Source organism: Natator depressus, chromosome 4, assembly GCF_965152275.1.
Source record: "Natator depressus isolate rNatDep1 chromosome 4, rNatDep2.hap1, whole genome shotgun sequence".
Taxonomy (NCBI): Eukaryota; Metazoa; Chordata; order Testudines; family Cheloniidae; genus Natator; species Natator depressus.
This window is the reverse complement of record NC_134237.1, coordinates 98,551,554-98,623,642: the sequence shown is the minus strand read 5'-3', so window position 1 is coordinate 98,623,642 and position 72,089 is coordinate 98,551,554. Positions and strand designations below refer to the sequence as shown.

At 42.4% G+C, this 72,089-nt stretch overlaps 1 long non-coding RNA gene across 1 annotated transcript; it reads left to right on the top strand.

Annotated features, from left to right (window-relative positions):
* Positions 1–38,385: 38,385 nt before the first annotated feature.
* On the top strand, positions 38,386–67,196 carry LOC141985943 (uncharacterized). Its single transcript, XR_012639070.1, has 3 exons — positions 38,386–38,414; positions 59,645–59,800; positions 65,885–67,196. It is a non-coding gene; the product is annotated as an uncharacterized LOC141985943 (long non-coding RNA).
* The last annotated feature ends 4,893 nt before the right edge of the window (positions 67,197–72,089 follow it).

Below are 72,089 nucleotides of genomic sequence, written 5' to 3'. Positions count from 1 at the left end.
CTGTGCTCCTGCACACCTGCCAGCTTTCCCACAGCCCTTAGTTTAAAAATTCCTCTATGACCTTTTTAATTTTAAAAGCCAGCAGTATGGTTCCATTCTGGTTTAGGTGGAGTCCATCCTTCTTGTACTTCCTCCTTTCCCAAAAGGTTCCCCAACTCCTAATAAAGCTAAATCCTCTGCTGAAGACCCTCATCTTATCTATGCATTGAGACCCTGCAGTTCTGCCTAACTGTCCCTGTTTGTGTAACTGGAAACATTTCAGAGAACGCTACCATGGAGGTCCTGGTAATCTCTTACCTGGCAGCCTAAATTTGGCTTCTGGGACCTCTCTCCTACCTTTCCCTATGTCACTGATACTTATATGTACCCCTCTTCTCCCTGAATTAGCCCTACCTTCTTATTAAGGGATCCTAAATGGATTAGGGATGAAAGAATGGCAGGGTAGAGCTTTGTTAGGAAGCTCTCAGTCTTGCCTAGTAGGTCACTATGCTCAGTGCACAGCCCCCTGAAACAGCCCACACTATAAACTTAAGTTAAGCATGTATATGGCAAGCAAGCAAACAGGCAATAAATTGACCCCAAGGGTCATGTATTTGTTCCTCCTTCACATGGAGAACTCCCTCATGATCTGCTCCTGTTCACTAGCTGGCATCTCTGCTCAGCACAGCAGAGTGGAAGTGCAGGGGTGGGTGGGCTATTTGGGAGCTGATTATGGCTCTTGGATTCTGTGGGCTGGTGTGAATTAGAGCTGCCTAAAAGCTGCTCTAGTTTATACCTTAGATGAGCATCTGTAGAGGAGTGAATCTCCACCCATCCCCATCTCTGAAGGAAAGATGAGAGTGTCACTCTTCCTATGACAAGGCGCTGGAACCAGTAGATGCAGAGCTGACTTTTCACCAGCTGAATACTCCCTCATATTTAGGAAGGGGCATAATTTCCCAATCTATGCAGGCATGCAGAAAACTCATTATTGTGCACCAGACATTTGGTATCTATCATATATGCAAGACTAGAATAGCTGTTACCTCTAATACATAGCACACGCTTTTCTTTAGCTAGGAAAACAGGTATTACATTGAAAAAGCGAGCCACCTTTGAGGTGAGGGCAGGAAAACATTTAAGTTACAGGAAAGAAGTTTCCTTGTCATTCAACATTTCGGCAAACACCCAAAAGTAAGATGGGTTTCACAAGCTTCACCCATCTCTAGTTTGTAACTGGACTATTCCAAATGACAACTTAACAGCCAAAGGACTGATTGCTCTCTGCCGGATGAAAAAAAATATGGATTTGAACTGGCTTCATCCAGACATTCAAAGTTGATTAATACAAAAACTGAAGAAAAATGCCAGAAGGATCCTGCTCTTACTATCTCTGTGCTGGTAAATATTGTCTGTCTGAAGCTGAAAAATACTATAGGGCCAAAAGAACCAAAGACATTGATATTTAGTGCCAGGACTGCAGGCCTGCTATCCACCCTCAGCAGCCACAAGGTTGACCTTAACACACCAAGCAGGAGCAACAGAGGGGCTATTGAAGGCAGTAAGGAGGGTCTCCTGTGGGGAATGTTGTGGAAGAGGATTAAACTGAGTGGATTTGGAAGGCCACAAGGAATGAAGGGGCCACCAGAGTTTGGAGATATATATTTCAATTAGTATTTATTGTTTAACAGTGTGATTAAAACTGCAATTAATTTTTTTAAAATCATGATTAATTTTGAGTTAATCATGTGAGTTAACTGATTGACAGCCTTAGTCTATAGCATTACTTGGCTGAGCTGTCACGCCATTCCTAGGAATGGCTAGTTATTTCTTGTTTGTTCCCCCGTTCTCCCCCCCACACACACACACATACAGACTCCCATATCAGTCAACAAGACTTCCTCACGTGGAAACAGCTACAGAATTGAACCCATAGTGGGTGCCTTTGGACACTTTACCACATCTTGGTGCGTCAGTTTCCAGATTGTATAATCCCCATTTAGCCCTATTTACATACCCAGGGGACTAGTTACCTAGTGTTTGTACAAGATTTTGAAGGCATATGGCCAGATTTTTCAAAAGAGCTCAATGCATGACAGTTTCCATTTAAGCACCTAAGTGGCCAAATTTTGGCCTGAGATTGGGTGCTGAACACTTCTGAAAATCTGGCCCTTAAAGTGCTATAGGCTTTTAATTTTAGTAATTGTATTTTTTAAAAAAATCATTTGAAATACTACAGTGTAAGTCTTTCCTGTACCCACAGTGTTTTATTTTCCAAAAATCTTTTTAGTGTTCATAGTTTGAATCTTCATTAGATAATTGTACAACAGTCTGTAACAGCTCCAGCAGGGCAATTATGATCTTGCAGCTGAATAATAATTTTTTTCTGAAGCAGTTGCAAAAATCCTCCCTAATTCTGTATTTACCTAAGAAGTTAGACCATCTGAAAGAAGCAGTTCTAATCTCTTGGGTAAATTAGAAAGCCTTGCTTTTCTGACTATTGCCTAGTTACCCAAGTGACCAGAATGGCATTTTATAGCATTGTACAAAGGTTTAGGTTATTTTTAAACATGACAAAAACAAAGAAAATTCCATTTAAATTATGTGGGATTTTCATTTCTATCTATATACTTTGGCTCGTCAGCTTGTGTCACTTTCAAGCTGGAAGAAAAACAAGGTTATTCATCCTGGGAGATTTATACTTGTTACTTTCCAAACACCCAGGCATTAGGGTGAAATTCTAGCCTATGTGTCTGCACCTGCTTAGCCAAGGTCTCCAAAGTGCTGCTGCAAGACAATGCTAATACTACCCTATCAATGGGGTGAGGGAAATAGTGTAATAGTCTTTGGGTAGTATGTTCACCTCACTTTTACCTTAAATATCCTGGCTGTTCATCCTAACCAACTGATTTTCATCCAGATGTTTTTGCACTGATTTTGTTGCATTTATGTATTTATTTGAAATGTATTTCAGGGAAGCAGGAGACCAGACGGCTCAGATGACTGATAACGGGATACAGAACGTTTCATATCCAGGTGATTTGTTCACAGGTTTGAATTCAGCACTAGTCAAGAGTAACTGAAAAAAAGTTTGTTTGTTTTTTTTTGTTTGTTTTTTTAAGTAAAACGAAAAGGAGTACTTGTGGCACCTAGTCTCTGAGGTGCCACAAGTACTCTTTTTGCGAATACAGACTAACACGGCTGCTACTCTGAAACCTGTCGTCATTTTTTTAAGTGTGCATCACAGAAACCACCACCTTAAATTTATGCTAACTGACAGTATGAGCAGAGAGCTGTGGATCTAGTGGGCCATGGAGATTTAATTGTCCTCTTGCCAGGCAATCACTGGCAGGGCAGCCTTGGGAAGCCTCAGCAGTGCTGCCACCTGTGCTGTTCTGGTTATGTATGTGTAAATTGTGATTTGCCAAGGTTGTCAATCTGGTATGTGTCATGGCAGCAGCACAGGGTAGCAGTGGAAAGTGTCATGTGTTTACAGATGTTTAAGCTTCAAATGCCATCAATCTATTGCAGAGGCAGCAAATATTAATTTACTTGTTACCTGTCACGAGCACTGACTTCACACAAGTTGTGTTGCCAGATTCAATGTACAAAATGATGAGCACCTTGGTTTTAGCAAACCATATTTAATTATCTAAGAATGTGGGAATGAGGGGAATTATGTACTGTGTATTGTGGACTCTGCATAGGATAGCTGGAAAGAGAAATTAAATAAGCAAGAGAATGCCACCACCACTAGTTTCTCATAGCCTAACATTGGACAGCATCTGGAGAAAGAGCTTTTGTCCAATGTTCATCTGCTTGAACTTTTATAATAAGAAAACAGAAGTTTCTACAGAAGTTACACAAGGCAAAACTTCATTTATAGCAACATCTCTATCACAGACCACAGCTCCCCCATGGGCCAAGTTATGCTAATTGCTTGGAAGCTGAAATCAAAGCTGTGGAATATCAATTTAGAGTGCTTAATAGCAAAAAGTGCTTTTGCTAAATTTCAATTTTGTCTTTTTCACAAAACTGGTGTAAATCCAAATTTACTGGTTCTGCTTATGTGAAATTCTCTGCACAGCTCCAGGACAGGAAAAGTCTGATACAGCTGAACTATCATTTTGTTAACCACAGCACTACACCTCAAAAAAAGCCAATGTGACAAAGGTACCTTCTGACGGTCAAGAGCAGCTATTACTGCCTAGAAGAGTAGACATTACAGTCCAAATTGTGATCTCAGTTACACAAATGGAGAGCCAGAGTAATACCAAGTAGGTCAGTGGATTTACTCCGGATTTACACTGTTGTAATGACAGGTTTCAGAGTAGCAGCTGTGTTAGTCTGTATTCGCAAAAAAAAAAAAAAAAAAAAAAAGGAGTACTTGTGGCACCTTAGAGACTAACCAATTTATTTGAGCATAAGCTTTCGTGAGCTACAGCTCACTTCATCGATGCATAAAGTGGAAAGTACAGTGAGGAGATTTTATCTACACACAGACCATGAAAAAATATACATTGTAAGGAGGAGAGTGATCACTTGAGATGAGCTATTACCAGCAGGAGAGTGGGGTGGGGGGAGAGAACCTTTTGAAGTGATAATCAAGGTGGGCCATTTCCAGCACATTGTGGCTGAGGCCCTGCTCTATTGTCATTACAGTACATCTGTCATAACAGACAGCAATCACCACTTCAAATAAACCACATTCCAGTGATGAAACCCAGTGCCCCTTTGGTCACTGGCATTAGGATTTCACTCCAGGAGCTGACCAAAAATAAAGAAGAAGAAGAAGAAGAAACTGATGGAGGTTTGAGCTGGTTTGTAAAAAAAACAAAAAAACCCCACACAAAACAGTGTTTGAGTGACCACATAAGTCTAGAAGACACTGGGACTTTCAGCATCACAGGTAGTGGAAGAGGGATCCACTGTGAATTGTCTCCTTTATGAAGGATCATCCCTATTATTTTAGGACAACTGTTAACATTCTGGGTGGAAAAATGATAAGTTCAATTATTAGTGAAGTATTCCTGTTACTAGCTTTCAGGGCTTCTCTATTCAGCAAACACTGATCAGGATAGTTGGTACACTTTAGAATATATTTTCTTCTTTGATAACATGGCAAATTTTGTTATAATATAAACTTAACTTTAGGTAGTGCAATATTAAGGTTGAAAAGAAAATCTGAACAGCAACATAAGGAAATGAACACTAGAATATTAAACTACCTAGATGAAGGGTCTAGAAAATGTCATGCAAGTGACAGAGACCATAGGGACAGGCATTGCCTGTTTCACATATAGTATGGATTCGCAGATAGGGTGACCAGACAGCAAATGTGAAAAATCAGGACAGGAGGTAGGGGATAATAGGTCCCTATAGAAGAAAATGCCTCAAAGATCGGGCCTGTCCCTATGGTCACCCTATTCTCAGACAGGGCATCTTATAGTGGATACAATTAAATAGATATTTATTACCTGGAGTTGTTAAATTTACAGCTTTAGTTGCACTATTTCCTATTCTAAGGAAACGGAAATACTGTGGGAAAGTTAAATACCATGCTACAATAGGGGTTGTGGATATTTTCTAATGGTGCCTAATGCACTTTTTTTCCATGTGAAGTAATCCATAGACATAAGGGAGATTTCAGTATGAAATACCTGGTATGTCTTCATATAAAAGACACAAAATCCAAGATGTGGTATTCTAAAATTCATAATAAAGTGGTCTGATAGACCTTTAAAACTTAATATATATGAAACTGACAACCAAGCTACCCAACCTAGCAGGTACACATGTATTTCGAGGCATCATCCAGATCAGTGTATTCCATCTACAGCTGAGGTGACACTCTGAAAGAGTATCTAGTGAATTGGAGATTTTCTATTAAGTGTATTATATTTGTTTTAATTATTAACTGAATCCTGCAATAAACTGTAGAAGACAGAAAGCAACACTGACAAAATTTCCTGCCAGCCTTTAAAACTGATGTAATCTACTGCCAAGGAATTACAGGTTCTTATTTCTTGTAAGAGTAAAGAGGTTAAGATTTTGCACTTTTTAGGTGTATCCATAGATAGGATATTTGACAGGAGAGGACTAGAAGAAATAACCGAAGTATAAAGAAACCACTGTATGATTCCATTCCCTCTGCTGGATTACAACCTGGAACTGTAAATAAGGGCCTTGCCCTAGAACACAATGAAAATTCAGAGAAATGCTGGAGGTGATTCAAACTGATGGGCTAGAGCCTCAGCTGTATAAACAAGCATAATTCCATTGAAGTCAATGGAGCTATACCAGTTTTCAGTAGTTGAGAATATGGCTGAAGCATTCATCTTAAGAAATGGTACTTTTATCACAGATGCTGAAATTTGGCACACCGGCTTACATCTGTATGAATACCTCATAATGGACAGACCAGATTCGCAACTAGTGCAAATCAGCATAGCTCCTCAAGCCTCAATGGAGATATAAGTTAACACCAGCTGATCATGTGGCCTTGAGGCTTTTGCTCCTTCCATTAATAAAGTCAGCAAAATTCCAAGCCCACATATAAATAAATATAAATTGCATTCAAATTAACATTTGCACTTCTTTTCATCCAGTTCAGTTTACAATTATCACAAGGTCTTTCCTTCTTGCAGGTCACTATGTAGCAGTATTCAGAGTAGCAGCCGTGTTAGTCTGCATCTACAAAAAGAACAGGAGTACTCGTGGCACCTTAGAGAGTAACAAATTTATTTGAGCATAAGCTTCCGTGAGCTACAGCTTACTTCATCCGATAAATTTGTTAGTCTCTAAGGTGCCACAAGTCCTCCTTTTCTTTATGTAGCAGTAGCATCAGTGCCCATCGGATGTCTCCAGCAGGGTCTCATACTAACTGCTTTCCAGTGACTGACATATCAGCTCATTGGATTTATAGATGCATAATTACTGTCTTTCCAAGGGTGGCACTACTACAAATTTGGATTCTTTTTATGTAAACTATGTGCTTGGATTTTCTTTCAGGACCCTCATGACCCAACTTATTAGCTTTCTCATCTTTTGAAAGCAAAGGAGGGCTTCCCCCACCTGATATTGGCAACCTCTAAATTGGGGAAATACTTTGGCCCTGCAAGTCCTTTTGCAGCACAGCTACTGCATTGCAGCACAGCTATGAATACAAGCAACCCATAGGCACAAATAAGGTTAAGTACACCTCTACCCCAATATATAGTGACTCAATATAACACGAATTCAGATATAACGTGGTAAAGCAGTGCTCTGGGGAGCGGGGCTGTGTGCTCCAGCGGATCAGTGTCAGGCTCAGACACGCTGCTCTGAGCGGCGTGTTAAGGGTGCCGGGTCGGAGCCGAGGGGTTGAATAAGGGGCAGAGGGTCTCAGGGGGCGGTCAGGGGACAGGGAGGGTTGGATGGTTCTGGGGGAGGGGCAGTAGGGGCATTGGATAGGGTGTGGGAGTCCCGGGGGGCCTGTCAGGGGGCAGGGGTGTGGATAGGGGTCAGGGAGGTTGGGTAGGGGGTGGGGTCCTGGGGTGATTAAGAACGGGGGGTCCTCTGGAGGGGGTGGTTAGGGGTGGGGGGTGTCTCCGGAGGGGGTAGTTGGGGACAAGGCGTGGGGGGGGTTGGAAAGTGACTATTAAGAAACGGAAATGCTCGAGGCCAAAGCAAGTTCCATATAATGCGGTTTCACCTATAAGGCGGTAAGATTTTTTTGGCTTCCGCAGACCGCGTTATATCGGGATAGAGGTGTATAGCACATAAACTTACATTTTGCTTGTTATGGAGGACTAAGATCTTTTGCTCTACAGTGCAGAGTGAAAAAGGAGCAGGATGCATGTCTGAGGTGACACATACGTAAGGATGATCATTGGCCTGCAAATGAGGAATTTCGTTACTTGCTTCCCTCTTAGGCCTCAGTCTAAACTTTACCCAGAGCAAACTACTAGCCATGTAGCAGCAGTAATTAATTGCAGTTCAGATGTCTGAGCCTCATCTATTGCTTACAAGCAGAAGCTTCTACACCTGAGCTATGCAGGATCACGCCTTATAAAGAACAAAAATGAAATATGCAGTACTATGACAGATGGGCAAATTATGGCCCACGGGACCATCCTGCCCCTGAGCTCCTGGCCCAGGAGACTAGCCCCCGGTCCCTCCCCCGCAGCCTCAGCTCACTGTGCCCCAGAGTAATGCTCTGGGTGGCGGGGCTGTGAGCTCCTGGGGTAACGCACCTGCGGAGCCCGGCCTAAGCCAGTGCTCTGTGCTGCACAGCCGCCTGTCCTGGTGCAGCCATGTGGCCAGCTACCAGTGCTCCAGGCAGGGTGGTAAGGGGGCAGGGTTGGATAGAGGGCTTGGGAGTGGTCAGGGGCCGGGGCGATCAGAGGGCGGGGAACAAGGGGATTGAATGGGGGCATGGGTCCTGGGGGCGGGAGGGGCAGTCAGGGGTTGGGGTCCAGAGCAGGGGGGTGGATGGGGCCAGGCCATGCCTGGCTGTTTGGGGAGGCACAGCCTCCCCTAACCAGCTCTCCATATAATTTCAGAAACCTAATGCGGCTCTCAGGCCAAAACAAGTTTGCTCACACCGAACTATGATAATAAAGGGGTTTATCACCTAGTCCTATCTATCCTGTAGTACCAAGGTATTGCTGTCACATCCAGTTTAAAAATTCTCTGAGAACAGATCTCAGACCTCCTCTGTCCCCTTTTGTAATAAAGTGAACAGTACGTTATTACAGCATGGGGAATGTACAACTGCCTCCCCCTTCCCTGGGCCAAGTTTTATGGGCAAGCAGCATATGTAACTACATGAAACACCAACAGTTTGGAGAGCACCATTGCAAAGAATATTGTCTTTTTCCCAGTCTGCAAAGCAGAAGACAGTTAATATATGTTAACAGCAAATAAAACAAGGCTAATAACCTATTGGATAATGTATCTCACTATTATTGTACTCAAAAGTGACACTAGACCCTGCTAGAACAGATGCAAAACCTGCAGACATATCTCCAGTAATCAACATCCCCCAACAACACACCTTTCAAGATCCATAGATCCTACACAGGCCTATCACAACATGTAGTGTACCTCATCCAGTGCACTAAACTCCCCAACAACAACAACAACGTGGGTGAAACCAGGCAATCACTACACTCTCAAATGAACTCACAGGAAAATGATAAAATACAAAAACTATTACCTGTGGGTGAACACATTTCACCAAACGATTACTCTATATCTTGACCTGTCAGTCCTCATCCTCAAAGAAGACACTGAACAACACTAATTGGGTCAGCACCCCACCTCTCATGAGTGCCCCCTTTCTCTCACCAATATGCCTGCAATCACAGTCTTGGGGCAGCCCCCTTTGGTTGGTTGGTTGTGAACATGTTTTTGGTTTTAGTTCTTATCTAGGGGTGGCACCCACCTCTTGCAAGTGCCCCCCAGTTGATGGTTCTTTCAGCAGGTCTCCAGCAACTCAGCCCTCCAGCCAAGCCACATACGCTGTCCCCCCCTCCTTCCAGGGTATACAGTCCCAAGTTCTTATCCCAGCCCTAGTATGGGGCCATAGTTCTTAGGCTTCTTCAGTCACCAAGCTGGGGCCTATCTTGGTACCCTCAGCTAGTATCCTTTTCAGCAGCCCTCCCCATGGGCTCAGTCTACCACCAGACCAGCAAGGCCCATCTCAGTACCCTTGCCTAGTCTGGCCAGGTTCTGATCTCACTCCCACAGGCAGCCTGCCTCCACTAACCTTTTCATGGTCCTGCTGCTATTCTATCCAGCCTTCCCTATGCTCAGTTCTGTCTGGTGAGCTCTCTGCAGTAAGCTGTCCACAGCCCCGCGGCTCATCTAGCCAGCCAGGCATCCAATCCTCTCTTGCCAAGCTCCATACAGCAACTGAAGGTTCTACTCTGCTGTTTGCCTTTTATCTAGCCCTTTTGGCCCCTTATTGGTCACTCCCACAGACCCTCTAATTGGCTGCTCCTCTACAGCCACTCTAGGCTGCCTGGTGGACTTCTCCCTGCTCTATTCTGGGGCAGGGTGATGCAGGGCCACGAGGCCTCCAGCAGGGACCCTCTGGACCTAATCCACCCTGACACAAAACACTTTCAAAAGATAAATCTGGGTGCTCAGATTGCTAACTTTGCTAGACACTAAAAATCATGGTCTTAATAAAAACCCTGGGTTTATGGCTTATTACAACAACCTGTAACCCACCAACTCCCCTTTTTGTCCTATGACTACAGGGGCGTTAACAGGCCACTCACCTTGAATGGCCCCTTAGAATATGTGCTAACTACATATGCTAAACTATCTGTTTGATCTTGTATTTAGAGGTGACACTCTGAGGACATGTGTACTCAGGACTCTGGGTAGCTCAAAAGCTTTTCTCTCTCGCCAAAAGAAGTTGGTCCAATAACAGATATTACCTCACCCAGCTTGTCTCTCTAATATATCTCACTGGCATTTCACAGCCCAACATGGAAATCGTTGCTATCTTCAGAAACTAAAAGTACAGAAAATGGTATCTGTGTAAAACAGGTGTGAAGTAAAAGTAAAAGTACCAAGAAACATGAACATTCAGTAGCTGTTTGCATCTGAAACATTTTAACAAATTAGCTTATTTTGATCACAATATAATAAACTTCAGGAGCTCAACTCCATATATTTCATATTGGTCACCTCAGAAAATAAAACCGGTTCTACTCCCTCTCTCTGCTTTGTCCCATTTTCAGTCTTCACAGAAATGCACATTGTACGATTATGAAATGTGAATACTGGCTGTTCAATTTACAAATGGTCACTGATTTTAAAGCCATTGCAGCTTCCTAGTGGCCAGCATTTTTTACTACTCAGTGGTGCTGGAACTAGGGGTACTGGGGGTGCAGCAGCATCCCCTGGCTTGAAGTGTTTCCATCATATACAGGGTTTACACTTTTGTTCAATGGCTTTCAGCACCCCCACCATAAAAACTTTTCCAACACCACTGTTGCTGCTTATCATCTTTTGAGTGGCCTTTCTGAGACAGTGATCTCACTCGAGTTCCATGCTGACAGGTATCCACATCACAGGCACCTCCATCACAAATGCCAGTAGTAGAACCCTCTTGTTGAGAGTCTCAATAGAGAAGCCAAAGACGGCATTACTTCCTCGCCTATCTTTTCAGACTGTGGTGGGTGCATATTAGGAGGCTACACTGGAGACGTTTGCACTGCTGCTGCCCATGTTACACCCTGTTTTACAAAAGAATACAAGACTTCAGGCGCAGAGTCATCATAGCAGCAATGCAGAGATTGAAGAAGTCAGGGCCACAGGGGCTGGTTTGGCCATGGCTCAACCTAAAGCAGAAAGAAAAGGAGTACTTGTGGCACCTTAGAGACTAACCAATTTATTTGAGCATAAGCTTTCGTGAGCTACAGCTCACTTCATCGGATGCATACTGTGGAAAGTGTAGAAGATCTTTTTATACACACATGCTAAAAAGATCTTCTACACTTTCCACAGTATGCATCCGATGAAGTGAGCTGTAGCTCACGAAAGCTTATGCTCAAATAAATTGGTTAGTCTCTAAGGTGCCACAAGTACTCCTTTTCTTTTTGCGAATACAGACTACCACAGCTGTTACTCTGAAACCTAAAGCAGAGGGGTTCAAACTGTGGGGCATGTACCCCTAGAGGGGTACGGAGGAATGTTCAGGGGATTGCGGCTAGGGCCTGGGCCAGCCCCCACGGGAGGCAGGGAGCTCCACTCCTGGCCCCAGCCCCAGCTACTGGCCCAGCTTTTGGTGCTACACTGGCCCCACACCTGGGGTCCCAGCCCCATGCCCAGGGCCCCGACTCCAGGCCCCGCACCCAGCTGTGGCCCCAGCCTCAGCCCCCTTACCCCTGTCTGCGTCCCCCTCCTGGAGTCGCAACCCCACTCCCTGCCCCAGCTTTGGGGGGGCGGGGGCATGAATAGGGGTAAGGGGGCCACAAGATAAAAAGTTTGAGGACCATTAACCTAAAGCATCTCTATCAGCCTTTAGAGCAGCAGACAATTAGCAATGTGCAGGTCCACCCAGCCATTCCTCCTCCTGCCCGTGACAAGCCCGCTCTGCCCACAGCCTGACCGAGAATACCTCTGTCCCCTGGTCTTTTGCACTGGGAGTGCGGGAATGTGAGAGCCATCTCCTACTGTGCAAGAGTATATTCTGTGCCATGGTGAATTCCCTCCACACTCAGTTTCCAGGGTTGTCAATCTGCACATTTTCAGAAGCTCTACATTCATGTTTTTAAAAACTGAGCCCAAAAAATATATGTATGAAATATTCTTAATAAAAGTTAATGGTTTCCTACCATTGTCTTTATTTTTAAATGTTTCCTAAATAGAATATCAAAGAGTATAATCTTGTAACATAGCGCTCAAAGGCTTACTAAAAGCTTTGGTTATGTGATTGTTGTGTGTCCCACAAGAGAAAGATAAATGCGTTTTCCAAGTTCATTTGACTGGCTCCATTCCCTTTCCAATTAGGCCATCTTTAAATTTGCATGAGGTTTATTTTTGTTGAGAACCAGATAAACATACAGCTGTTCACACTGAAATTAAATCCCAGGAATGCTTCCCTTATAAACAGCCCACTGTTTGAACTGTTTCCTTGGTAGTGAAAAGAAAAAGAAAAAAAGAGGATCTGAATTGTAAAATATGAATAATTAGCCTATTGTTAACAAAGGCAACAACAACAAAGAACTTGTGGTGTCTGCATTAATTACAGTATGTTCAGAGTCTCCCACCCCCAACTACAGCATGTATTCTTTCTTCAGGGAAAACTTTCACTTCTGATATTATTGCAGCTAGAACATCTGTCCAAGTCAGATTCAGAGCTGCCTCAGGCAGCTACCACACAACCACATATCATAAAGGGCTTTGTGTTTAACTGTCTCTCTTGACATATGCACTACATAGAGTTCTAGGATGTACTGGGAGCAGGTTGAAATTTGCTATCCAGAGGCCAGATCTTCTGCCCAGTATTACCCATTCAGTGGGAACCCTCTGAATGGACTTTCTCCCTTCATAGGCAGAGGGGAGTAATATCTTTTATTGGACCAACTTCTGTTGGTGAGAGAGACAAATTTTCAAGCCACACAATATTCCTCAAAAGCTTGTCTCTCTCACCAACAGAAGTTGATCCAATAAGAGATATTACCTCACCACCTGGTCTCGCTAATTCCGAGGACAAACACGGCTACAACTACACTGCATAAAGATAAGGGATCATTCTGGTACATCTAGGAGTGTAAGGAAACACACTGAATCCTTCACCTAGGAGGCAAACTAACAGTGTGGCTGTCTCATGAAAAGAGGGTCACAGCCAAACCTGGCTGGAAAGAGCTTCAAGGATTTTGGGTGAGCAATATTTGGTTAAACAAGAGAGCATTTTGTTAATTAACTCTTGACTCTAAAACGTGAGTTATGATTTTATTTTATATGTAACCATTTGTTTCCAATACTTCTACTTGGTACTATTTGAATCTCTATTTTTTGATAAACTCATACTTGATTTCAGTATAAACCTATGCAGTGTGTTAAGTGGAACAGTGCTCTGAGGTGAAACAGGTAGAGCTGCGGTGTACTGTTTCTTCAGGTGTAGCAAATCTGTGAAGACTGAGAGTGTCCAATGAACTCGGGGCTGGACACTTCAGGAAGATGCTCAGAGGGCTCAAAGGCTGGGGTGTGCCAGTAGCCAACCTGTAAAGTAAGTGGGGCCTGCAAGGCCTGTGGGGATGACTTGTGATGTCCATGGTCGGAGGAGTTGAGGAGCTGACCCATGGCAGGCACAGACAAGGCTTCCTCCGCAGAGGACAGGTGGTAGCAAGGTGCCTGACAACCCTGAGTATTCCTGGATGCATCACACCCTCACAGCACAGTTCCAATGGAGCTGTGCTGTCAGGGTGTAAGAGCTGAGGCCAGGGCCCCTGTGCAGAGCATATGAGGGAAAACCCTCCGGATAGAAACAGCCTAGGAAAACCCTGCAGAATTTTCTGCCCCAAGGTTCACTCCTGCAGTGATCTGGGCTCTGAATTTTTCAGCTTTGGGAGTGTTTGAAGTCCCCACGGGTTTCATGGTATGAAAGTGTGCACCTTACGGGTCTTCTTTATCATAGGAACATAGCTGGGAATGACTGAAATTAAACTGTGTACCAAGAAGGATACATGCCACTAACTGTCATGGCATAACATATAAAACTATGACATATCTAGCACAAGAGAGCCCAGACACAAGGGATTTGAGATACCATACAATCTAACCATTCTCTTCCTATTACATCTTAAAGCACATCTAATACAATGCATTTCAGTGCTTCAAGCAGCATGCTACTTTTCTGTAGATTAGATTGATTCATATCACTCGGCTAGAGTGACTAAGTTGACCTAACTCACCCCAGAATTTTGTGTCCTTAGAGGAAAATGTTTTTGTTTGTGATCCTCTCCTTTAACAATAACGTGGAAGGATTAAGAGCCAGACAATATATTTTCAATAGACACATTCTCAGTACAGCAACTGTACTCAGAGAGTGGAATCTCAGTCTTCGAGATCTAGTAAAACATAGACATTTCTTCTCACACATTATTTTTGGCATTTGACTCCATTCTTGAATGCAGGTGCTGCACTGATAATGCAACACCCACTGATAATGTAACTTGGGTGAACATAATCCAAAAGATGTGCATTCAGTGGGATGGTAAATTCTGGGAAGAGGTAATATGAGGTGAAACAAACCAAGAATTGATGCTAGACAGAAAGTGAGACCTGAGTGGTATGGCAGAAAAAACGCTAGCACAATTTGGGGATGTATACACTCACGAAGCAGTGTAGTAATGATGTCTTAGATGTCTTTTTAAAAATATTAATGAAAGACACCAGAAAAAGGGCAGAACTGAGGGTGTTGGAGGTCAGGGTGACCTGAAGAGAATTATTAAAGAGGTGATGCAGGTCAGAAATGCTGGTGGGTACTGAAAAACCCACTCACACAGTTTCAGCTATTACTTCTATGCTGAGCACGCACAGATCAACCTCTCCTATTCTCCTTACTTGGTGTTTTCCCCTGCACACATCTCCCTAGGTTTGGAATGCCCTCTGGACTAGTTGAACTAGTCACCTCCTCTTCCCATCCTGCCTTTCCTGTATGCATCCTTTAGCATGTAAGCTTTCCAGGTATGGGGCCATCTTCATTTTGTGACTTGCAAAGCACTGAACATGTTGTGAGCAGATAAATTATTAATGACCAATAATAATCCAATATGTCAGGCTCTCTCCAACATATTGTCTTGAATGGATGACTGCCAGCCCAAATTCAACATGGCCATAACAGAGTTTTTTATTTTCCCTTCCACGTCTTCTCCACTTCTGTCAGTGTCCATTGCTGCTTACAACTGTTCCTTAGCCCTGCAGCCTGAGAATCAGCTTTGACTTCTCCCCATTAATCTAAATGGTTAACAAGATATTAAAAATCTGATCCTTACTTTTGTCCAATAGCTCATAAAACTCAACAGCACCATAGTCAACTCTTGCCAGACTTCCTCCTTTTTGGCATCCCTGAAATCCACATTGCTTCCCGCCAGTCTCTTCAAGATGTAAGTGTTAAAATAATCTGTTGCCATTTTGATCAGACTACATCAATCCCTTCTTCAAATCCCTCCACTGGCTTCTTCTGAAATATTTGTCAGGCTTAACTTCTTGTCTTAAAGGCTCTTCACCTCAAACTATACCTTGGACCATGCTTCTTATCATATCTACCCTCAAGCCCTTCTTAGCCAATGATGCCACTCTAAATGCCTATTCGTTTGCTTCCCTCACTACTTTCTTCAGTCCTTTCTCCATCCAGCCCACTTTGCATGGAAAAAACCTTCTTATTTCAGGCATCAGCCCCCCACTCTCTCCTCATGCAAATTCTTCCTGAGACCTACTTTTTGGTGGTTCCAAATATGATAGACTCCTTTTTCTACCCCAATATTTAAGATGAGAGGGTCAAGGAAAAAGAGACATAACTCTGCCCCTTTCTAGTTTTCCTTCTGTGTCAGCTACACATTGTCCCCCATCCCCTCCATTCTGCCAAAGTTCCTTTTCATATCTGACTGTTTTTCAGCTTCTCATAAAAATCACTTCTGTACCTTCTTGCCTTCCGTGCACAGTATGACGTTCCTTAGCTCATCTGAAAAGTCAATACCCCATCAACATGTAAGTCCCTCTTACAGAGCTTCTTCTGCCATGCTGCTTATGCTGATTCAAGTTAACTGTGTCTCCCCAGATACATATTTAAGTATTTTGCCGACTTTGGCTCAAGAGTGCTCCAATAGGATTCAGAAGAGCAGATATACTTTGTCTACAAAAACAGGTGGAGAGACCTTGTGGCACCTTAGAGACTAACAAATTTATTTGGGCATAAGCTTTCGTGGGTTAGAACCCACTTGATCAGATGCATGGAGTGAAACTACAGGAGCAGGTATAAATACATGAAAGGATGGGGGTTGCTTTACCAAGTGTGCGGTCAGTCTAACGAGATAAATCAAGATGATCGTGGAAACTGACCAGCTAGTTAAACTTCAGTAGGGCACCAAGTAAAAAGTTACAACAAATGATGGGATGGTCTGTAATAACTATCAGAAGATAGACTATTAGATCACAACAGTTAGGGAATGACTATTAGACCATGCAGTCTTTCATTCTTCCCATGTGAGAACCATACCTATCGGTGTCAAGTATCAGGGCGTAGCCGTGTCAGTCTGTATCCACAAAAACAACAAGGAGTCTGGTGGCACCTTAAAGACTAACAGATTTATTTGGGCATAAGCTTTCATGGGCCATGCATCTGAAGAAGTGGTGTTTTACCCACAAAATCTTATGCCCAAATAAATCTATACCTATCGGTGGATATCACTCCATACAAACTTATATCTTTGCTACTTGTTTGACTTGTAAATGCACAGCCCACTTCCACAGCCAATGCTGGAGCAAGCCTGATATCTGCAATTCTGAACACATTCCTTTGCTGCAGTGAACTGAGAGTTTGTTGGCATTGCACCATTTAAGAGAAGCAAATCTAATTTGCTACTGAACTGACAGTTTCTGACCCCTCTTAAAATAAGGAGTGCTATTTTATTTCATAGCTACTGGACTTCAATTTTAATAATACAATACAATCTTTCCTGGCAGACTTCATTGTCCGCCCTCTGAGAATTTCATAATTAATACTAATTAGAAATTTCTATCCCAGCCAGAATAATTACAGTGTCAATTAACTCTGTCCTCCTACTGGCTTCCTGGAACCATATACAAGTGACTGCCCCATGAGCACACTTGTACTCTTCCTTGGATAGACTGCACATTATGAAGTCTAGTCCAGCAAGTGTGTTCAAAGGAAAGGTTTTTATGAAATTTTTTTTATCATAGGCTGACTTCAGAAGATTTGCTTTGGCTAAATTTTTAGTTTAATCCTGACTGAATGTAAATGCTAATAGCTCAGCACCTCTAGCTTTTAGTACAAACTAGCAGCTGAGACCCATTTAATGTCTCAGCAGGAGATGTTCTCATGCATCACATAAAACTTTAGGGCTAAAAGAAAGAGTAATAAAACTGGACTGCAATTCAATAGCACTACATATCACCTTTCCTCACAGAAATAGCTTCTGGATGTTTTAAAATCAGGGGAAACAGTCATTTGAACAGTGTGTCAGAATAAATACAAACAAGTTTTCCATCAGAAATCAGTATCATGTAGTAGATACTAATTTGGTATTATCTATATGCATGGGAGATTTTAGATGTGAAGAAGTGCACTTCTGTTTCTTAGCCAATGATGCCACTCTAAATGCCTATTTGACACAACAAAAACACTAACCCAGGAACCTATCCTTGCAACAAAGCCCGATGCCAACTCTGTCCACATATCTATTCAGGGGACACCATCATAGGACCTAATCACATTAGCCACACCATCAGGGGCTTGTTCATCTGCACATCTACCAATGTGATATATGCCATCATGTGCCAGCAATGCCCCTCTGCCATGTACATTGGCCAAACCGGACCGACTCTATGCAAAAGAATAAATGGACACAAATCTGACATCAGGAATCATAACATTCAAAAACCGGTAGGAGAACACTTCAGCCTCTCTGGCCACTCAATAAAAAGTTTAAGGGTGGCAATTTTGCAACAGAAAAGCTTCAAAAACAGACTCTAGTGAGAAACTGCTGAGCTTGAATTAATGTGCAAACTAGATACCATTAACTTGGGTTTGAATAGAGACGGAGAGTGACAGGTCATTACACATATTGAATCTATTTCCTTAAGTTAAGTATCCTCACACCTTCTTGTCAACTGTCTAAATGGGCCATCTTGATTATCACTACAAAAGTTTTTCTCCTCCAGCTGATAAAAGCTCATTTTAACTAATTAGCCTCTCACAGTTTGTATGGCAACTTCCACCTTCTCTATATATGTGTGTGTGTGTGTGTGTGTGTGTGTGTGTGTGTGTGTGTGTGTGTGTATATATTCTTACTATATGTTCAATTCTATGCATCCGATGAAGTGGGCTGTAGCCCACGAAAGCTTATGCTCTAATAAATTTGTTAGTCTCTAAGGTGCCACAAGTACTCCTGTTCTTTTTGCGGATACAGACTAACACAGCGGCTACTCTGAAACCTGTCTTTATGAGAAGCTGTTTCTTTTGGGCCATTTTAAAATTATTTTACATTATTTGGGGGGGGGTGGCAATTATGGATTAAATCTGATCAATGTGATCTAATTTTCAGTGGTATAACTCAGAAATGACTCCACTTAAATCAACTGAGTTACACCTGTGTAAAGTTGATACAAGATCAGAATCAGGCTTTGTTTTCCATTCACATTCAGGTGCAGTATATTTAATTCTTTTTCATCTACTGTCCAGATACTGATTAGTCTCTTTGCATTACTGTCAGTATAGTGTTTGGGATGGAGGTGAGCTGATGGGCCCTTCAGAGAAAGAAAGAAAGAAAAAACTGGGATTTTCAAAGAAGCCAATGAGAGAGAAATGCTGAGATCCCATTGTACAATGAGGTCTCAAAGCTACAGGGGTCTCTAGGTTCTACTGTAATACAAACAATAATTTTAAAGAATTCCAACGACTTTCATTAGGTTGTAAAGATAAACACTGATCACATGTCATCATTTAAGGATGATGAGTGTTGACAGGTGTTATCAGGCCACTTCATCATGCATGGTCCCTTAAAACATGCTAACCACTTATGCTAAACTATCTGTTCCATCCTGTATTTAGCCATGACACTCTGAGTACCTTTCCCAGACTTGCAGAGGAGCTCTGCGTAGCTTGATAGCTGCTCTCTCTCATCAACAGAAGTTGGTCCAATAAGAGATATTTCCATTCCCACTTTATCTCTCATCATTTAAAGAATCAGTCAATTACCGACATCTGTAAGATAGTATGAATTTATTCAGCTTGTAAAGAGCTTTGACTAAGGGGTCCACCTTTGCTATTTTTGAGCAGAACTAATTAAAAAAAAACTTTAAATATTTAGTCAGAATTTTCAAAGAAGTCTAAAGAAGTTAGCCGTCAAAACTTGCAGGAGGAAAAAATTGTTATCAAGTCTACTGTTACCAGAGACTTGAAAGTTTGCACTAAATAAATATTTCAGCAGCCTGTTGTACTGTGAAAACAGTGTTCAAATATTAGCTTATTAACAAATATTAATCAATTCCATTTTGGATGTGGTTTTGCAGTACATCACGTGTACAACAACATGGTTTACATAATTATCAGTGTCTTATGGTTTTTCTCTGAGTGCCTGGAGCAGAATTGAAGGTGTGGTCAAAGTTCTTAAAAATACTTCCTACTGAACAAAACCACCATGTGGTCTAAAAAAAGACTTGAGTTACATGCAGAACCAATTAGATGAATTTTCTGCAATTTGTCTATGGTTATGTTGACGTATTCCATTCCTCCGTTGTCTGATAGGATCTCAGTGATTTGGCTCTGACAATGCCCAGAAGCCACTGCTCATCAGGATTTTGCATGCATGCTCTCTTTCCTTCATATAGAGTCAGGTTTTTGTGTTCTTGCTGTAATATTTGAACCAGCAAACTTGTTCTTCAATTTTTGCATGCCTGTCAGGCCTAAAGAGCAAATCTCTGTCCCTGCACTCGCATGTGTTCCAATGGATGGTCTTTTCTGATCTCAAGCATTGTGGAATCACAGTTCTTTTACCTTCATAAATCAGATCACCCATAACTTATTAGCTCCTTATTAAACATCCAGTCCTATGTGACTTGTGGTAGATACTGTTTTCTTTATACAGCCAACAATGATTGTTTCCAGCAATGTGGATAACTGAGGACCTTACTAAATTGCGATTCTTATTTCTGTCGGTATTTTGTTTGATGAAGTAAATTGGGCATAACTAAATGAACTTGTTCTTCAAATGACACCTGCATATTGTTGTTCCCTGCTGAAAATGACCTACATAAGGTACTTTTTTCTAATACGTGCTTAGCCACAATGTTATGTGCTTACATTATTATTATTATTATTACAGTAGCACCGAGAGGCACCAATCAAGAGTGGTGTCCATTGTGCTAGGTGCTGTACAAACACATACTAAGAGATAAAGATAGCTTTTTGGGCATTACAATCACAATAGACAACTGAGGTAGTATTTCCATTTTACAGATTGGGAACTGAGGTTGTGTCTACCTCACACTGAGGTAGACTGAGGTTGTGTCTACACTAGCACTTTGGGCAGCAAAACTTTTGTCACTCACGGGTGTGAAAAAAAAAACCACACCTCTGACCAACATTAGTTTCACCAACAAAAATGCCGGCATGGACAGCATTGTGTTGTTTAATTATGGACAGCATATAGTTGTTTAATTATGCCAGCCGGAGAGCTCTCTCCCGCTGGCACAGAGCGACTACACAGGAGACCTTACAGGGGAGCAACTGCAGTGGTAGAGCTGTGTCACTCTAAGGTCCGTAGTGTAGACATAGCCGGAGGCACCGAAACATTAAAGACCTTGGCCAAAAATCACACAGGCAATCTGTAACAGCACTCACAAATAAACTCAGATTTCCTGAATCCTAGTTCATTGTCTTGACTGCAACCTTCTTTGTCACTTTGCTGTCCTGCCACAAAGACTGTGATTGCAAAGCCATCATCGCCTTCAAAAGCTGTGGTGATTGACCAGCTTAACTTTTCCTCCTATACACATGTTGAAGGGAGAACTCACAGCCAAAGTGTTGCAAACATCTCTTGGTCAATCTGTGCATAGTTTATTTCTGTGAGTTTCAGAAATTTAAATAACTTGGATATATTCCCCTCTGGAAGTAACACAGCCCCACATTGACCTGAATTGCCACCTCTGTATTTATATCATATTATGCCAATGTGCCTCCAATGGCAATTAGTTGCTTCTTCTAGTGAGGGCAGAATCATGCTGGAAATCCCACTAAAAGAGTCTTTTTTCTGGAGATCTCTTCAGTGCCAACACTACTTTGAGGTGTCATACATTTAGGAGGGTGAATCATTGCCCCGATATCCTCTCTGGCTCAGCACATTGCTCTGCTAACCTCATCTCTGTGCAACTTTTTGCAAAGTTGACTTTGTATATGAAAACTTTACTTTCTTTTTAGTTGAACTTTGGCTGCAAACCAGGATTTCAGATGAAGTGGTACATCTATCTGGATTCCGTATGCCCTGCGATGATACGAATAGAAGTGCCAATGGGCTATATTTTCAAGGTGTTAATTCTTCAATCATTTTGACCATGAAAACTAGAAGCCCTCCAGATTTTAGGATTAACTCTTCCTCTGGAATTTCCATTGACCATAACTAAATTTACGGGGCCAGAATCTCAGCTGGTATAAATCAATGTGCGAGCATTGAGTTCAATGGAACTACATTAATTTATACCAGTTGAGAATCTGGACCATACATGATAGCTTTACCTAGAGCCCCTTTATAAAAGAATCAGCATATAACAGAGTATGCTGACAACTGGGGGGAAGCTAGAAAGACGATCCAAGTTCATAATGAAATCATGTACGTGATCATTGAAAGGTGTAAGATTTTCCCTCGGCGGTTTCTTCCATTTTCTCAGAAAAATTGCCTCATCCATGCAAATAGGGGAGTTTCCAGGCATGATAGTCATAAATGTGTTCTTAATTCAATTCTGTAAGTATACTGTATTCATATTACTCTCTCTCTCTCTCTTAAGCCAAAGCCTGCTTCACTTGACATCCGTGGGAAAATTCTTTCTTGGATTTAACACTATTGTCTTCAACATTCATACCATTGAATACTTTCACACACAGACACTTGAGCAAGAGCAGGGTCCACATCTTTATGTTAACAGTGCACTAAAGGACTATTGGTAAAATTACTGAGTGCTTAAGAGACTTAAGAACCTAAATCTCATTCAAAAGGGGGTAGGAGTCAAGTTTCATTGAAATCCAATGGAAATTAGAAGACTAAGTCAGTTTTGAAAATGGGACTTAAGCACTTTGAGATTTTACCCAATCTGCTTGGTTGGTGATTTTTGTGAAGGTATAATACAGAGACTATTGAAGTGTGAAGAGAAAAATGCACTGAGTATCAATATTTGAGATATTTGTATATGATCAAGTTTAAAGGTACAAGAAAAAGTTCAAGTATGGCCATTGAAAATACTATGTTATTGTTTTTCTAGTTCAAGAGAATTTCAACTGCTGTACAGGGATATGAAATAACGAGCTTGGTAGAATTAATTTTTTTAATATAATTTTATCAGAATATCAATGTTTATTTTTAAGATTTTTATATGTTTAAATTTTCCACAGTTGCTGGAAATTATTGGATGGGCCAGGTAATTAAAGACATTAAGATTCAAGAAGCTAAAACTTTATAACTTAAAACAAAAATTGTCAACATCACACATCAAAATATATTGTTAATATCCTTAAATCAAACTCTAACGTTCTCAAGCAGCATTTTTCTTACTTTGCCTATCTATAAATTTTGAGTATAGATGGAATTTTTCATCATTTTTGTGTGTACAATGAAATTGACATTTACCAACACTTACCGATTAAAAAAACTAAGTCCAGAAATAACTGTCAACTAGATCATTGCCTCTTTATGTGCTGACAGCAATGCTCACCAGAATGAAATATGCATTAGTACTACAGAAGGGGGAAATCTCATAGGTGTGACCAGTGACAGAAAAATCAAGAAAAAAAGTAAAACACTTCAGGGGCAAGAAATAAGTATTACTAAATCTTTTAGAAGATCTTGCAGAACAAGAAAAGGAGATTTTACCAAAGAAAACTGGAAGCAGTCTTGAATGCAAATCTCACAGTTGTCACTACCTGCATAGATTAATGTAGCTGAGCTACCTTTAAAGGAGCCTCTGCTAGTGCACAAGCAAGACACTGTAGGCCTATAGCAGTTATGCCAATCTTCACACTGTCTCCCTGTTTGCTTCTATACACGCAATTCCTAGGATTGGTAAAAAGACACTGCAAGCTCCTAGGCTGTGCACCAGGATGCCACGCCAGAGTCTGACTCAGGCCACTGCCTCCACACATAATTTATTGGTTAAACAGAAAAAGAGCATAATACCACATTATAGTAGTTCCTGTGTCCAACTTTGGCTACAGCTCCCAGAGGCTTCTTCCTCAGCCCTTCTCAGTCTTTGTTTCAACCCCAGGACTCCTGCAAGAGCCTACCTGCTCCCCAGGAGCCTACCTGCACATTCCCTAATCACTGGGTTCTTTCCCCTGCTCCAGAGACTACCACAGGAACCTACCTGTTTCTTGCAGCTCTCTAGCCCTTCTGAGCTCTTGCTGGTCCATTATAAGGACCAGGTGTGCTTCACCTGACTCCTAACCCCACAGCCTCAGGAGGCAGCTGATTAGTCACAGGTGGGGCTGGGCCCATCTGTCTTTATAGAGGTCAGTCACCCTGTGACCAATACTATACAATCTTTGAAATAAATAAGAATTTCTGTGACTGGAGGGTTTTATTTTAAAAACAACAACAACACTCCAATGAAGAGTATTCTCCTTAAAAAGATCCAGTTCTAGGTATGTGACACCTTGTTCCACCAAGCACAGAAGTCACCTTTGCCCACCCTCACCCCTTTTATTTTCATTTACCAGGAAATGCCTGGGAATGTAACCCTTCCCTGTTCACATCAATCATTCCCTCTGTTTGGAAGCTGCCAGAAAGCTGCCTAACTTACCACCTGGCTTCCTCCTGCACTCCCTTGGCATGACCTATGGCTTTTTCTCTCACTGTGGGAGAGGGGGACTGTGGTCTCCTTCACCATTCCTGCTGCACCTGGACGGCTTCCTTCTCAGGTCATTGAATGGTGCCAACAAATATTTTCAGGGAATGAGCCACCAGGCAGGAAACCTGTCCCTTCCTGTCCTGACACTCCCATAGTTGAGTTGGAGAAGGAAACTGTCTCTCTCCAACTATAGTAAGCTCTGCAGTAACCTCTCTGATAGGTGACAGCCCCTTAACCATGAGGGGTTGCAATGCATGAGCATACTAGGCAGTGGAGCCTCTGATTCCAATTGCGCTATTCCTGGGGTTATGAGAGCTGTAGCCACTCTAGGTCTCATGAAGTGTCATCTGCCCCTGGGATGAGTGCAGAACCTACAGCTGAAGGAGAGGACGAGTGACCCAGGGGGCAATGGTGCCAACTAGCAGAGAGCACAGGGGGTGCATAGGTTTTTCAGGGAGCCCTGAAGTCAGATATATGCATAATAGTTCACAAAGGTGTCACGTGAGGTCTCTACTGAGAGCCAGTAGCCCTTGGTCACCATAATCATTGTGCAATGTATGTACAGATCATGTTTAAGAAGTTACGTATATATAATAAAAACTATGCTCTCAAGGTCTTGGAATTAAGGCAGGTCACCTGGAGGTGACATACTTCAGAAATGTTCCTTTTAGGCAGGAGATAACAGACACCTATCTCCCTGTATGGTTTTTGGTGTGTTGTATGTCTCACAGTGTACGTCTGTTTACATACTGAGCCACAGGCAAAAGACGAAATTGTGAAATCTACAGAAGAGGAAATCTGCAGGAATAAGCAAACAGCATGGGGGTGTCCTGTTTATAAATAATCACAAAAGATTGTTCTGGGATATCTTGGAGTGCAAAGCAACACACTGAATCCTTCACCTGGGAGGCAGACTGACCGCATAGTAGCCTCATGAAAGGAGGATCACAGGCAACCTGACTGTAAAGCGCTGCAAGGATTTTAGGTGAGTAATATTCTACAAGACATGAGTATTTTGTTAATTAAGTCTAGGGTCTAGAATGCATGTTTTGATTTTATTTTACATGCAACCATTTGTTTCCAATACGTTCTTGAATCTCTATGCTCTGTTAAATAAACACATACTTGATTTCACTATAAAAATATGTAAGTGGTCGGTGTTAAGCAGAGCGTTGATCTCAGGTGGACCTGGCAAGCTGGAGTGTACTGTTTCTTTGGAAGTACTGTTATAATGACACAAATAATAAATAAATAATAATAATGCCTGCATCTGTAATTTTCACTCCATGCATCTGAAGAAGTGGGTTTTTTACCCACGAAAGCTTATGCCCAAATAAATCTGTTGGTCTTTGAGGTGCCACCAGACTCCTTGTTGTTTTTGTGGATACAGACAAACATGGCTACCCGATGAAGTGAGCTGTAGCTCACGAAAGCTTATGCTCAAATAAATTGGTTAGTCTCTAAGGTGCCACAAGTACTCCTTTTCTTTATGGCTACCCCCTGATATTTGGAAGTACTGAATCGGTCAGTGGAGCAGGAGCTGGACATTCCAGGGAGATACTCAAGGGCTGGGGTCTGCCAATCGCTAGTCTGTAGAGTAACAGCAGAGCCTGCAAGGCCTAGAGGAGAGGGCTTGGGCTGCCCAGGGTGGGTGGAGTTGGGAAGCTGATCCACAGCAGGCACAGACTAGACTTCCTCATATTGAAGGCAAGTGGTAACGAAGTGCCTCACAGCCCTGGGAACCACCAGGAAGCTTCACAAAGGGTTTCATCCTCCCATTCCCTTAAGAAGGAGACTTCTTGATCATACTAGAAGATCTTTGGGCTGGGGGATCTCTGGCTCTGCTAAGTAGCGCCTGTCCCAAAGTTGCAGATGATCAGCAGCGCTTCCTGAAGACTATGGGAAAGGAGGGACACATATGGCCCCAGGAAGTAGAAACCCACATTCCCCCTCCCCCAGCCACCTGAAGAGAAGAATGATATGTTGGGTAGTCTCATGGCTTTGTGTGAAAGGAAGATAATGGTTGTTGGTAGGGAAGGAGGGTAGTCAGTTATCTGGGAATTGGAATTTTACAGATTTCCTTCCCTGAGCTTTACACAATGCAGTTGACCTCAAACCAAAGTCATTATGAACAGGTTGAATGTTTGCTGTGAACACTGAGCACAGCTTTAGTAATTACTAGCTGAGAATCAATTCCTCTGTGCCTTTCCTCACATCCAAACAACAAATCATTGGTGCATCTACCCTTCCTCCTTTGAGGCCACTTAAGTACACGGGGTCAGCCATCCATATTCTACTCTGCGGAGGGGGGGGCAGGTTTCCCACCATGCTTGTTTGCTCTGCTTTCCCAAAAGTGCAGGCAAGCCACGTGACATGAACGTGAGGCTTCCCTTTTTGTCAAACTGAGTTGTCATTCAGGCAGGTTGTTGCACTTTTCCAGTTTTCAGACAAACGGGTTGTTCAAGGTAAAATTGCATTTTGATGTTTTCAGATCTTGTTGGGATTTTCATAGCCAAAACGTTTGGGGCAGTATTTGTAACTGAAAAGCTTTCAGTGGTTGGCATGTTTCAAATTCTTTCATTTTGAGTTTACAGCACATGCTTTTTCAGCGTTGTGCATTTGTGTGATGTGGTTGTCAAAGAAAGAATTGCCTCATTCACTGAAGGCTATCGTTGTCAATTTTTCCACACTGTCATACTGTGCTTTGATACTTAATATTGCTACAAGGCAACTGGAAACCATTACACATCATTATGTTGATAACGCAAGGGTCAATTATTAATGGGTTTTAATTGGCTAGTACTCCAGCAATTCAAACTGTGAAATTGTGTTCGCTGTCTGTGTAATTGTTATTGGATATGATGAGACAAGATTTGTGAATATGTTGTAAGACTATCTAAGCAATTAAAATGAACCTTAGAAGTTGGAAATAGAAAAAAGCTACTGGGTCATCATCCAGTTCATCTCCCTGCCAATACAAGATTATTCTTACATCACAAATGGTGCTCAGATGCAAACAAGCAACACTATTGACCCAATGCCTTCAAAGGAAAAGCATTCATACTGGTATCCATTCAAAATGTCATGAGTATTAAAAACAGTTTATTTTGCTTTTCAATAGAAGCAGCAAAATGAGAACAAAGTGATGAGCATGGATGGTCCTAGGTATAGGTCTTTCCCTATATAGGGCCACTTATTCAAAAAGAACCTATTTTTCTTTCATTCAAGTTATTGTGAGGGAAATATTCTACATTACCCTCTCAAATCCTGTATATTCAATAATAGCATTATTTTTTCTAGCAGATCATTAGTCATTATTGTGATCTTCAATGAATTCCTTTTTAAGCCAGTTAGGTCTTTCCTATCTGCATTATCACAACTGCAGCAAGGTGATTAGTGCAAAAATATTTTCTGTAGCTATTCAGTCAGGTTTTTTAAATGTAGACTGTGCTTATACCTGAGATAAGTATACTCAGGATACTGCCCAGATGCAGAGCTGATTCAAAACAATTAGTCTGAACTCCAATGTATCAAAGGTGCCTGAGTGTCTCTTTGAGGCAGAGGAAACTATAGACAGGGAAAGAGGGGTCCTGCTGGGAGAAGCCCTGGAGATATTAAGGATCAGGAAGCTTTGGTTTAGGTTTGTGTCTTGTTATTTGATTTAATAATAAAGGAAACCCTGAGAATAGGGGGCAGTAAGGGGCGGGGGGTCCCAGACGGGGGCAGTCAGGGGACAAGGAGCAGAGGGGGTTGATGGGTCAGGGATTCTGAGGGGGGCAGTCAGGGGGCGGGAAGTGGGAGGGGGCGGATATGGGGCGGGGGCCAGGCTGTTTGGGGAGGCACAGGCTTCCCTACCCGGCCCTCCATACAGTTTCACAACCCCAATGTGGCCCTCGGGCCAAAAAGTGTGCCCACCCTGTTCTAGCACATGTTTACTAACAACACTGTTCACAAAACCAGTGAATTTAAAGTGTGTATTAAAGAGCTACCATGAACAAATATCTCAGCACCTTCTTCCATGCCTCACCTGATTCTTGGAACCCTTTCCAAGACCTTGTCCAAAATCCATCCTCCAAACCACCACCCTCTTTCATACCAGTCCTATAGCCCCATTTTTCCAGCACTGCCTTCAAAAAAAATGTGTGGATCTTACGCAGACATACACATTTAAACTACCAAGGAATATGCATGTCTAAAATGAGTACGCTTCTCAGAGTAGAAACTTGTAGTATTTTGTATTTTCTGTGAGCCCATGTACTGGTGCTATAAAATTAAAGAATAATAAAATGTCTGTTTGCCTACAATGACAAATGTTTATACACACACACACACACACACACACACACACACACACAAAACCCTAATTCTAAGAGTTACAACCATCCATGTGGGGGGAAAAACATACCCATGCACACCACAGTATGTGTCCAGCCAAAACAGCCAGCATTTCAAGCCTCTAACATCAAATATTTACCAGAATGTGCTTGTAAAAGACCAACAGATTAAAAATTATTCCAAAATTATTTGGCTACTAAAGTAAAATGAGTACATTCAATAAAATCATGATCTGCTCATGGACAAGTCACAAGGAGAAGAGAGGTGAAACTGAAGGTTGTGATTCAGCAAGGTATTTAAGCACATGCCTAACTTTAAGTGTATAATTAGTCCCACAGATATCAAAGCTCAAATAAGTTTAATTATTCACCCAATTTTAATCAAGAATGTCTTTATCATCTTTTGCATCCTGTTGGGATTTCTTCTTTTACAAGGACTCCACCCAAATAAGGAATCATAGACACTCAACTTGGAAAATGAATTACAACAACATATTATGAATCAGTTTTCTTTACCCTTCAATATCCACCATTACTTATGCATAGTTATTATGGCCCATGTCATCTCCTTCTCCCCTTATATGGGTGTGCAGGAGAATAATATAGTGTAAACCCCATACTTGTACTCATAAAAGTAAGCAGCGGAGCCCAAATGACATGATCCTTTACCCCCATGCTCATGGATTTGTTAAACAGATGAAAATATAGATCTTTTTGTACCTAGTGCATTGGTGCCACAATCCCTGATGGAGGCCTCTAAATATTGCCATCATACAAATAAATAATAAACAGCAACAACAGGGGACATAATCTCAACTAAGCAGAATAGTGGTTATTATATTGCCCTTTATAACTTAGTAACTATGTACCTAGCTGCAGTGATAGGTGCTCTAAATAAAATAAATCAATTAAATTTAATAAATGTTTTGTCATGGTCTAGCATACAATTGCACAGAAAGAAGAGACACAATAGAGGTTAATTGCAGACATATTGCATGATAGCACTCCGTAACAGCTTAAAACTATGAGAAGTGTCATGCTAACATTGTTGATGTTGCAGATTGCACAGTTAGTACAAAGACAGACGTTGTGTAACAGTGCTCCTGGCAACAGAAGCAGTGAAATCTATATCACATCCCCACAGTCTACTGCCAGCATGAGAGAAAAATCAGCAGAAAATAAGAAATTGTCAGACAACTCCTGCCACAGTTCACATCACACAAACATAAATGTTACTTGATGTCATGCTGAATCACTTGTGTAAAAAGGAGGAAGATTAGCACTACAATGTAAGATGAAACTGCTTTGATCAATATGTTACTCTTATCAGGGCTGATCCAAAGCTCACTGAAGTCTGTGACAGTCTTTCCTTTGACTTCAGTGAGCTTTGGATCAGGCCCATAATGTTTAAATATGGTTTATGGCCACTAGATATTAGAAACTGACACAAGAATTTCCATGTTTTCTGCTTGAAAAAGATTTCCTGCAAAGCATTAAGGATAATGTTTCAGTTACATCAAGCTTATGTTAGTTAAATGGGGACATGCAGAGCCAGATTCCCAGCTGGTGTAAGTCCAGGTAGCCCTGTTGTCTTCAGTGTGTGAGAGAAATTAGAAAAACAAAATCCACACAAGTTGAACTTTTGATTGACTTTACTGGGAAAAGAAGTAGGCCCTTTGTCTGTTATTATGTATTCGTGACTGGAATGTAACAATCTTCTGAGACAACAAGTCTCTCACAAATATTCTTTCTAATAAAACCATCCTCAATGAATATTTGTTCTCCTCAGGCTTTATATTCACTGCTTGGTCTGTCTTTCTTTTCATGACATTCTCCGAGTTCAGTAATAACATCACATTCCTAAGGCCTTAACTCTTTTCTCATCTGTTTGTTTTCAGATCCAACATTCTCACATCTATCGACAGAATCTGGCAAAATCAATACAGAGTATATACCAGAGTATATGTCCCCTCCAATTATTATTTGTTCATAGGCATGATAATTAGGCCATGGCAGTGAATTTTATTTCTCGTTGTCCCACTCCTGTTGCCTTTCAACTTCTCCCTCACCTCATCGTAATTCAAACACCTCAAAAGTGTGTTTTCCTTGCATGGTTTTTTTTTCCTTTTCTTTTTTCTCCCCATAGCCTTGCCTATGAGGCGTACGTGTCTTGGTTCTCATGTTTTGTCATCAAAAATAGAAAGATTCTGGTTTGCATTTGGGAACTATACCCTTTCAAAACTATTAATATCTCTACGTTTTTAGGAATCTTTCCTACTCCATTCCACTCCCATAGTACTCATTAATGTCAATGTGAAGTTGCACATATGTCGGAAGAAGAGCATGGATCTTTAATACTACATAATATTGCTCCACATAATGTGCAGTAAACTAACAGTGATGTGTGTTCTAAATTTAACATCACTAATGCTAATGGCAAGCTAGACTGAAATTACTTTGTTTAGAAAAGTTGACTAAAATGAGCTCATGTCTTGAAGAAAGGTATTTACTCGTTGTTTTATATTTTATAAAGGAAAACAATGACAGAGTCAACATGATATCCAATGGGACCTCCTGTTTTCAAATAAGTGTTTTAATATTGTAGCATCTGTTATGCTGGTAGACCAGGTGCCAGCTCGTGCCAAGGCTGTAGGGGTCAGCTGAGTACTGACAAATTCATAGCTAGAAAGCAGATCAGCTCACTTCTATGTTTGTTTCAGAGTAGCAGCCGTGTTAGTCTGTATCCGCAAAAAGAAAAGGAGTACTTATGGCACCTTAGAGACTAACAAATTTATTTGAGCATAAGCTTTCGTGAGCTACAGGTCACTTCATCGGATGCATTCAGTGGAAAATACAGTGGGGAGATTTATATACACAGAGAACATGAAACAGTGTGTGTTACCATACACACTGTAATGAGAGTGATCAGGTAAGGTGAGCTATTACCAGCGGGGGGGGGCGGGGGGGAACCTTTTGTAGTGATAATCAAGGTGGGCCATTTCCAGCAGTTGACAAGAATGTCTGAGGAACAGCGTGGGGGGAGGGGAGGAATAAACATGAGAAAATAGTTTTACTTTATGTAATGACCCATCCACTCCCAGTCTTTATTCAAGCCTAAGTTAATTGTATCCAGTTTGCAAATTAATTCCAATTCAGCAGTCTCTCATTGGAGTCTGTTTTTGAAGTTTTTTTGTTGAAGAATTGCCACTTTTAGGTCTGTAATCGAGTGTATTGTTCAAGATTGGTGTTAGACTTGTACTGATGTGTTTAGACTATAGAATGCTTATAAGTTGCTGCATGCATTAATCTCACTTGTAATGTCTGTATCCCATGCTGTAAGGAAATATGTAAGTTTTGCTTTGTAAGTGTAAAAATCTCTGCTCTGAACTTGTGAACCCAAGCAGGAGGAGTGGTTGTCTCGCCCATCAAGAAGAACTATGAAGACCAAATGGGCCATTTTGAAACATCATGATACAAAGACCGGGTTAATGGCCTTCTAATGCCCCTGAAGGTGCTATGTGAAAGAAAGCTTGTCCCCTCAGCTTGAATTCTGGATGAAGGATAACTAAAGATAGCTGAAATGAAAATTTTTAATCTTTTGGCTGTTTGGACTCTCACAGGGCAGGAGCTAGGAAACAAAAACAGAGATATCCAGGGTCAACCTGCATTAGCCCTAAAAGACATTCAGTGCTGACAGATTATGGTTCCAAAAGGTGTTAGATGTAGTAGACTAACTCATTTGTATGTTGCCTGCTTTAAACAGTAAATAACTCTTTCATTTCTTTTTCCTAGTTAATAAATCCTTAGTTAGTTTACCATAGGATTGGCAACAAGCATTCTCTTTGGGGTGAGATCTGAGGTAAGTGACTGGTCTCTTGGGACTGGGAACAACCTGAATATTTTGTGATTTTTGGTGTAAGTTACCATTTATCACTAAGTCTGCCTTGCCTGGGTGGCAAGATAGACTGGAGTGCCCAAGGGGACTGTCTGTGACTCCTTGGTAAGTGTTAGGAGAATGCAAAGTAAATAGGGTAGAGACTAAACAACAATAATCTTGCTTCTGGCCTTGCTTTTAGTTTAAACAGGCTGAATAAGCAAGCAAGAGAATGTAAGTGAAAGCACAGGGCTGCCCCCCTTCTCTTCCTTTCCCCCTGCAGCTGGTAGCCTGGAAGATAAGGGCTAATCAAGCAAGGGGTTGCTATGGTAACCAAGCAGCTGGAGGATAGGGGAGGGTGTAAGAAGAAGACAAGGTCTGCAAAAGAGTGACCATGCCCAAAAAGTGACCACACTCTTTACCCCTCCCATTAGGTAGAAAAGAGGTGGTCTTATTGACACAAGACTCAAGAGCCCCAGAACAGAACAGGGGCACTACAAGTATAATTAAGTTTACCAAGAAGAGGAGGTGGGGAGCGGAAGAGGGAGCTCCGGCGGTGTGCTGAGCTAGGGGTCAGGAGAAGAAGGGGGTTCTATCGGCATATAGAGTAGTAGAAGAGGGAGGGGAAGAGGCAAATTCTATCGGCATATAGAAATAGCCCAACTGGTGTGAAGGGCTTCGGAATATGCTTGCTTGTTTAGCCCTAATAAACCCATCGAATTGCCAGCAGACTGGACTCTGGACTGTTATTTTCCAGCGAACTGTGTCTGGGAACTGAGAAGGAGGAGGGAGCTGGACCGCTGCCAACAGTAAGACTCTTACAGTGATTCAAGAGTTCACATTTGTTATTGGGTGGGTGAAATATTATTACAGAACATACCAGGAGGTTGAGGTGCCCTGAAGTTGCTGACTGAAGTTGACACTCATGTTCATCAGCCACTCTAGACAGTTAGATAACATCAAACAACAACAATATAGATATCTCCTTGCCTAAAACCACATGAAAAAAATCTCTTTGCCACCTTCTTTCGTATGGGAATTTGAAACGCAACATTAAAGGTCAATGTCCAAGTTTGTTATGCATTCTGTGTCTTCCAGTGATGTGGACTGAATCAAGGCTGACCCTCCAAAGAAGGTACTTAGGAGGGCAGCAGTCCACTAGAAGTACAATGGTTTTGATGTCTTCTCCATATTCGCATGTCAGGGTGTCCCTCATTTTCCATTTATGTAACAGATAATTGCAACATACACATGAGCTTCTGATGCGGTTTTCTGTGACCCATATAGTGGCAAATTATCCAATGGGCCCACGGGGCCCAGGCCCAGGGGCCCCAGCCAATTGGCGGGCCCCAGAAAAATGGGAACCCCAGCAGAAATTCGCTGCAGGGTGGCAGAAGCCCAGAGCCCTGGCAGAAGTCACAGATCGGGCAGATGAAGCCCCAGTGCCTGGACCCCAGTCCCTGGCAGAAGCCACAGAGCAGGCAGGGGAAGCTCCAGCGACCAGACCCCAGCAGAAGCCACGGGGCAGGCAGGGGAAGCCTCTGTGCCCCAATCCCAGTCCCCGGAAGAAGTGCAGGGCAGGCAGGATGGATGGAGCAGGGGAATCCCCAGCGCCACGACCCCCGTCCCTGGCAGAAGCACCAGACAGGCCAGGGGATGGGTGGGGGGAAATCCCAGCACCCCAACCCCGGCAGAAGCACTGGGTGGGCAGGAAGAAGCCCCAGTGCCCAGACCCTGACTGTGGCCCCAGAACTGGAGGAGCCCTTGCTCCGTGCTGCAACCTCAGAGCTGGAGGATCTCTCGCTCCCTGCTGTGACCCTGGGGCCGTGTCAGGCGACAGAGGTTCTCCAGTCTTGGGGCTGCAGTGGGTGGGGTCAGTAAGGAGTGAATGGGGAGTGGGGCTGCAGTGTGAGGGCAGAATAGGGCAGATCCATGGGCAAAACAGGGGCAGGCTGCAAAGGAAATGGGAAGAACAGGGGCAGGCCAAGAGGAAGGGGCAGAATGGGGTGGGGCCCTGGGCAGAGACGCAGGCAGAAGGGATGGAACAGGGGTGGGACTACAGGTGGAAGGTTTGGGACAGGATCACGATTCCAGTGCTGGGGCCCCCGGTGACCTTAATTCGCCTCTGGACCATATCTTAAATGGCATGATGAAACCAGGTGGGCTGTAGGAGCCATGATCAGGTATTGATTCTTGCCTCCACTGCTTTCCCACAGCCTCTGCCACTTGTCTTTTGATGACACTCCAGAGTTTTGAGAACTATGGAGGGGTTAAAAGTCAGCAACTCAGTGGGAGTGGGGAGGAAGGTCTTCATAGGTAGGTAAGTCTGGGTTCATTATCACACAGTCGTATTCTTATATTATCCCTGCTTCTCTTTGGCAGAATACTCATAAGATATGCACAAGGATAAGGGGGCAGATTGTTGGGGTTGACCTCAGCACTCCTGTGACAATTCTTGCAGCCTGGTTCAAATGCAAATTGATGAGTTCTGTATGTACGCTATCTGCCCATACTGGCATACAATATTCAGTTGCTGAGAAGATGAGGGCCAACCTTCATGCACTCCTCCCTGTTAAGTGCTTCAACACAACCAATGCCATCAATGTGGTGACCAAATGCCGGTCAATGGCCTCGCAGCTTAAACAGCAACTCAAGCTATCCACTCTTTGCCTAAACTCACATTCAAAAGCCTACACAAAGCAAAATTTACTCTTGGAAGTTATGTCATCTCTTAAACTCTCCAATCTCATTGAGGTGTGTATTGCATCAGGCAGAATGATTCTCATTACGGCACCACTTCATAAGTCAACTAGAGAGTCATCAAAGAATCAGATCAATTGTAAAATATTTTGTATTACAAAGAACATGTTGCATTGTACTGTATATGTTAAGGTATAAAATCAGGCCAAAGAGTGGAGAGGAGGCTAAGTGAAAGGAATAAGCACGCAAACACACACACAAAAAGAAGAATTTAGTTTGAGAGAAAGCAACAGCAAAATTATTCAAAGTTTATAATGGAAGCATGCCGCATGTTAGAACACTGAATCTGATTAATTTAAACTTCCTAGTATGAAGTGAGTGTGTGGGGAGTGATCTTGACGTGATACTCAAATTTAAGTAGAGAGAGAAACAGAGGAGGATTAGGGTTGATGAAGGCAAAAAAAGTCCCGAGGGCAGTAAGTTATGATAATATCAGACCTGACATAAAACATCTGCTCTTAGAATGAGATTATTCAAAGGGCAAACCAGAACAGTAATGGAAAAGAGTTCATAACATTGAAACTCTGTGCATAAGCATTATATTTATGGTCTCAAAGTTCCTTCAAAAACCTAGTTCTTCTTCCCCCTGTGCTTCTTGTACACATAGCCACAGAAACAAAGGAACAAACAAAAAACTTAACCAAACCTAAGGCCATGTCTACATTTCACAATTAAGTTGACATAAGGCAGCTTATATTGACCTAACTTTGGAGGTGTACACACTCCAGTGCTCTTCCCACCAATTTAAAACTCCTACTAGGCCGACATAATACAGCCACCTCAATGAGAGGCATAGCGCTTAGGGAGATATAGAGTGACAAAGTGTGAGTGTAGACACTGCATTACTTATGTCACCATAAGTGGTCTCCAGGAGATGTCCCACGATGTCCATTGTGACCCCTCTGATCACCAGTTTGAACTCTGCTGCAGCCAGGCTTCTCCCCCTTTAAAGCACCAGGAATTTTTGAAATTCTTCTTCCTGTTTGCTCAGCATGGAGAGCTCACATAGCATGTGCCCAGCTGATCGTGCCGGCTCCCTGCAGCAAACACACTCCTGCCTGGAATACACTGGAGTTGTTGGATCTGCTGGGTCTGTGGGGAGAGTTTGCTGTGCTTATCAGCAATTTCTTCTGCAGGCAACAAAGCAACACATAGGTGAGCAGCATATGGATCCAGTCTGCAGCCGCACACAAGCAAGAGCTGTACCGTTGTATCCTCAGTTACTCTCAGGAGCAAGATATCAGTTGCTATCATCCCCACCTCTGAAAAATGGGTCCAGTATTCAAAATAGTGGCCCTAAGTGCTTGTACTGATACCCTCCTGAAGCCCCCCTGCACCCGTAGTCCCATATTTCCCCTTCCCCCAACTCCACCCCACCCCTAGGCCGAACTTACCATGATTAGGACTCCCGCTGTGCTGGGTGCCTGCCAAGGGAAAGTGAGAAAGGGTGTTTCTAACTTGTTTGAACCAAAGGCTGTGAGTGCACTCACAATAGTGCCTCTATCTATTGTTTCTTTAGCTTCTTCAGATGTGCCCTTGACCGGCTCCTCCTGCACACTGGCTGAGCAGCTCCATTTGATAAGGAGACAAAACAGGAGGTGAAAGGAAGACATGTTCCAGGAGGTGCTGCAATCTTCTGATGCATCGGATTGTGAGCAAAGAGCTTGGAGAGAGGCTATCAGTGGGGAACTGTGTGTGGATAGTCAGGAGAGGAAAAGGGCAGGAGCATCAGTACAGCTGCTGCAGGACCAAACAGACGTGCTGAGGTCCCTGATTGAACTGCAGACAGAACACATCCGTGCTCACCTCCCCCTGCAGCCCATACAGAACTGACTTCCATGCCCTCCTTACATTCCCCTCCCCCCACACACATTCCTTGCATGTTCCCGGGCCGTCTCAGTTCCCCATGCACTCCATTCTGAGGGACATGTATCACAATGACAGCTGGACATATATCCAACTGTTAGAGCCTCGTTTGAAAATGTGCTCTTCATTTTCATGTCCCTTGCAGAACACAGAAATGTTTGTATTGCTGTTGAATAAAAATGTACTTATAGAAAGATAAGGAATCTTTATGTGTCTCCTACAGATAGTAGTTGCTGCTGAAATTCATACACAGTGGCAATCAGTGCATTTACATTGTAAAACTAACGCGCACACAGCAACCATTACAAGATTCATACTATGGTGCAAGAAAACAATGTCTGGCTAAATGCACTACAGAGACACATTACTGGGGCTTATTTTCAAAATGCTCCTTCAAAGCCTCTGTGATTCAAACAGTTCTCCTGTTGAGCCCCTCCAGCAGCCCTGGTATCTGCCTGCTCATAAGCAATAGCCCGTCGATCCACTTCAATACTCCACCCCTGTGGAAACTTCTTCCCCTTAGCTTCACAAATATTATGCAGCACACAGCAGGCTACTGTGACCCCAGGAATATTTTCCTCATTGAGGTCAAACCTGCCAAAAAGGCAGCTCTGGCAACCCTTTAATAGGCCAAAGGCATAAGCAACAGTCATTCTGCACCTGCTAAGCCTGTTCTTAAAGCGCTCCCTACCACGGGAGAAGGGATAGGATAGGTTTCCAAGGATCGCTATTTGCATTTCCACATCCCAGAGTGGAATCTTCTGATCTGGAAAGAAAATCCCTGCTTGCAGCTTTCTGTACAGGCCAGAGTTCCTGAAGAAGCATGCATCATACACCTTCCCTTGACCACCGTACGTTAATGTCAGTGAAATGACCCCAGTGATCCAACAGAGCTTGCAGTACCATAGAAAAGTAGCCATTTCTGTTGATGTACTCCATCGCAAGGTATTCTGGGGCCAAAATGGGGATGTGTGTACCATCTATTGCCCCTGTGTAAGCCATGTGTCTAATAGAGAGATATCTCTTTAAGAGACCCATTGGGGAAAGGTATGAGTGAGTTGTGTCTGGGTCATTGTTGCTAGGCAGATTAAGCACTCCACATCCAGAAGCTTCTGGAATTGGGTGTGGTACTTTTGGGTATGCTCCAATAGGCTACCTGTTGCTGGGGTCAGACTCCATGAGGGCAAGCAGTCAGGACAGCTGCTTTGCAGGGGGCCACGTGCCCTGTGTGAATTGGGAGAAGCTGAGCCCAGGAACAGAAAGCAGGCTGTTGTCCCTAACCGTGAAGCATTTTGCAGCAGGTTAGTGATATTGTTAACCCTCTAAAAGAGAAGCATGGACAATGTTAATTATAGCCGGGGGAAAAATAACTTCTACTTTAATTGTATGCTTTGAATGTTGTTTTGATTTTAGCCAAACTGTTCTCGTTAAATTGTCTCAACTAGTCTGATTCACCAACTTTTCTTTAAACGTAGTAATGGGGAAAGAGTCATTTATATTTTGCTATTCTCAGGTTTGTATTTTCTTGTAGCAGGGTTTTCTTTAAATCTATACACTTGTGACTTAACTGAGTGATTGGTTAATCAGTTAGCTGACTGGCTAGTAGTGATTTCAGCAGAGGAAAAGTCTGCATGGATTCCAACTGAAGATTCCTACAAGCAAGTGGACGGAAGATATTGTTTTAGACTCAGCAGACTGTATAGATTTGGTGATCGAAAATTCTAACTGAGACTTAAGTGAACTAAACATAAGCTTTTGGGAACTTTCTGTTTCTTCTCATTGTATTTCTGTGGGGACTGAACTGTTCAAATTTTAATTTGTTTTCTTTATTTATAGTTATGTATAACTGTGAAGATAATGTCTGTGGATTATACAGTAACCATGTTATGCTGTAAAATTAGATTTCTTTCTTTATCATAAGATTTTATAAAGTTATGTAATTAAATTAAATTCATTTCTTTAGTTCCTTTTGGGACTTGAATGTGGGGAAGTTGACCCTGTGCAATTCTTGCTGAAAATCCTCAGAGACTGAACTCTGGGTCTCCAGGTACTTTTCTATGGGAGTTGGGGTTTTTTAGGCACTGGAGAAGGGCAATGAAGTGAACTCTAGCCCACGCAAAAGTTACACCACCATGGTTTGGAAATCCCATTGGTGCTAAGCCATCCACTGTTTCCCACACATTCCCTAGAGTCACAGTCCTTTGTAGCTGGCCCTGCCCACTTGCATCACTACAACCTCAACTCCAAACTGATTCACAACTGACCAATAGCAATCTGGGGGTCCCAGTTTCCACACAGTGATCACCATCTGCTTCTCCACCATTAGGGCAGCTCTCATTTTGGTGTCCTTGCACTGGAGGGCAGGGGTAGCACTGCGCACAGTTCCAGGAAGGTGGCTTTGTGCATCCAAAAGTTCTGCAGCCAGTGCTCATCATCCCGTACCTGCATAACAATGTTATCCCAGTGTTTATTTCCCATGCCCAGTACTGGCGGTCCACTGCAGCTGCTCTGTGAATGCCAAAAGCAATCCTGAATTGTTTCTTTCCACGTCACACAGCAGGGCAGACACTGTGGAATCATTATCAGATGCACAGCTCATGAAATATTGCAGGATCAGCCATGTTGTGTTCATAACACTCATCAATATACTGGAGAGCAGTTTTGATCCATGTTTTGAGACAGAGATGGCAGGTGTGCAAATTATATGGGCTGTCGAAAAGTGGCATGAAATGTAGTTGGAAGCCCATAGAATGATGGGACAGAGAAAACTGCATCATGGGATGGTGAGCCCACCCCAGGAGGCACTGCAAACCCTTCCCAGAAAACCCAGCAACAAATGGTGGCGAGTTGAACAGTGGGATAGCTACCCACGGTGCACTGCTCTCTCTGTCGATGCAAGAGCACCAACTGTGGATGTGCTCCACCATCACAAGGAGCATTGTGTGGATGTGCAAAAGCGGTTTAGTTACAATGGTGGATGATCATCAACATAACTTAAGTTGACTTAACTTGGTAGTGTAGACATAGCCTAAGGAGTAATAGCTAGGATTTTCAAATGAACCTGAGGCAGTTAAGAGACAAAATGTCATGGAAACTGGGTGCCTCACTCTCTTAAGCTACTTGGAAAATTCCAGCCAAAAATTTCCAAGGAGCAAGCAAACAGAACTGAACAGCCTAAATTCCTCCTTGGATTTCTGCTACAGTCCATGGCCCCAGCAGACCTTCAATGCAAGGCTGTGCCTAGAAGGCACAATCTAACCATTTGTTGGTGTGCTTCCCTTTTTGTGTGTGAGTCTCCGTTCTGATTCCTGCTTTGGATTCACTTTACTGTTTGTTTTTTGCTGATGTTTCCTGGGTGGTGTAGGTGCTCAGTTCATTATGACAGGAACTTGTCCACAATTAGAATATCACAAAGACCATATTTTTAAAACATTGGGATATTTAGTCCTCATTTTTTGTTCTTCCAAGTTGAAAAGTGTGTTGGGGTGAAAAGTGTGTTGGGGTGGTGCCCCACCCTCAGGCAAGATTGAGCTGAACCAGGCCTGAGAGGCTGCACAGACCTGCAGCCAATCAGAGAAGGCCTGAGGAGAGCCAATCAGAGCAGGGAACGAGTCAGCCAATCAGGGCCAGGATAGGCCCTATATAAAGGCTGCCCAGGAGCAAAGCAGTGAGTCTTTTCCAGACCTTTAAAGGGGAAGGTCTGTCTTCTGAGCGAAGAAGACCAGCACCTTTGACAGCACAGGCTCAGGGGAGCAGAGGAGAGTGCCAGCCCGATACCTGTCAGACTGCGGGCCCTGACCAGAAGGGCCTAGAGGGTGCAAGGGGTCAGAGGGGAAGTAACCCAGGGAGGATGGATAGATGTGGGGAGAGAAGGAGGGTGGAGAGGCTGCCACTAGAGGGTCCCTGGGTTGGGACCCAGAGTAGTGGGTGGGCCTGGGTCCCCCCCTTGTACAGCACCTGGCTCTGGAAGAATGGCCATGATAGACTGCAGCTGGCCCTTGAGCAGAGGGGCTAGACCTTTGGGGGTTGTAGTTGGCCACTGAGGCAGGACTGAACTGGGAAGACTGCTGTTAACCCCCCCCCCCCCCCGACCCTCCCAAGCAGGGGGTGAGGATGGACTAAAGGGGCACTGTCGGAGGACAGTGACCAGAAGCGGATGTTGCCAAGCAGGGAGCAACACTGGTCCGGATACCAATCGGGGAGCAGACGATGAACGGGACACCACTGGCAGAGGGTGCCCTGCAGAAGACAGAGCTAATTCCCAGATGTGCCAGTGGGAGGCACTGCAGTGGGGAGTCCCAACCTTGTCACAAAAAGATAAAGCTACTCTTCCTTGTTGTATTTCATTTAAATCCAATTTTTGTTTACATTTTGAATTAAAATTCAATTAATCGGAGCACAGCACAAAAGAAACTGTATTGGTTGCTATTAGTAACATTGCCCCTCAAAAGCTTTGTTTGATTAAATGTAACCTTCTCGGATCTTGAGTGGAGAAATTGCTCTGTAAACATACAAGAATAGCTTTTCTCACAGTATTTCTACTTTTGTCTCAGCCTTGGATTGTATCAAGAAGAATTAACAAGCAAACAAAGAAAATGAAAACAAGAAAGTTAAAAGAACATTTTCTAACTACTAGGGAGGCTTTTTGTTTTAGTTATGGGCTCAGTTTTTGAGACAGGAAACTGGAAAGTGCAAAGGCTGCTACTGAGTTGTTCCCTGTCACAGTTACTGGGCTAACTCCAATTCTGACCCCTCTTAGTCTCTTTGAATGCATCCCGCCACACATCTCAGGCCTCAAGCCATCACCTCTTTCCTGGTCTAGAATTACATTATTCTCTTACTCTCCAACTGAGCCCTGGACTACAATCCCCTACAATTAACCATGATTATCTGACTTGCACGTCTGTCCCTTCTAGGAACAATGACAATGGTATCCAGTAACCAAACAGCCTTCTTAAAGTAAAATATTAATTATTTAGAATAAAGTTATTATAGAGAAAGCAGATCTTAAAACAATAAATCCAGCTATTCATATGCTCACCTCTTTCTAAAACTTACCATTCCCTGGATCTAGGAAGGCCCAACTTTTTCAGACTTCTGCCAGGGGGTGGGTGGGTGTGTGTGTGCCCGTCCCCCTAGACAGTCCCCAGTATGGATCCTCTCACCCCATTCATCTCCTGAGAGGAATCTTTAACTTTACCCAGGAAGTAGTAACTCTGAAAAGGACTTGGGGAGCCTAGTGTATAACCAACTGAACATGAGCTCCCAGTATGGCCAAAAGGACCGAGGATGTATAAATAAGGGGATCTTGAGAAAGAGCAGAGAGGTTATATTACCTCTGTATTTGGCACTGGTGTGACTACTACTGAAATACTGTATCCAGTTTTAGTACCCATACTTCAAGAAGGATGTTGATAAAGTAGAGACCGTTCTAAGAAGAGCCACAAGAGTGATTAAAGGATTGGAAAATCTGCCTTCTAGACAGATTGAAGGAGCTTGATCTGTTTAGCTTAACAAAGAGAAGGTGAAGGAGTGACGTGATCAGTCTAAGTACCTACATGGTGAACATACATTTGATAACAGAAGGCTCTTTAATCTAGCACACAAATAGCTACCAGGATCCAATGGCTGGAAGTTGAAGCTAAACAAATTGAGAGTAGAAATAAGGCAGAAGTTTTTAACAGTGAGGGTAATTAACTATTCAAACAATTTACCAAAGGGTTGTGGTGGATTCTCTATCACTGGAGATCTTTATAGCAAAATTGGAATATTTGTCTCCCAGCTATGTTCTACTTCAAACAGGATTTTTTTAACTCAGCATTAATCTGATACAGAGGCTTATTTAAGCAATAGGTTAGATACCACTGTTCTGCAATTTCATCTGAGTTCCTTCAGAGCTCTTGGTTGAACACCATCTGGTCCTGGTGCCTTATTACTGTTTAATTTATCAGTTAGTTCCAAAACCTCATCTATTGACTTCCCACTTCAATCTGGGATAGTTCCTCAGTTTTGTCACCTAAAAAGAGTGACTCAGATGTGTGAATCTCCCTCATGTTTTCAGATAAAGGCTCAGGTTTTTTTAATCTCTCCTCAGGTGGAAGTTGTTCCATATCTTCAATAATTTTTAGTGCCCTTCTCTGAAGACCAATGCAAAGAATTCTATTAGCTTCTCCACAACAGCCTTGTCATCTTTGATCATCTTGGATCATCCAGTGGCCCCACTGACTCTTAGACAGGCTTCCTGCTTCTGTTGTAAATTACTATTAGTGTTTGTCTTTTGCGAGATGCTCTTCAATTTTTTATTTTTTGGCCTGTCTAAATATACTTTTACATTTGACTTGCCACAGTTTATGCTCCTTTCTCTGTTCCTTAGGAAGATCTGACTGCCAATATTTAAAGGATGTCTTTTTGCCTCTAACCACCTGTTTTACTCTGTTTAGCCACAGTGGCATACTTTTGTTTCTCACTTTTTTTTTTTTTTTTAATTTGGGCTATGTGTAGGATTTGAGTCTCTATTTTGGTGTTCTTAAAAAGTTTTCCTGCTGCCTGCAGACATTCCACTCTTGTGACCGCTCCTTTTCATTTCTGTTTAACTAGCTTTCTCATTTTTGTGTAGTTCCTCTTTTTGAAGTTTAATGCTATTGTGATTTTCTTTGGTATTTTCCTCCCTACAAGGATGTTAAATTTAATTATATTATGGTTGCTATTACTGAGTGGTTCAGCTATATTCATCTCTTGGACCAGATCCTGCGTGTCACTTAGAACTAAAGAAAAAATTGCCTTTCCCTTTGTGGGTTGTAGGATTAGCTGCTCCAAGAAGCACTCATTTATGATGTCTAGAAATTTTATCTCTGCATTCCATCTGGAGGTCAAACGTTTCCACTCATGGGGATAGTTGAAATTCTCCACTATTACTGGGTTTCTGTTTTGGAAGCTGTGACGCATGGCTATAAAGGGTTAAATAGCTTGCAGGCTGAATGACCCAAAGCCCACCTTTAAAGTCCTGTTAGAAAAGTATGTGAATAATAATTGGAGCCATTCATGCTAAATAGACTAGAACTTTGAAATGCAAACATATATTGTTAGAAGTAATACTAATTGTGTGTATCTTAGATGCTACCCATAAACAGATAGTTCCTGTCTGTCACTATAACTATTGATTCAGAGATCAAAAGGGAATATTAACATTTAGCTGAATCTTGGGTAAAATGTCATTGTCTATGTTTCTTTGAAGTTTGTAATAGGGCAATTTATCCATTAGACAATGTTAATTTGGGTAACTAATTACTGGCGCTGTTTAGAAAGCAAAAGGTTACAACAAAAGCCTATTGTTTAACCAGGACTGTGGTCAAGTGGATGCTAGAACACTGTATAAAAAGGCCCTTGGGTCCTGATCCTGTTCATTTCAGATCTGTTTAGGCTTCATTGGGGGAAGTTTGAGTCACAAGACTGAGGTCCCAGTTATTCTGGTATGTCCTGAATAGGAGATTTGGACATTGGACTGTAACCTATGAACTATTTCTAAAAGAACTCTTTGCAACTACAAAGCTTACCATCTCTGCTATGAATCTGCACTTAAATGAATTGAACTCATGTCTGTTTGTGTATTGATCATTTAACCATACTCTCTCTTATTTTTTAATAAAGTTTAGTTTAGTTAATAAAAATTTGGCTGTAGCATGTATTTGGATAAGATCTGGAGTATTCAATAACCTGGGAAGTAATGTGTCTGATCCTTTGGGATTAGTAGAACCTTTTCTTTTATGTGACGAAATAAGATTTAGAGAAATTTTCATCATGTTTGACATGGGTACCTGGATGGAGGCCTGAAGCTGGATCACTTTAAGGGAACTATGTTTGGACTTGTTGCAAGGTAATAAAGAAACTGTTTTATGCTGTTTTGGTAAATCTAGGTATTGGAATATCCACCAGTTTTATGGGGATTGTCTGCCCCGATCTCTGCAGTTCACCCTAATTGAGTGACCATAGCTGGCCCACACTGGGACACCAGTCACAGAAGCCTCCCTGAGCATTTCACAATCACTGTCACCCTTAGGGTTGCCAACCCTCCAGAATTGTCCAGGAGTCTCCAGGAATTAAAAATTAATTTTTAATTAGAAATTATGCCATGTAATGAAACCTCCAGGAGTACGTCCAACCAAAATTGGCAACCCTAGTCACCATACTGGTCAAGTGGTTGGTAGCATATTCCTACTGCTATTCTCTTATTGTTCAAGCACGGAAATTCTATTCAAAGAGATTCTATGGTACTGTTTGATTCATTTCAGATTTTTACTATGTTTTACTCTATGCTTTGTTTCACATGTAGTGCCATCCCAACAACAGAGCAATCTCTGTTTTTCTATATATTTTTGTACCTTGGCCTTACATTGATTATCATAAGTCAACCAAATGTCTCGGATGCCTATTATATCAATAGTCTCATTTAATACCAGGCACTCACGTTCACCCAGCTTAGTGTTTAGACTTCTTGTGTTTGTATACAAGCACTTATAAAATTTGTCAGTATTTAGTTATCTGCATTCTTGTTATGTAACTGAACTGGACTCTTTTTTCATTTGACTGTTTTTCTTTAGTTCTGACCTGTACTTTATCAACATCTATCCTCTCCTCTTTACTAGGTTATAGGGGAGGATTTATTAAAGGGGATACTCTAAAGCTGTAGTACTCAAAGCCGGTCCGCTGCTTGTTCAGGGAAAGCCCCTGGCACGCCGGACTGGTTTGTTTACCGGCCGTGGTTCGCTGCTCCAGGCCAATGGAGGCTGCGGAAAGCGGCGTGGGCCAAGGGACATGCTGGCCACCCTTCCCGCAGCCCCCATTGGCCTGGAGCGGCGAACCACGGCCAGTGGGAGCCACAATCAGCCAAACCTGCGGACGCGGCAGGTAAACAAACCGATCCGGTGCACCAGGGGCTTTCCCTGAACAAGTGGCGGACTGGCTTTGAGAACCACTGCTCTAAAGGATGTCTCTGACAAAACCATGTGCTTCTCTGCACCCGTCAGCTTTCCCCTAGTGGCTCCCAGAGCAAGCCCCAGGGCAGAGGTGCAGGGCCCTGGTGGCAGCCCCCACTGTGGGGCTATGTGGGGAGCATAGCCCCGACTCCAGCCCCAGCCAGGGCTTCAGCTGCTGACAGTTGAAGCTGAAGAAGCCACGGAAGTCCAGTAAAGGCACAGAATCGGTGACTGCCATGACCTCATTGACTAAATCAGAGCCTTAACCATTACGAAACAGACAGATAATATCATAATGCCACTATATAAATCCATGGTACGCTCACACCATGAATGCTGTCCTGGTTGCCCAAGTTCAAAAATATATATTAAAAATGGAAAAGGCACAGAGAAGGGCAACCAAAATGATTAAAGATATGGAACAGCTTCCACCTGAGGAGAGTAAAAAGACTACCTCTGTTGAGCTGAGAAAAGATATGGGATGATATGATAGGTCTATAAAATCATGAATGGTGTGAAGAAAGTGTTTACTCCTTCATGTAACACGAGAAGTAGGGGTTACCCAAGGAAATTAATAAGCAGCAGGTTTAAAAACAAACATAAGGAAATACTACTTCACACAATACACAGCCAATCTGTGGAATTTGTTGCCAAGGCTGTTGTGAAGGCCAAAAGTATTACTGGGTTTAAAAAAAAAGAATTAGATAAGTTCATGGAGGATAGGTGGTCCATCAATGGGTATTAGCCAAGATAGTCAGGGAAACAACCTGTGCTCTGGGTGTCCCTAAACCTCTGACTGCGAGAACCTGGGACTGGATTACAGGGAATGGATCATTTGATAAATTTCCTTGTTTTGTTCATTCCCTCTGAAGCATCTGGCACCAGTCACTGTCAGAAGAGAGGATACTGGGCTATATGGACCATTGGTCTTACCCAGTATCGGCATTCTTATGTTTTTAGAATTAGGCTGTTGGAAATAAAGCTCTGGATCCAACATTCAGAAATAGACACAGTTTTCATTAGTCACAAAAATGGTTACAGCAATGGCAATATTAATCTGACACTACAGAGAAATGGACACTTCTTGTTATTCATTAAAACATTTTTGACTGACAGTTTAACATAGTAATAACTGGATGCATATTTTCCCTGCATTTCCCTTTATTGTTATGGTGAACAGAAAACTGCATTCCTCAGACATGGGAGCATCAATCTTCCAATTTCTGGAGCATTAGCAGAGAGATTACATGGATTAAGTGTTCAAATATTTAATGACTTTACTGTAGCTGACTCATCCACTTCAGAAGACTTAGGTAAAGCACTAATTCATTTCTCATTTTGAAGTGAAAACTTTTGCTTATGAACTAATCACTCTGTAAGAAGAAATATAGTCTCAAACTGCAAAACTGATTGGATTTGTATTTGGAATATCACAGCATTTGAGGGTGTTCAGATGAAGAGCTTTTGTTTAGTCCATTATTCAACTGGAGGCTACCAACTAAATTCATTTGTGGTTCTGCGTTTAGATTTTGAAACGCAGTGGTGTGGTGCTCTTCCTCCACACCAAAAACACTTTCAAGGCTGCTTGCATTTGATGGGGCTTGTCTCTACTTGTGGTGGTTTTTTGTGGCTACGTCATTTTAGCCAGCAATACAGACAATGTATTTTAAGTGCATTATTTCACAATAGCAAATACTATAGACAAGCACCAAAGGTTCATGCTATGTACTATTAACATAATAGACCAGATCCAAAGCTGGTCTAAATTAGTGTAGCAGCTCCACTGAAGTAAATGTAACTATGGCAGTTTGCAAAAGCTGAGGTCTGGCACAATGAATCCAGTCCCGCCTGATGCAACTTCCATTTATGATTCCAGTAGAAATCATACCCATATATATGGAAGTAGACTTGAGAGTTGAACCTTTATTATAAATAAAACACACAACTCTCTCTCATATGTTTTCTGTGTGTTTGTGAGTGTATGCCTGTATATATAGATCTTCAGTGAAGTTGGAAGCTTGAGCACAGTGGTCTAATATTAGAACTACCATTAAAAATACCCTGTCCATTTTGCGTACTTTGCTATAATACACAAACCCTCAATGGAATTTTGAGAAGCAATAATCTGATGGTGTCCAGCCATTAACTTATCTGGAAGGAGAAATCATTTACACCTGGGCTGTGAAAACCAAAAGCAATTAATTGATCTAATTAAAAATAATGACAAATTTTACACGGGTTTCTAGAGAAACTTCAGGATCTTGGAGAATATAGAAAAGGGTTTCTATTTTGCCTCTCTTGTTTAGTGCTCTTTGGAATACCGGAATACAGCTCTGTCCCTAACAATGGAAGTCCCTGGAACTGGGATGATGAGGGAGTGCCTTTTTCTTTCCATTTCCAATAATGTTTTAGTGCCATGTTCACTACCACTTGAGGTATCCAATGAGTATTTAATACAAAAATGGAAGAAACCAGCTGCTGGTGTGGATGGAGGTTGTCTGGCAGTTAATGTTTTCCCCCCTCTTTTTCTGTATCTGGCTCTAAAATCTTCCTCTCTCTCCTCCCACCTTTTGTGAATTTTTCATTTCTCCAGGACTTTCTTCCACCTGCCACCTGCATGCACAACTTGAAGAATCACGATCACTGATGCACACCAGAGGGTACATCAGTGGTGCTGGTGCTATATGAATCTAACTTGAAAGTGCTTCAGGTGACAAGTATAAAATATTATATTCTACTTAGGCTTGGTAAACTAGTCTATTGACCAGTCAAATAATGTCAGTTTTCATGACAGCTAAGTGCAAGTTCTGTCCACCTGAATATATGACACATGTAGGCAGAATGGAGAAACACTTGTTGAATTCCTGTGGTTTGTCCAGCTACTGTTAAAGAGAGATTATTGCAGTCAAACAGCAAGAAAGGGGAAAAACTGGTCTGCATCAAAATTTGCTTTCTTCTGTTTATTCCCTTCTACTTTGTCTTTGGCAACAGCATTGTGAAGCCTGTAGCCTTTTGATGAAGATAGTGACATGAGTGACAATGAAAGTGAAGCTAATTCTATTTCTTCATCTTCTAATAAATATTTTGCTACTTCATTTGCTTCAGCAGTGAAAACTCCTGCTCTGGGAAAGTCTTCAGATGTTCATCAAATTGGTATTAAGATGTTTTTGGATGAGGTGTTCCATGACCAGAAAAATTACTGATGAGGAGATGATACAGTATTCATCAGATGGAGAGGAAGAAGGTGATACTAATGATTCTGAGGCACCACACAGCCCAATATATTGCTGATCATTTAAAAAATATAAATCAATGAATTGGGTCCACAGAAACGTATTTCAGTTGTGATCAACAACAACATGTCTAATATGAAAACTTAGGGATTCTCAAACTGGGAGTCGGGACCCCTCAGGGGTCACAAGGTTATTATATGGGGGGGTCGTGAGCTGTCAGTCTCCACCCCAAACCTTGCTTTGCATCCCAGTATTTATAATGGTGTTAAATATATTAAAAAGTGTTTTTTTTTAATTTATACGGGGGTGGGGTCGCACTCAGAGGCTTGCTATGTGAAAGGGGTCACCAATACATAGTTTGAGAACCACTAGCTAAGTTGATAGATGAGTATCCAATCTTCTGTGGCATGGATGTACTGCCAGTATGATGTAGTTTTTCACTGGTGATGTTGAAAATCTGGCAACTTTCTCATCACATGTGAAGAGCATCTCATCAAAAGTGAAGAGCATTGTCATGTTTTTCAAAAACAACCAAGTACCACCAGTCATTTAGTGCAGCAGTCAGCTTCATTCACACTGAGTAAGCCTTGTCATATCTCAAAGATCTTCAAATATGCAAGAAGATTCATCAACCAGCTGCTGTTGAAATGGCGGTGGCCAGGTGTTGCCCCAGCATATTCCTCACTGACATTCTCATCCAAAAGTCATTGTCATCAAGAAACTCAAAATTCATTTTACGGCTTGAACATATAAGTAGCCCATTCAGAATATGGAAAATGATTGTTCTACACAGTCTGATGCCACGAATGAATTTCTGAGTGTTAAACATTTGTGAGAATACTGAACACAATCCATTTATAAAAGCTGAAGAGAAAAACATAATAGACAAAATAATTTCACAGAAAAATCAAGTGATAATGCTGCCTACCTTTTTTGATCCACACTTTCAGGACCAAAAGCTTTCTGATGATGATGTCAATTCAGCCTGTGACTTCATAATGACTGTTACAAAGTTTAAAGGATATACAAACAAATAAACAATTTCTGATGGATTTAGCAAATTATAAAGGAAGAAGCAGTCCATTCAGTCATAAAACAATGTGGAGTGCAATCCCAGCAGTTGAATCAAAACAGATTATTCCTTCATTAAGGTAGAGGAGTGTTGTGTCCTCCGTACACTATAGCTACAATGGTAGATTCTTTACATTTATGTGTGCTACTGCATGTGTGGTGGTACAAAATTGGTTGGTTTGGGGAATCATTCACTCAAGAACCAGAAACAGTCTCAAGACCTCCACTGCTGGGAAGCTGGTGACCACCTATCACACTTTATGATAAGAGAAGAAAGTGACAGATAAGCAGTTGACTCAGTATTCATCAGGCGGAGAGGAAGAAGGTGATACCAATGAATCCAATGATGACAAAAATGTAGATGAAGCAGCTGAAGCTGATAAAGAAAATGATGATGAAAAACAAGATGCTTTCTGAAGAGTTGGCCTGCTGCCTTCTTAGCACAACATCACACCTGGGATGTGAGCAATCTGACCTAGCAGTCAAAGCAGTAGTCAGGATGTGTCAGACATCAGAAGGTCAGAATTCCAAACTGGCTAGAAGGCAAACCAAAAGTCAAGTGTGAGGCAGCATCAGGTTACCAGGAGACAAACTTGAGAGCAGAGTCATGTCAGGGGAACAGAAAACACAAGGCACACAATCTGGAGCAAGGTGGATCCCAGTTGCATGGACAACTTCCTGGTGTTGTGTTGGACTTATATAGAAGCTGTGAACCAGTCAGGACCCCCATCATCTTGCCAGTCAGATTCCTGGACTGAAGTCCTCTATCAGAGTTCAGCTTGTATCCTAGTAACTGTTAGCAGGGCACTAGATGGCAGGTTGGAAACTACTAGCTTGCAAGAGCCCTGTGGATCAGGGTTTAACACTTGCAGTCCCTGACACATAAATGCATTTAAAGATAACTTTTCTTTGATAGTTGCTAGTGTTTTGTTTTTATTTGTTTCATTTTTCTTCTTTTGTAACTGTTCAGTCTTGAATAAAGCTCGCATTCAAATGGTAATCTATCATTTCTAAAAATATTATTTTCTTTTTTGTAGAACAGAATTTCATTGTGTTGTATTTTTCTACATTACAATAACTCAGTTAGTTATCCAAGACTAAGCCTATTGGAGACCATAAAATCTTAGGCTATGTCCACACTGGAGACCTTACAGCAGGACAGCCACTGTAAGATCTCCATGTAGTACTCTATGCCAACGGGAGAAAGCTCTCCTGTTGACATAATTAACGCACCCCCAACAAGCGGCAGTAGCTATGTCGGCGGGAGAAGCTCTCCCGCCGACATAGCACTGTGCACACTACCAGTTATGCCAGCAAAATGTATGTTGCTCAGTGGGGTGTTTTTTCACACCCATGAGTGACATAAATTCTGCCAACGTAAGTGGTAGTGGAAACATAGCCTCACTTTTTTTTGTTGTTACGGTTGTTACTATCCTAATAAATTAATGCTTTAAAATATTTGACTATTTCCTAGTCAAATGCCTGCTCCTAATTCTACTTAACTGAGATTTGAACATTTGTGATGGCTGCTGTATTGGGACAAAGTTTCCTAGGAAACTGGTTTAGTCTAATGATAGTAGATGTTAATGACTCCTGCTTAACTGTCACAATATTAGAATAAATTTCACTCTGTTGCAGTGAATTTAGCTAGTACTAAATTAGTGGCTTAACTAGGTGTTAAATAGATGTTACATTCTAAAACCTAGTATTTTTAAGAGAATTGCCAAACAAAGATTATGGGACATATTCTCCTGAGTACTCAACAGCAATGGTGTCTGGGTTTAGGAAGCCTTCATCAATCCACAACCCGTCAACAGAGAATATTACCATATAAAACCAAACATACGTGCACAGCTGTAGCTTGTTGTGTAGTGAAGATTCACAGAAAGATATGCTTTCTTCCAACACTGAACAAGGAACTTTTTTTGAAATAAGGAAAATAGTATCAATCCTAAAGCTACTCAACCTCTTTTTCAACTTCATTGTACAGCTTCTGGATTGAAGCTTCCCCAGCACCCCTCTTGCCTGGTTTCCTTCTCCAGTTTTAAAGTACACATATCCTCATAGCTGGGCTAAAAACACAGACCTCTCTATTAATGAGGTAAAAGGAGAACTCCTTTAGCTAAAAGTATATCAGGTCCCTTACTTCTCTAAGGGCCAGATATTAGAGGACAAAATCACTTTCACTTGTGTTAGGATATAGATATTCAGGCCTGCCTGTAAAGGCCTATACTTTAAGAATGTAGGTATATGTTTATCATTTAGCTAGTAATAGAGGTATACAAGAAAGAATCTGTGTAAGGGCCTTCTCTCACTGTGACAGTCTGAGGCCCTGTTCTTAGGCCAATGCCTTTGGCTAAGCAGCAGAGGCAGCCATAAGCTGGGAAGCGTACGGTCACATTCCAAACTAGTCAATATGGGGCTGTTAGGAAGGTGATCCGATCTATCACCTCCAGAGAAAGGGAAGAGCCTAGAAGATGTAAAAGGAAATTTAGGTTGATAGTTTTCTGTCTGGTAAGAACCCACTTATCAATAGACACAGCTGGGAAACCCTTATGTCTTTATAGATGTAGTTGTGAAATCCTCACTTCTGTATTGTTTTGTTATTATAGTTCCCTCTTTGCTATTGTTTATTTGCATGGTCTCTGTCTGGTTCTGTGATTGTTTCTGTCTGCTGTATAATTAATTTTGCTGGGTGTAAACTAATTAAGGTGGTGGGATATAATTGGTTAGCTAATCATGTTACAATAGGTTAGGATTGGTTAGTTAAATTTCAGTAGAATGATTGGTTAAGGTATAGCTAAGAATATTACTATATAAATTAGGGGCAAACAGGAACTAAGTTGGGATTCGAAAATAAGGAAAAAGGAACTTGGATTTAAGCTTGCTGGAAGTTCACCCCGATAAACATCGAATTGTTTGCACCTTTGGACTTCGGGTATTGTTGCTCTCTGTTCATGCGAGAAGGACCAGGGAAGTGGGAGAGTGAAGGAATAAGCTCTCTAACAACTTGTACACACAAAGCCAATACATTACATTACCACTAGCCCATGTCTGACAAAAACTTGTACCAATGTCCTGAGGCAATTGGGGTTCAAATACAACAGTCAGCACCAGTCTGTGATTCTTTGTATGCAGATAAAGATCAGCAAAACTGAAGTGAGGTTCCTTGGCCTAATTCAATACATAGGTGGCAGGCAACACACACACCAGTCATCACAGGCCAATTATCTTGGCACCCCAGACTCTCAGCCCAACAGACGTGATTCCCAGATTGAGCTAGAGTTCTTGGCAAAGGTTTTTACTATTGTACGCTTCAACATCAGAAGACATTTCACCTTGGAAACAGATCATTTGCCTCTTCTGGGTCTCTGTCATAAGGCCATTGACATTCTGCATGTGAGGCTGCAGATGAGGATTATTCAGTTGCAGCAGTATGACTTTGATCTGATTCATGTCAAAGAAAGATATAATTTACTTGCTGTTACTCTTTCAATAAATTTGGCTGGGTTGGCTCTGTCATTTAAGAAACCGCATACACCATATGTTTTTTTTTTTTTTTACTGAAAGAGATGCTGTCATAAATATAAAGGAAAGGGTAAACCCCTTTAAAATCCCTCCTGGCCAGAGGAAAACTCCTCTCACCTGGAAAGGGTTAAGAAGCTAAAGGTAACCTCACTGGCACCTGACCAAAATGACCAATGAGGAGACAAGATACTTTCAAAAGCTGGGAGGAGGGAGAGAAACAAAGGGTCTGTGTGTCTGTCTATATGCTGTCTTTGCCGGGGATAGACCAGGAATGGAGTCTTAGAACTTTTAGTAAGTAATCTAGCTAGGTATGCGTTAGATTATGATTTCTTTAAATGGCTGAGAAAAGAATTGTGCTGAATAGAATAACTATTTCTGTCTGTGTATCTTTTTTGTAACTTAAGGTTTTGCCTAGAGGGGTTCTCTATGTTTTGAATCTAATTACCCTGTAAGGTATCTACTATCCTGATTTTACAGCGGTGATTTCTTTACTTCTATTTACTTCTATTTCTATTAAAAGTCTTCTTGTAAGAAAACTGAATGTTTTTTCATTTTTCTCAGATCCAAGGGTTTGGGTCTGTGGTCACCTATGCAAATTGGTGAGGCTTTTTATCCAACATTTCCCAGGAAAGGGGGGGTGCAAGTGTTGGGAGGATTGTTCATTGTTCTTAAGATCCAAGGGTCTGGGTCTGTAGTCACCTAGGCAAATTGGTGAGGCTTTTTATCCAACATTTCCCAGGAAAGGGGGGGTGCAAGTGTTGGGAGGATTGTTCATTGTTCTTAAGATCCAAGGGTCTGGGTCTGTAGTCACCTAGGCAAATTGGTGAGGCTTTTTACCAAACCTTGTCCAGGAAGTGGGGTGCAAGGTTTTGGGAAGTATTTTGGGGGGAAAGACCTTTCCAAACAGCTCTTCCCCAGTAACCAGTATTGGTTTGGTGGTGGTAGCGGCCAATCCAAGGACAAAGGGTGGAATATTTTGTACCTTGGGGAAGTTTTAACCTAAGCTGGTAAAGATAAGCTTAGGAGGTTTTTCATGCAGGTCCCCACATCTGTACCCTAGCGTTCAGAGTGGGGGAGGAACCTTGACAGATGCCAATCAACTTTGGCATTAGCAGTCTGCCCTCTCATAATATAAGAGCATACGAATGGCTATACTGGATCAGAACAATGCTCCACCTAGCCCAGTATCCTGTCTTCCCACAGTGGCTGTTAATAGATGCTTCAGCGGGAGTGAACAGAACAGGGCAATTTATAGAGTGATCCCTCTGCTGTCATCCCAGTCCCAGCTTCTGGCAATCAGAGGTTTAGGGACACCAAGAGCATGGGGGAGCATCCCTGACCATCTTGGATAATAGCCATTGATGGACTTATCCTATATGAATATAGCTTATTCTTTTTTTAACCCAGTTATACTTTTGGGCTTCATAGAAATCCCTGGCAATGAGTTCAACAGATTGTGAAGAAGTATTTCACTATGTTTGTTTTAAACCTGCTGCCTAATAATTTCATTGGGGTTGTGTGAAGGGGTAAACACTTCCTTATTCGCTTTCTCCACAGCATTCTTGATTTTTCTAGACCTGTGTCATATAGCCCCTTAGTTGTCTATTTTCTAAACTGAACAGTCCGATTTTTTTTTTAAATCTCTCCTCAGATAGAAACTGTTCCACCCCGCCACCCAACCATTTTTGCTGCCCTTCTCTGTACTTTTTCCAATTCTAACATACCTTTTTTGAGCTGAAGCGACCAGGACTGCGCACAGTGTTCAAGGTACCATGGATTTGTATAGTGACATTATGACATTTTCTGTCTTCCTATCTATCATTTTCCAAATTATTCCTAATATTATGTTAGCTTTCTTGACTGCAGCTGGACATTGAGCAGATGTTTTCAGAGAACTATTCACAGTGACTCCAAGATCTTTCCTCTGTGAGCTAATTTAGACCCCATCATTTTGTATGTATAGTTGGGATTATGTTTTCCAATTAGCATTACTTTGCATTTATCAACATTGAATTTCATCTGCTATTTTGTTCCCCAGTTTTGTGAGATCCCTTTGTAACTCTTCACAGTCTGCTTTGGACTAACTATCTTTGGTAATTTTGTATTGTGTGAAAATTTTGCCACCTCACTGTTTACCCATTTTTCCAGGTAATTTATTAATATGTTGAACAACACTGGTCCCTGTACAGATCCTTGTGGGACCCAGTTATTTACCTTTTTTCACTGTGAAAACTGATAATTTATTCCTACCTTTGGTTTCCTATCTTTTAGCCAATTACTCAACCATGAGAGTACCTTCCCTCTTATTCTATGACTCCTTACTTTGCTTAAGAGCTTTTGGTGAGGGACCCTGTCACAGGCTTTCCGAAAATCCACACACACTATATCAACTGGATCATCCTTTTCCACGTTTTGTTGATCCCTCAAAGAATTCTAGTAGATTGGTGAGGCATGATTTCCCTTTACAACAGCCATGCCGACACTTCCTCAACATATTCTGTTCATCTGTGTGTCTGATAATTGTGTTCTTTGACTAATGTTTCAACCAGTTTGCCAGGTACGGAAAGTAGGCTTACCAGTCTATAATTGTCAGGACCACCTCTGGAACCTTTTTTTTTAAATCAGTGTCACATTAGTTATCTGTCAGTTCATCTGGTACAAAAGCTGATTTAAGCAACTGGTTACTTATCAAAATTAGTAGTTCTGCAATTTCATCCGAGTTCCTTCAGAGCTCTTGGGTGAATACCATCTGATCATGGTGAGTTATTACTTTAAATTTATCCATTTGTTTCATATTGAGGTGTGACTAGAGGAGGTTTAGAGACAGTTCCTTAGATCTGTCACCTAAAAAGAACGGCTCAGGTACGGGAATCTCCCTCACATCCTCTGCAGTGAAGACTGATGCAAAGAATTCATTTAGCTTCTCCTCAACAGCCTTGTCTTCACTGAGTGCTCCTTTCGCACCATGATCTTCTGGTAGTCACACACACTGTTTGCCAGAGTTCCTGTTTTCAAAAATTATGCTGTTAGTTTTTGTGTCTTTTGCTAGTTGCTCTTCAAATTCTTTTTTGGCCTGCCTAATTATACCTTTACACTTGACTAGCCAAAGTTTATTATCCTTTCTATTATCCTGATGAGGTTTTGACTTCCAATTTTTAAAGGATGCCTTTGTCTCTAACCACCTCATTTACTCTGCTGTTTAGCCATAGTGGCATTTTGTTGTTGTTAGTTCTCTTGCTGTTTTGTTTGTTTTTTAAGTTAGCTGTATACATATATTTTGAGCCTCTATCATGGGCGGCAGGTAAACCCCCGTTCTGGCTAGGGCCGGATTAAGACCTTTAGAGGCCCTAAGCACTGAAAAGATTATAGTGTCCCCCCATATGTAATTCAAAATAAAAACAAATACTATCCTGTAAAATTTTTATTTTTTTGAAATGACAAACTTACATGTACGCTGAAATTAAAATAGCTTCTTTCTAGATTTTCTGATTGCAAAATTCTGGATAAGTTCATCGAAGCTGACTCGATGAAGCATGTCCGCTTCCATACACAATAGGGAAAGTGAATCAAGTCTGTCCTGACACATTGTTGTTCTCTGAGGGTTTTTTACTCTTTTCAGCTGAGAAAAAGAGCATTCTGCAGAGCAGTTAGTAATCATCAATGTTAGAAAAATACATAGTGTGATCTCTACATTTGGAAATACTCATTGTATTCCATCTTTCAGTATTGTGTCATGAAGATCAGTGTGACTGAATTTCATTTTTCCTGTTTCATTAAACTTTGTGCGCATATAACCGTGGAACTGCCATACTTCTCCACAGAGATTCATGTTCAAGTCAACAGGATATGAGTCAACTAGCTTTTGGGAACCTTGTGAATATTGTTCGTCAGATAAGTCCATATTGTTTTAGAAAAGAATCTACTTGATACTACTTTGTACACTTCACTTCTCCTCTTTATATGAGCTTCAAGTGTATCAATTATAGCATAGTAAGTAGGTATGTGAAATTACACAACATACACACACACACACACACACACACACACACACACACACAGTGTGTGTCATATATATAATGAAAGAGAACGAATCAAGTACATATAACTCAAAAGAATATATCAATAATAAAACAAAATTTATTGCAATACATGACAGGATCGGATTTCCTCGCATTATTTTGATCTATGTTAGTAGGACGCCCCCTTGGTTTAGGTGGGGATAAGTAATAAAGAGAGAACAGAAAACGGGGGAAGAGTGGGTAGTGGAGTGTAAGGAAGTCTAAGAAAGTTCTGATTTTTTCCCATGATGACTATTTCAATGCTTTTTTTTAAATATTAATTTTTTTTAAAAAAATATGTTTTTTTTTTTGTGACCCCTGCTTTGCTGATGCCCTAAGTACGTGCTTAGTCTGCCTATTGGGTAATCCAGCCCTGGGGGAGGCTAACCTGCTGGCCCTGCCCATTCCTCCGGAGGCCCCTCTTCCACATGCCAGAGACCCAAAACCACCACTCCTTACAGGAGGAGCAATAAGGGCCCCCCCCACAACCAGAGGAGCCCTGGCCCGCCCACCTACCCCAGCCACATAGGGCTGCCAGACCGGCCCCAACGCTAAGCCGAGCCCCCTCCCCCCAAGCGCAGGCTGAGCCTCCCGCCCCCTATACCCCCCCACCCCAGCCAAGCCACCATCCCCCCTCCCCAAGCACTGGGCTGAGCCACGAGCCACCAGCCCCCATACCCCTGAAGGCCCTCCCCAGCCAAGCCAGGCCAGCTCCAGCGCTGGGCCGCCAGCTCCCCAAACACTAGGCTGGCCCCAACACTGGATCAAGGCCCCCCTCCCCAAGCGCGGGCCAAGCCACTGCCCCCCCCCGCCTCTGCCCCTGAAGGTCCCCCCAACTGAGCTGCCGCCACCCCCTGGCCATCAGTCCCCCAAATGACCTGCAATGGGACAGCCCCAGTGCCTGGCTGAGCTGCCTCACTCCCTTACCAGACACCCCTGCCTGTCCACCGCCCGCTCACTGGCTTGCTGCATCCCTCCTCGCTCCCCGTCCCAAGAAGAGGAGGAGGGACACAGCGAGCTAGCAGCAGGGACTTCGGGGGGCGGGGGGGAGGGCAGGGAGCAGCAGGCAATGGAGGCCTCAGAGTCAGGGAAGGGGCAGGGCCACTGCAGCCCTTCAAGTGTCTGGTGGCAAGTCAGCTGCAGCTGTGCCAGGGAAGGCTTAGCCTTCCCTGGTCTAATATACCCATCGCCCATGGCCTCTATTATGGTGGTTTTTAAAAGATTCAATTCTGCTTTCAGGCATTTCACTTTTTTGACTGTTCCCATTAATTTCTGTTTAACTAGCTTCCTCATTTTTGTGTCACTCCCCTTTTTGAAGTTAAATGTAGTGAGCTTCTTTGGTATTTTTCCCCTGTAAGGATATTAAATTTAATTACATTATGGTCGCTATTACCAAGCGGTTCAGCTACAATCACCTCTTGGACCAGATCCTGTGTGCCACTTAGAACTAAATCAAAAATTGCTTCTCCCCTTGTGAGTTCCAGGACTGGCAGCTCCAAGAAACAGTCATTAATCAAATATTAATTTTCAAGATGCTGAACTGCAAAAGGTGACGTACTCTATAAGCGGGTTGGACGGACCCAGTCCTTAAGAAAACTGTGTCTACATGCTACAAAATTTGTTCTGAGCTCACAGTGAAGACATGTGCTACTCGACCTCTCTTATGCAGATGAACCCACCCAGATGATCATTCCAACAGTGTTGTGATAAGCAGTCCTGGATGTTTTCTCATGAAAGACAATTGGGAGTTATGAAGATGAAGAAACTTCTGCACAGTTGTGTTTGGGGACCAGGGCTGCACTGAGACATTGAGCATCATGTAAAGGTATGTCCAGTCCGCACACTGCATACAACCACTGTTCCTCCAGCCCCTTTGTAACTGGTAGTCATAGACAGACCATGGCAGAGAATTGCAGTGGATGTTACTGGCTCCTTGATTACAGTGTATGGTTACACACTGCTGTCTCTTACAGACTATTATTCATTTTACCCCTTTACATTAATAATTTCACAAGGCACCTCAAAGGAGCTCATTTCTTGTCTAACCACTTCATTCACTCTGTTTGGCCTATCAGAGAGCCTTGTTTCAGACAATGGGGCACCTTTTGTATCAAGAGGGTTTGAAGGCTTTCTGACAAGTATTGGTACAGTACATTATAAATCCGCTCTGTACCATCCCCAAGGAAATGGGATACTGGAGTCACTGCATGGGAATCTGAAGAAAGATAAGTTTGCAAACTGGATAAACATTGAGATACACCCTTCCCTATTGCATTAAGTCTTGCTTTATAGTCTATTCAAAGTATGCCTCATGAAAGTGTTGGAAAATAACCCATTCTTTCAGTTCGTCAGCTGACCTATGCACAAGTTTTATATGCTGATGGAAAAGGCTCAGCCCACCCCTTTGCTGTCCTCAAAGCCGACTGATCTGATTATGGAATATGAGATTTCAACAAGCATATCCACGCAGGACTCCAGGTGTTCTATCCTGGACAAGCAGTGTATGCTAGGCAAGGATGTGGAAACATTTTCGATAGCATGACACTGCAGGCTGCTGGATATGGAGTATGACTAGGGTGACCAGACAGAAAATGTGAAAAATCGGGACGGGGGTGGTGGGTAATAGGAGCCTATATAAGAAAAAGACCCCAAAATCGGAACTGTCCCTATAAAATCAGGACATCTGGTCACCCTAAGTGTGACAAGTGTTTACCACAAGGAGAATGCATTGTTAAACCAGTGAAATATACTGCCTACTGAAAGGGAAACAAATAGGGAAGAGGATGCTCTTCCTGTATATGATTAGGCAGTTGAGCCACAGCAACCACATCCACCTCTTGAGCTGAATCAGAGGTATAATCTAAGGCCCTTAGATCACCTGGTGCCTCCAGCCAGGTATAGAATCATAGAAGACCAGGGTCAGAAGAGACCTCAGGAGGCCATCCAGTCCAACCCCCTGCTCAAAGCAGCACCAACACCAAGTAAATCATACCAGCCAGGGCTTTGTCAAGCCAGGTCATAAAAACCTCTAAGGATGGAGATTCCAACACTAGATAACCCATTCCAGTGCTTCACCACCCTCCTAGTGAAATACTTTTTCCTAATATCCAACCTAGACCTCCCCCACTGCAACTTGAGACCATTGCTCCTTGTTCAGTTATCTGCCACCACTGAAAACAACCTAGCACCATCCTCTTTGGAAACCCCCTTCAGGTAGTTGAAGGCTGCTATCAAATCTCCCTTCGCTCTTTTCTTCTGCAGACTAAATAAGCCCACTTCCCTCAGCCTCTCCTCGTAAGTCATGTGCCCCAGTCCCCTAATCATTTCCGTTGCCCTCCACTGGACTCACATCCAGCTTCTCGTCCACTGTAATCCCCCGGTCCTTTTCTGCAGAACTGCCACTTAGTCAGTTGGTCCCTAGCCTGTAGCAATGCATGGGATTCTCCCGTCCTAAGTACAGGACTCTGCACTTGTCCTTGTTGAACCTCAGATTTCTTTTGGCCCAATCTTCCAATTTCTCTAGGTCATTCTGGACCCTATCTTTACTCTCCAGCATACCTACCTCTCTCCCCATCTTAGTATCATCTGCAAACTTTCTGAGGGTGCAACCCATCCCATCACCCAGATCATTAATGAAGATATTGAACAAAACTGGCCCCAGGACCGACCCCTGGGGCACTCCGCTTGATATTGGCTGCCAACTAGACATTGAGCCGTTGATCACTACTTGTTGAGCCCAACGACCTAGCCAGCTTTCTATCCACCTTATAGTCCATACATCTAATCCATACTTTTTTAACTTGCTGGCAAGAATACTGTGGGAGACGGTATCAAAAGCTTTGCTAAAGTCAAGATATATCACATCCACCACCTTCCCCATATCCACAGAGCCAGTTATCTCATCATAGAAGGCAATCAGGTTGGTCAGGCAGGACTTGCCCTTGGTGAATCCATGTTGACTGTTCCTGATCACCTTCCTCTCCACCAAGTGCTTCAAAATGGATTCCTTGAGGACATGCTCCATGATTTTTCCAGGGACTGAAGTGAGGTACTGATGAACTCTTGGGGGAGAAGGGAAGGAAATTGCGATGACTGGTGTGCGTGTGTGCGCACATGCGTGAATAGTGTTGGCTGTGTGCAGCTACTCAGGACTCTCTGCTACACGTGCTGTTCAAACTGTTATGTTTTCTTCAAGCTGTTGCTGACCTAACTGGTTCATGATTTTACATGTTTTGATTGAGAACCTAGCTGCATATCTTGCTTCACTTTTTTGTGTTTTTGGATTGCTATCCTGGGCTGCATCAGGCAAACAGGATACTTGACTAAGGCTTGGCCTACACTATAAACTTGTCAGTATAACTGTGTCGCTAAAGGCTGTTCAAAATCCACACCCTTGAGCAATGTCGTTATACCGACCTAACCCCCAATGTACACAATGCGGTCAACGGGAGGGCTTCTCCCCTCGACATAGCTATCGCCTTTTGGGGACGTGGAGTGCCTCTGCCTATGGAAGAATCTCTTCCGTCAGTGTAGGTAGCTTCTTCACTGAAATGCTACAGCAGCTCAGCTACACCAGCTGCAGTGTTCTGAGTGTAGACCTGCCCTAAATGTATTTCCTAAAGTAGTCAAACAATCCAAAAGGTTTAAGAGAAAAGATAAGCCACAAACACTCCGAAAAGAGTTAATAAAGCAGCCCTTGGAGAGACGACCCTCACAGACTCCTAGTGTCTTTGCTCTCTGGCTAATTCGAAGTCTGAATAAACCAAAAGTATCCTAACCATATCTACTACACTCAGGTGAGGGAAGAGGTTTAAATACAATCTCGTCAAAGTGTCTCTGCTCTACCTCGTTTATTTCGCCGGGTGGTTGAGTTTGATTTGATATGAAAAAAATCACTTCAGCTTTAAGTAACTGAAACAACACTGAACCCAGATTTCTTCAAATTTGACTTATTTTGTTGATCTGATTGAGATTTGGAAATCAAGTTAAGTTTGAAGAAGGCATGTACTTATTGTAATTTAATATCTGTAACACTGCATTTTATAGTTGATTTACAAAGGATATATAGATACCATACTTTAAATATGAGGGGCAGAGTGAAGGTTTAACTTTCAACCTTAACTCTAAAATCACCACTCAAAATTCAGAAAATCTAGAGTTTTGCATGGAATAACAGAACATTTCTATTAATACATGTGGTCATGTTACATTTATAAAGTCAGATCAGCAGTGTTCTATTTATAGCTATAAGTTTACCAAAAAATACAACTTCATCAAGAAGAAAGTCCTCTAAAAGGGAAGAGTTTGTAATTATCTCAAAGCTTCCACATTTTAAATTTTAATTCTCACATTGTTGTAGACACTATTTCTAGATCACGCTTAATGAAAATAAGTACAGATAGCTGTCATATATTAGGTGGGCTAAATTTACCTGGTGCAGAAGACCTTGTCAAAATTTCCAGTTAGCAACAAAATATTTTAATATACTACAGTTGTATAGAAAAAGTCAGTCTTGCTATACTTTACTTAAAGGTTGAACTGTATGAAAAATGTTCACCTCTAATATATTTGGTTGAGATTAATGGTTCAACCAGATTAGCATAAAGTGAAAATTTGGCCTTTTCATTCATATTTTTTCTATGGAAAACAACAAGGCTAAGTGAATATTTGCCAACAGTGAAAGTAGGAAGATTTTTTTGACACACAGAACACCCCCTTGGTTACAGAACAGTGAAACTAGCTAGGATCCAGCCTTTCATGTCCTTGTAGGCCCAAGCTCAGAGGAAGTACAAAACACTTTTGCAGATTTTATATTTGCAAAATAACACTTATAAATGGGAGGTTTTCTACAAACAGAGGGCTAGATTGTGTCTGGATACAGGAATTGCCATACTGGATCACACCCAAAGTCCATCTAGTTGAGTATTCTGTCTGACAGGGGCTAGCACCAAATGCTTTAGGAGAAAGTGCAAGAAACCCCACAATAGGCAGATATGGGATATACTGACTCTCTCGCCTTAGGTTTCATCCTGATCTCTAATAGTTAGAGGTCAGCTTAAACCCTGAAGCATGAGGTTTAACATCCTTTCCAAATTTTTTGTCAGCATCAACTATTTATCACTCTAGATACTGTTGTTATCCATATAAGTGTTGTATTCTTTTGATTTTTGCCCTTGACTTCCCATGGCAATGAATACCGCAATCTAATTTCTCATTGGAACTGATTGCAAAGCTATAACAAGAGATGTTGCTTTGTCTGTGTGTAAGGTCTTCTTAAGCATTGTCTACATGAGAAAGCTGCACAGATTTAAAAACATTTGTTAAATTGGTGCAAGTCCCCGCATGGATATTCTGATTTCACTTTAAAAGTGGATTATTTTGGTTTAGCTTAAACCTGTTCCTAAAAAACTTAAGCACTGGTTTAACAAAATCAGTTTAAAAAAATCACACCTTATTAATTATTTAATATTGGCAGTGGTAGTATAAGTATAGTATTGCAGGAGACCACGGGGACCCTATCATAGATCTGGACCCATTTATGTCGGATACTGTCCAAACAGAATGTAAGCTCCTCAGGGTAGGGACTCTTAAGTATAAGACAAGAGACACCATACAGGGGAAAGTACAAGGATACAATGAAATAATATCAATCAGCATGAAAAGCCATGGTCACAGCACATCAGCTGCTAGCCAGTGTTGAGTTTTAGGTGTTATAGCAAAAGAGGGCTTTGAAGGAGGACAACGAGGTTGTTTCCTGGATGTTTCCTGAGACCTCCTCCCATGCATGAGCGTCAGCAAGGGAGAAAGCATGAAGATGCTTGTTTCAAAATGTAACAAGTGGGCGATGAAGGCTGGCATCACTGTCAGAGTGGAGGCAGGGACCAACATCTCACAGCATACAAGAGATGACAGATAGGATGGAGACAGGCCATGAAGGGTCTCAGAAATAAAGTCATTTGTGTTTTATGTGATGGAGAAGTGGAGGGATACAAAAACAAGGTGTGAGATGGTAAAAGCAAGGAACTCAGAAAATAATCTTTGCAGCAAATGGACCTAAGTGAGGTAAGATTGCATTTGTCAAGGGCAGAGGGGAGGATGTTGCAGTAGACAAGATGATGAGGGACTGGACAAGAAACTTAGCTGCATAGATAATACGGAAAGGCCAGAACTTAGAGATGTTATTCAGGAAGCACTGGCAAGATTTAGACACAGCCTGAATGTGAGGATCTGGAGAGTGGGTCAAGTCAAAGATAACACCCAGGTTACAGCCCTTTATGTGAGGAAGCATGTCCATACTAAACTGTTAGTTAAACCAGTACAGCTTTCTTTTGTAGACCAGGCCTTAGGCTGGGACCTTTTGCTTTTTATATGTTGGCAAAGTGCCTAGTGCGCTTTTGGATGCTATATTAACAATAATAACTAACATTATTAACTATTAGATAATTAGGTGTGGGGGAAGGGAATTGAAAGATCTAAAAGTCGGTTGATTGATAGATGAATTCCTGATAACTAAAATAGTGGCTGAATTCCCTTAGCCCCAAGATACATTATGCTGTATCTTTCAAATGAAAAGAGTTGTGAAGTATGTTAAAATAAATTTTAGTATTCTAAAAGTAGATTCAGATCTGGCCTGTTTATGATACTGTCAACCAAGGGTGCATTTAAGATGTCACTGAGACTGACAGCTATGTTACAATGCATATTCTTATAACTTCTTTTGGTCAGGCATATATGACAGCTTACCTAGCAATTCTGTTGCTCTTTATAAGTTAGATATAACACATTCAGCTGTGTGTGATAGCCAGCCAGCCAACCATCCAAAAATCCAGTATTTTAACAGAGCTGACAGTTCTGAGCATCTTGGGGTAGGAGGAGAGTTCACATTTTGTACATTTTCATTTAAATGCAGGTGATGACAATCTTCTTGTGGGCTGCCTTGTTATCTGCTAAGGCAACAAATGTCATCAAATCGGATTCGCTCAGTGATGTTGGGATGCCCTGGATTGAACAGGTATGGAAAGAGTTGCCCTGCAAGAAAAATTATTTCTTCCAGAGCTTCTTTGACAGAACCACAGGTTTATATGATAACACACAACCTATCAGGGCTGCTGAATAGCAGCGTGGAGCCATCAGCCATCTCACAGATCTGGGGTCTAATCTGAGCAGAACCTCACACAATGTTACCAAATGAACAAGTGGATTTCCAACCAGGCCAGAGCTGCACCAACCATTATTACAAGAAATGTGTAAATCTCATTCAGAAAATGACAGGAATGACCTGGGGAGCTGATGCAAAAACTCTCTGGACATCTTCATTGGCTCTTGTCTACTCTACTGCAGAGTACTACTCATCTGTCTGGACACACAGCTCCCACACATAGCTTGTCAACTCTCAGCTTCACACTGGCACAGTAAAATCAATGGCACAACCCTGGCTTCCCACATTGGCACACATCTACTCACCCCAACTTCATCGCAACCTGATAATCCTTCAGAATTCACTGTATCAGAAAGACAAGGATGTTCCAATATATGAAGACCTAAACAACATATTGAGATTTCCACCAAAATCCAGAAACCTTTTTGGCTTGCAGTGCAAGAGCTCAAAGACTTGGGGTTGTCCCCCAAAGATCAATGGCAAGCAAGATGGTAGGATGCCAACATCCCAAACAAACATCTCATCAACGACCCAATCAAAGAATCCAGTGGTTTCATTCCCAGGGAAAATATGGTCCACTTTGAACTGCATCCACACATCATATGGAAGAGGTACTTACTTCCTCCCTAAATGGGGACTGAGACCGAATTTGTTACTGCAGAAACAGACTTCAAACTATGGAATGACTAATCAACTAATGTCCCAAACAAGTATAGCCTGGTGATATCTCTGCCATCTGCTCCGCATCACCTCAGGCAATCAACTGGATTGCCAATTTAGACTTGGACAAGTAACATTGCTGATTTTAAGCCATACAAAAGAAAAAGAAAGGAGAATATGTGCAATATAAGTCTTCTGTTCCGATGCTAACTTTAATATTTGTTAAATAGATAGCCGCTTATTTTTGTTTAGAATGTTTCCTTTTCATAGGACAGTAGCTTATTTTGCAACTGATAATGTAATCCAAGGATCAGAATATTCAGAAGATTCCAATTAGTCTAGGAGAGCTAAACAGAACTTCTAACAGAGTGGAACAAATGCTGTACTGACATATATCCTGTGCAACCCCAGTGACTTAAGTGAAGTTGTACAGGATGCAAAAATTTGACAGAACTTAAATTTAAAATAAAGTTAAATTTATAGTATGTTTTGTTAAAATATTTTATCTACTAATCATTAACTACATAGAATATAGTCCTGAGATTCTTTCCATACATTTCTAGAACTCATTGAGTGAGGCCATGTGTGCATAAGACACAGAATATATACTACAGTGTAGTACTCTCTCCTAACAGTAATCAAGGAGCTCAGAAACATTGTTCACTACATAATTAATGGTGTAAGTCTCAGTAGTTTCAAGAAGTGTTTGAAGTGCACCACGAATAATGAATTTCTGTTATGGAAGTCAGACAAGAGGTTTGCCTGGAAGGAATCTCTATAGCTCCATGGTGAGGGCCTACTCTCAAATGCCACTTTTAGGTAAGAGGGCTGAAAGTAGCTTTCCAACCTTTTAAGCACTCAACTTTGGACAGCCTTAACATATATAATTAGTAAGGCATACTATGGAACAGCATTTTAAATCCACAAATATAGTTTGAAAATTTAACAACACACAACAAAAAAGTCAGGTTTCATCAACAGAACAGTGGAGGTGTACACACAACAATGCTCCTCCCATGGATTTAACTCTCCTGCTATGCCGACAAAATAAAACCACCTCGACGAGTGTCACAGAGCTTTTTGCATCAAAGTTGGAGTGATGCAGTGTCAGTGTAGACACTGTGCTTGCTTATGTCACCCTAAGTGGCCTCCAGGAGGTGTCCTACAATGCCCATCATGACCACTCTGGTAAGCAGTTTCTATTCTGCTGCCATGCAGCCAGCTACACAGGCATGCACTCCTACCCTTTTAAAGCCGTGGAAATTTTTGAAGTTCCACATCCTGTTTGCTCAGCATGGACAGCTCACATTGCATCTTCCCAACTGACCATGCCAGATTTCCACAGCAAACAGGCTCCCACATGGAGTACACCGGAGTTGCTGGATCTGTTGGGTCTTTGGGGAGAGGAGGCTGTCCAGTCACGCCTCCATTCCAACCATAGGAACTTTGACACCTATGAACAGATTGCTCATGGCATGGATGAGAAAGGGCATGAAAGGGACGTGCAGCAGTGCTGTGCTAGGATCAAGGAGCTGAGGCAGGTGTACCAAAGGCAAGGGAGGCAAACATCACTCTGCACACCATCCTCAGCAGTGACCCCATCTCCACTGCCAAGAGCCCTATCAATACTTTGGCAGGACTGGAGGTAGCGTCCAGCAGAGTCAACCCTGAGGATGAAGTGGTGGATGAGGAGGTAGAGTTGGGGGAGGATGTGGGACAGGCATCAGGGACATCTGGTGGTATGGCAAGCCAGGACCTCTTTTTGACTCCAGAGGGGTCTAGCCAGTCCCAGCACTCCAGTTCTGGTGTGCCTGAAACAGGAGAGGGGAACTCCATTAAGTACTCATGTTTTCTTTGATAGTGCATGGTTACATGAAGTAGAGAGATCCTTTATATTGTTACATGGTACATGTGGGAGAAGGGATCGAAATTAACAACACTAGGTACTGTTTGCATCTGCTTCATGTTCCCCTTGTGCAGCTACACAGTATGGGCCCTCCAGAAAAGTTTGGTAATACACACTGAAATCCTTCATAGAGATCTCCAGGAATCTTTCCTGCAGATACTCTGCAACTCTCTGCTGAAGTTTCCTTGGAAGAGCTGCTTTGGTTCTTCTCCCTTTGTAGGGAACTCTGCTGCACCAATTGGCAATTGCTTCTGCAGGAACCAAAGCAGCACAGGCAACCACCATACATACTTGATCTGAAGCTGCACTCATGCAGGAGATGTACCCTTGCATCTTCAATTACCCTCAGTAGTGTGATTTCAGCTTTGATCCCCCCGCCTGTGGAAAACGGTGCCAGTATTCAGAATACTGTCCCTAGGCACTTGTACTGATCCCCTTCTGAAACCATCCAGATGCTTTGTCCCATCTTGCTCCACCTCCCACATCCCCGTAGTACATGCCTGCCATGATTTTTTTATGATTCAAGACTGAGTGCACACACACAATACTGGCTCTGTGTATTGTTTCTTTTGCTTCTACGGATGTGCCCTTGAGGGCCAGCTCCTACACAGTAGCAGTGCACCTCTGTCAGATAAGGAGGCAAATGAGGAGGAGGAGTAAGGAGGACATGTTTCATGAAGTGCTGCTATCATCAGATCAGGCCGATAGTGAGCACAGAGCATGGAGGGAGACAGTAAATGAGAAACTAGAAATGGATAACCAGGAGAGGAGACAGGGCCAGACATGGATAATACAGGGTCAGGAGTGAGTAATAAAGCTCATGGAGAACTAAACAGAGATGTTGAGGTCCCTGATTGTGCTGCAGGTGGAACGCGTGCGTGCTTGACTTCCCCAGCAGCCCATACACAGCTGCCTTCCTTGCCCTCCTCAAACACCCCACACACATTCCTCTCAAGTTCCTGGCCCATTGCAGAACCCCTTGCTCTCCACCACAGGAACATTTTCCATAATGACAATTGGATTTACACACAGCTGAGAGATCTTCACTTCAGAAAGTGCTGCTCACTGTCAAGTCCCTTGTAAGACATGTTAATCTCTGTTTTGCTGTTTAATAAAAAGTTAGGCTTCCAAAGACAGTGATTCTTTATTTGTGACCTACACAGGTGTGGTTGCAATAGAAATTCATACACAGTGGCAACTGCCATGTTTTCAGACTACAATTAAAGCTCAGGCAGGAATTACTACAAGGGTCATTCAATGTGGCAAGTAAACAAAATGCCTGGCTAAATTCATTACAGCAAGACACATTACTGGGGCTCATGGTCAAAATGCTGTTTCCCTAATTCAGATCGCCTTCTTCCCAGTCGCCCATTGATCCCCTCTAGTAGCACTAGTGTCTGGCTGCTCAAAATTAGCAGCCAGTCAATCCACCTTAGTGCTCCCCTGGGGAACTTCCCCGCCTTGGCTTCACAAATGTTATGCAGAGCACAGCAGGCTGCTATGACCATGGGAATATTTTCCTCATTGCGGTCTAACCTGCCAAAAAAGGCAGCACCAGCGACCCTTTAATCTGTGAAACACACATTCTACATCATTCTGTAGCTGCTGAGCATGTTGTTGAAGTGCTCCTTGCTGCTGGCAAGGCTTCCGGTGTATGGCTTCATGATCCTCGGGAGTAAGAGGTAGGCTGGGTCTCCCAGAATCACTGTGGGCATTTCCACATCCCCTATTGGAATCTTCTGGTCTGGAAAGAAAGTCCCTGCATTCAGCTTTCTATACAGGCCAGTGATCCCGAAGATGCATGCATCATGAATGTTCCCTGACCACCCCACGTTAATGGCAGTGAAACAACTCCGGTGATCCACCAGCACCTTCAATACCATAGAGAAGTAACCCTTTCTGTTGATGTACTCTGTCACAATATGGTCTGAGACCAAAATAGGGATGTGCGTGCCATCTATCACCCCACCACAGTTAGGAAATCCCATTGCCGCAAAGCCAATCACTAGTTCCTGCACACTTCTCAGAGTCACAGTCCTTCGTAGCAGGGGGTGATTAATGGCCCTGCATGCTTACATCACCACAACCCCCACTGTCAACTTCCCAACTCCAAACTGATTCACGACTCACCGGTTGCCAGCATCCACACAGCAATTGCCACTCACTTTTCCAGCATTTGGGCAGCTCTCATTTTGTTGTCCTTGTGCTGCAGGGTAAGGGCAAGCTCTGCACACAGTTCAAGGAAGGTGACTTTGTGCATACAAAAGTTACGTAGCCACTGCTCATCATCCCAGACCTGCATCGCAATCCGATCCCACCACTAGGTGCTTGTTTCACAAGTCCAATAGCAACAGTCCACCCATGTGTGGCTGCTCCATGAATGCCAACATCAATCTTGAATTGTTTCTTTCCATGGCACACAGCAGGACAGGCAGCATGGATTCCTGTTAAGTTTCGCAGCTCATGAAATACTGCAGGATTAGCTGTGTTGTGTTCATAACACTTATCATGAGACTGTCAGGATCCATGCTTTCAGGCAGAGATGCCGGGCGCAAAGTTTACAGGGGCAGTTGAAAAATGGTACAAAATGCAGTCAGAAGCCCTTGGAATTATGGGACAGAGAAAACTGCATCATGGGGCAGTGATGCCATACCCATGATGCACAGTGATCCATTCCCAGAACTCCTAGCAGGAGAAGGTAGCAATTTGCACAGCGGTGCAAGATGCACTGCTCTCTGTGTCAGAACTAGAGCACCAACTGTGGATGCACTCTGCTGACACAAGGAGCACTGTGTGGACATGCAAAAGTAATTTAATTACAGCAGTTTATGATCATCGACGTAACTTAAGTCAACTTAACTCTGTAGTGTACACATGGCTTGAACATGCTGAAATCTTCAACCTGACGTGAAAGATCCAATGAAGCAACCTGATGAAAAAGATCCAATGAAGCAACAGCTGGTCTCCTGAATCACACTGGACTGCCTGTGACTTCCCTTTACTCGGTCTGTAGTTGAGATCTGATCAAAAACCCATTGAAATCAACAGGAGTCTTTTTGTTAACTTCAGTGGTCTGTGGATTAGGCCTGTAGTTGATAAAGAGGTGTAAAGTGGCTAGCCGGGGCTCGACCCTCTCCAAGGCGGCGGGGAGCCACACAGGCTCACGACACACAGATAATGCTTGGGGAAATTAGTCCGGCCACGGGAGTCTCCCTTGGCGGCCTTTGAGGCAACTGAAACAAGCACCGTAAGGCCGGGCCCTAGGTCAGGGCGGGGCAACAATAAGTCAGGTGCTCAGGCCTTCTGGCAGGGGCTGAGTAGCAGCAAACAATATATAGAAAATAGGCCCAGGCCCTGGGTCAGGGCGGGGCAACCAAGGCAGTTGATGTC